The sequence below is a fragment of the Rhinoraja longicauda genome, chromosome 22 (assembly GCF_053455715.1).
Source record: "Rhinoraja longicauda isolate Sanriku21f chromosome 22, sRhiLon1.1, whole genome shotgun sequence".
Lineage (NCBI taxonomy): Eukaryota > Metazoa > Chordata > Chondrichthyes > Rajiformes > Arhynchobatidae > Rhinoraja > Rhinoraja longicauda.
Genome location: NC_135974.1, coordinates 14,651,503 through 14,723,591, shown reverse-complemented (window position 1 = coordinate 14,723,591; position 72,089 = coordinate 14,651,503). Strand labels below are relative to the sequence as shown.

The 72,089-nt window shown below is 43.2% G+C and overlaps 1 protein-coding gene across 2 annotated transcripts; it reads right to left on the bottom strand.

Annotated features, from left to right (window-relative positions):
* Positions 1-18,931: 18,931 nt before the first annotated feature.
* On the bottom strand, positions 18,932-60,194 carry hm13 (histocompatibility (minor) 13). Of its 2 annotated transcripts, XM_078418798.1 has the most exons (13): positions 59,930-60,194; positions 49,783-49,881; positions 49,549-49,631; positions 47,941-48,029; positions 47,145-47,230; positions 45,359-45,484; positions 43,553-43,610; positions 39,386-39,469; positions 37,777-37,813; positions 34,444-34,546; positions 33,121-33,206; positions 26,997-27,180; positions 18,932-22,275 (listed from the first exon to the last, which is right to left on the bottom strand). In XM_078418798.1, the coding sequence occupies exons 1-12, from the start codon at positions 60,128-60,130 to the stop codon at positions 27,033-27,035; spliced, it is 1,200 nt and encodes a 399-aa protein (XP_078274924.1). In that variant the 5' UTR covers positions 60,131-60,194; the 3' UTR covers positions 18,932-22,275; positions 26,997-27,032. The 2 variants fall into 2 exon arrangements, with proteins under 2 accessions (XP_078274924.1, XP_078274926.1); XM_078418800.1 differs by lacking the exon at positions 26,997-27,180.
* Positions 60,195-72,089: the final 11,895 nt, after the last annotated feature.

The following is a 72,089-nucleotide window of genomic DNA, read 5'->3' as shown; positions in this document are numbered from 1 at the left end:
GTAAGGCTTCTGTTATTATACGGTCAGCACAACAAGAGGGTCTCGACCCGAAACGTCACCTATTCCTTCTCTCCAGAGATGCTGCCTGTCCCGCTGAGTTACTCCAGCTTTATGAGTCTATCTTCTGGTGAATAAGAGGCCAGTCCAGACTGATCTGTCGGAAGAATGGTCCCGGCCCAGATCGTCCGTCCGTCCATTTCCCTCCACAGATGCTGCCTGACCCGCTGAGTTCGTCCGTCCCTGACAGATGTGCATTCAGTCGGAAATGAACAGGAGCGGTGCGGGGGAGAGCCGCAGTCACAGTGGTGAGGCAGGAGTGAGCGCTGAAAGGCCGGTGGGATGGAGGTGGCTGGGCTTGCCGGGTGCGTGGAGTTAGTTGCAGGCATCTTCTGCCGGGAGTTATGCTGCAACTGTGAATATCACTGTTCCGCTGTCTGTACATGTGAATGAATATGTCACAAAATGCCTGTCGAAAAACCTTCCTCACCGGTATCAACCTACTACCTGTGTATAGGAAGGAACTGCAGGTGCTGGTTTAAACCGAAGATAGACACAAAATGCTGGAGTAACTCAGTATCTGTGGAGAACATGGAGAGGTAACGTTTCGGGTCGGGACCCTTCTTCAGTTTGATTGTGAGGAAGGGGGGGGGGGAAAGAAAGTTGGAAGAGAGGAAGGGCAGGAAAAAGGTCTGAAAAAGGGTCTCGACCCGAAACGTCATCCATTCCTTCTCTCCAGAGATGCTGCCTGTCCCGCTGAGTTGCTCCAGCATTTTGTGTCTATTTTTGACAATTAAACACCCTTGACTCTTGTCTCAGTGATCTGCCGAAGCGATGCCCTTGGCTACAAAGTGTAAGGCTTGGCTGTGATTATTTGATTTTATTGCTTACAACTATTTTGTTGCTTTGGCCTCATGCCAAATGACAAGTAGATAAAATATTCACAGCCATGTGCATTGTTGCTGTGGTTCTCATTCATCGCCGCCACATCTTATTTGTTTCCCACGCACATGATTCTCATTTATCCCACATTTATGTCTGAGGTCCTTGTCTCACTGTGAAAACTCTTTGCATTTCTAAACATTGAATTCCACTTGTTCCCGAGGCTAATTCCAATCAGCTGAGTGTTCATGTCCATAAGTCACAGGGGCAGAATTAGGCCATTCGACCCATCGTCTACTCCGCCATTCAATCAACCTTTCCCTCTCAACCCCATTCTCCTGCCTTCTCCCCACAACCCCTGACACCCGCACTAATCAAGAATCTGTCAATCTCCGCCTTAAAAATATCCACTGACTTGGTCTGTGGCAATGAATTCCACAGATTCACCACCCTCTGACTAAAGAAATTCCTCCTCATTTCCTTTCTAAAGGTCGCCCTTTTATGCTGAGGCTGTGGCCTCTGGTCCTAGACTCTCCCACTAGTGGAAACACCCTCTCCATGTCCACTCTATCCAAGCCTTTCACTGTTGCCTTCATCAGCATCGCATCATCTGTTCCTTTAGCTGTTCCATGTGTAAATCCCAGTTTCATGTCAACTGGTATTGGTATTGATTTGTTATTGTCACATGTAACGAGGTAGACTATCTTTCATCCAGGTAAATCAAACCATACATGAATACATTAGATAGTGCAGAAAAAAGAGACTAACTTTAGACTTGAGATACAGCATGGAAACAGGCCCTTCAGCCCACCAAGTCCATGCTGACCAGCGATCCGTACACTAGTTTTCTCCTAGAGTAGAGGCTACTCACAACTTTTTTGCCAAAGCCAATTAACCTACAAACCTGCAAGCCTTTGGAGTGCGGGAGGAAACCGGAGCACCCGGAGAAAACCCACACAGTCGCAGGGAGAATGTACAAACTCCATATGGACAGTACCCGTGGGCAGGATCGAACCTGGGTCTCCAGCGCCGTGAGGCAGCAGCTCTACCCGCTGCGCCACTGTGCCACCCCCCCCCCCCCCAAGCCTCCACATCTGTGTGATGGCCTGACCAGAGGGCGAGTTTCCTTTTAACGTAAGCATTCAGCTGCCGCGCTGTCCCGAGTGAATGCAAACGGCGACTTGTGAACCACCCAGGCGCCAGAACGCTTCTGGGTGAGTCAACGCCCTCGATCCAGTCGCCCAACAACGGATGCCGCCGTGTTTAATCCTCATCTTCCCGGACACAACCCTCTGATAATTGAGGTCATTAGGGAAGCCTCTAAGATGACTCCCCTTTAATTTCATGCTGAATCTGTTACATCTGCTTACGATATTTACTGAGTACCAGGGAGGCTACCAGTTCACATCTGGAGTCTAGACTTACTGACTCTATGGGCAGGGCTCCCTGGATCCCTTGCCATCGGCCACTGTTTGCTTAGGTGGCCCGTGGGTAATTGGTATCAAAGTAACTGGCTCCCTCACCCAGCTCTTTCAAAGAGTCAAGAGTGTTTTATTGTCATGCGTCCCTAACAGAACAATGAAATTCTTATTTGCAGCAGCCCCACAAAATATGTAAACATACTCCTCTGTTACAATATAATGAATGAAAAGAAATTCAGTATATAAACATAGCACAAAAAGTAAGGAAATTTGTGTTTGATAGCTTATTTCTTTGTTGTAACAATGTTTCTTGGCAATAAATCTTATACCGTTGGAAAGCCTGTTTATTTCCCTTTTAAATGGTGCCACATTTGTAAGGAACATGCATTTGTGAGATGAGCAGCAGAGCTGAGTATGTGGGTTGCACCCATGAAAAATCTGCCAAATCTTCTCTGCCAATGCCAAACAGCTTATTCTGCCATTGACTCTTGTTCGGTGTTGTTTGGTGGATTGGATGATTGAAGTCTGAAGACATATTGGCAATTTAACAATTTAACAATTTATTCATTTAATAAACAGGAGCCTCAGTAGCATGTGGAAGAACCATACACAGCCACAACAGCCTGGCACCTCCTCCTCATGCTGGTCACCAGCCTGGTCACACACTGTTGTGGGATGGCATCCCATTCTTCAACCAGCATTTGTCGTATGTCAGCCAACGTGGTTGTGTTGGTCACTCTGGCACGAACGGCACGCCCAAGCTGATCCCACAAGTGTTCAATGGGGTTGAGGTCAGGACTGCTGGCAGGCCATTTCATCCTCTCCACTCCCAAATTCTGGAGGTAGTCTCTGAGAAACCCTGCTCTGTGGGGGCGAGCATTGTCATCTTGGAGAATAGAGTTCGGTCCCAGACTGTGGAGATATGGGATTGCCACTGGTTGCAGAATCTCATCTCAATATCTCTCTGCATTGAGATTGCCTCCAATGATGACAAGCCTCGTTTTTCCAGTGAGGGAGATGCCACCCCACACCATCACACTGCCTCCACCAAAAGATGTTACTCTATCGGTGCAGCAATCAGCATAACGTTCTCCGCGTCTTCTCCACACTTTGATCCTATGATCCAACTGCCGTAGGCAGAATCTGGACTCATCGCTGAACATAACGTTCCTCCACATGTTCAGGTTCCAGTGCACGTGTTGCCGACACCAGCGCAAACGGGCCTGACGGTGAAGGGCAGTCATGGCAGGCCTCCTGGCAGCCCTTTGAGACCGGAGATCGGCTGCGTGGAGTCTGTTCCGAATTGTCTGGGCAGAGAGCCGTCGGCCATATCGTCCTGCAAACCTTGACTGCAAATCTGTAGAAGACAGTCTACAGTTCCTAAGTGCTGACAGGGTGAGGAAACGGTCTTCTTCGGGTGTCGTCTTCTTGGGACGCCCACTTTGCGGCCTGTCTCTGACATGCCCCGTTATATGGAACTTGGCCTTCACTTTGGAGATGGTACTAGGGCTCACTCCAAATAATGCCGCAACTTGGTTTTGCGGAACACCAGCTTGAAGTTGCCCTATCGCACGGGCCCTATCCAGATCAGTCAAACGTGGCATGCCGATTCTTGGAGCAGACACCTACTGACCACTGTAGCGGGGCCCATGCTCACAGATGCTGCCAATCAGGCACCTGATTGTCAGCACCTGGTGGTACCAGAAGCTCAAAACAAGAGTCAATAGCAACAGCAGAATAAGCTGTTTGGCATTGGCAGAGAAGATTTGGCAAATTTTTCATGGGCGCAACCCATATACTCAGCTCTGCTGCTCATCCCACAAATGCATGTTCCTTACAAATGTGGCACCATTTAAAAGGGGAATAAACAGGCTTTCCAACGGTATAAGATTTATTGCCAAGAAGCATTGTTACAATAAAGAAATAATCTACCAAACACAAATTTCCTTACTTTTTGTGCTATGTTTATATATATATACTGAATATATACACACACACACACTACATTTATACATTTGTGTGTATACATATATACACACTCACACACACACACACAATAACAAACAATAATAGTGCAAAAAGACAAAACCAATGCCCTCAAATCTATGTAGTTCAGAGACCTGCGTGGGTTTTCTCCGAGATCTTCGGTTTCCTCCCACACTCCAAAGACGTACAGGTATGTAGGTTAATTGGCTGGGTAAATGTAAAAATTGTCCCTAGTGGGTGTAGGATAGTGTTAATGTACGGGGATCGCTGGGCGGCACGGACTTGGAGGGCCGAAAAGGCCTGTTTCCGGCTGTATATATATGATATGATATGATATTGGAGGTTGTAGTGTTTAATAGCCTGATGGCTGTAGGGAAGAGGCTGCTCCTGAACCTGGACATTACAGTTTTTAGGCTCCTGTACCTTCTTCCGGACAGCAGGGTGAAATGAGAGGGTGGGCCAGGGAGGTGGGGGTCTCTGACGACGCTGGCTGCCTTTTTGAGGCAGCGACTCCTGTAAATCCCTTCGATAGTGGGGAGGTCAGTAGCCGTGATGGACTGGGAAACAAATGGGCTCCATACATCACCGGTTGGGTTGGACACCTTTGCTTCAAGTGGCCGCTCTCGAACCAAATTGTTTCCGCAGCTGGAGGCTCTTAGATGCCGAGCTCTGGTCAGAGGGCGGCTCCTGTGTCGAGGACATCAGAACGTCTGGGATGGGTCGCGGAGTGGCGTCGACATCAGAACCTGCTCGGCAACTCAGCTGTCGAAAACGTGGCAATCATCAGAGCCTGCGCTAATACCCATCTAATTACCAAAGCCTGCAATTATGCCTTGCATATGTCAGTGTGGAGACATCTTAACACACTTCCAGCAACTCCTTTTCAGTCCCTGAAAGGCAGCACCAGCTCTTGATGTTATTACTTAAGATTAGAGATACAGCGTGGGAACAGGCCCTTCGGCCCACTGGGTCCGTGCCGACCAATGATCACCCGCACACTAGCACTATCCTGCAGACCAGGGACAATTTACAGAAGCTGATTAACCTACAAACCTGTACGTCTTTGGAGTGTGGGAGGAAACCGGAGCACCCGGAGAAAACCCACGTGGTCACAGCGAGAACGTACAAACTCCCTGCAGACAGCACCTGTAGTCAGAATTGAACTTGGGTCTCTTGCGCTGTAAGGCAGCAACTCTACTGCTGCACTAGTGTGCCGCCCTAGGGTGGCTCGACTGTAATCATGTATAATCTTTCTGCTGACTGGTTGGCGCACAAGTGAAGCTTTTCACTGTACCTCGATACATGTGACAGTAAACTAAGCTGAACTATTACATTCTCCAGAGATGCTGCCTGACCTGATGAGTTTACTCCATTACTTTGTGCCTTTTTTTATCGGAGTTCTCTGTTCCCCCAACAGAGGAGATTGTGCCTCTGCATTCACTCCATTGGATCCTTCCACCATTTAAACAGCTCAATCAGATGTCCCACAGCCTGTCAACACAAGGGAGGATTTCAGGTGCAAATGAAGGTTATTTGGAGTGTAGAGATACAGTGCGGAAACTGGCCCTTCAGTCTCCCGAATCCTGGCCAACCGCACACTAACACTACACTAACACTAACACTAGTACTACACTAACACTAACACTAGTACTACACTAACACTAACACTAGCACTACACTAACCCCGTACACTAACACTATCCGACACACTAGTGGCAACTTACAATTTTTCCGAAAGCCAATTAACCTACAAACCTGCACGCCTTTGGAGTGTGGGAGAAAACCGGAGCACCCGGAGAAAACCCACGCGGTCACGGGGAGAACGTACAACATCCGTAGTCAGGATTGAACCCGGGTCTCTGGCGCTCTGTGCGACAGCAACTCTACTGTTGTGTCACTGTGCCGCCCATTGTTGCTACTCAACGATAGCCTTTCCCCCTGTGCTTGTGCATCAGGGCGCGCTCCTATCGACTGTAGCCAAAAGGTAATTGATCCAAAAATAATTTCATTTTGGCCAGTGCAAAGTTTGTTTTCCCTGCCAAGATCCTGAGGGAATTTGACTGGACTCCAGAGTGAGAGTTAAGTTTGGGGTGTTGGAATGACTCCGAGTTGAAACACTTCTCACAGCTGTTTAGTGGATGCTTCCTGGGAACGCTGGTGTACAGATGTGCTCTTACACTAACACTAACACTAGTACTACACTAACACTAACACTAGTACTACACTAACACTAACACTAGTACTACACTAACACTAACACTAGTACTACACTAACACTAACACTAGTACTACACTAACACTAACACTAGTACTACACTAACACTAACACTAGTACTACACTAACACTAACACTAGTACTACACTAACACTAACACTAGTACTACACTAACACTAACACTAGCACTACACTAACACTAACACTAGCACTACACTAACCCCTTCTGAAACCATTGAAGCCAGTTCAATCCTCAGAAATGAGCTCCGGGCTCTGGGAGTTTACGATATTCGAACAGGGTCAGCATGACTCTTCTTTATCCCTACAACATTCCTTCCCGTCTTCCCACACCACCAGAAATGTTTGTCCATGCATCATCTACAGATTTCCTGCCCATTCCCAATCATCTCGCTTTCCTCGCCAATCTAGACCCCTCTTCCTAGACCCCAATCTTCGGCCATCCCCTGAAATACTTGTTAGTTGGCCAATTCTACCGCTGCGCCACCGTGCTGCCCCTTTTACTTATTGTGCAGAAAAACCTTAAAAGAGGAGAGCTGATCTAAAGGGCCACAGAGTGGCAAAGTGTCCCATGGTAATTGGACAACGTGAACTGGTCACATGGAAAATATCTGAAGAGAGTTTCACCAGGGAGGTACAGTGTTGCAGCACTAGAGTTGCCACCTTATAGCGCTAGAGACCCGGGTTACACACTGATTACCTATGCTGTCTGTACAGAGTTTGTACGTTCGCTCTATGACCGCGTGGGTTTTCTCCGGGTGTTCCGGTTTCCTCCCACAATACAAACACGTACAGGTTTGCAGGTTAGTTGTCTGCAGTAAAAATTGTAAATTGTCCCTAGTGTTTCGGATAGTGCTAGTGATCGCTGGTTGGCACGGTATCGGTGGGCTGAAGGGCCTGTTTCTGTGCCGTATCTCTAAAGTCTAAAGTACAGTCTAAAGTTTGAAGCTGATAGGAGGTCTGTGGATGCCTTCTGTGGACGGTGGGCGCTCTGGGGACGAGAGTGCGTCGTGGATGCGGCTGACAACGTGGTCATTTGATGGTTGATCTTTGCAAACTGCATGAAGAGCAGGTTTGATCTACGTATTACTTTGCAAACTGTGAATATGTAATGAAAGCTCCAGGTTAAGGTGAAAAAAAACCCCCTCTATCTGGCTTCTCCAAGTGCACAGTGGAGAGCCTATGGACTGGTTGCATCATGACTTGGTTGGGAAACTCAAATGCCCAGATCAAAGGAGGTTCTAGAAAGTAGTGGGCATTGGCAGCAGCGTAGTTTAGTTAGTTTTAGTTTAGCTTCTTGTCATGTGCACCACGGCACAGTGGAAAACTTTTGTGTTGCGTGCTATCCAGTCAGTGGAAAGACTACACATGATTACAATCGAGCTACCCACAGAGTACAGATACAAGATAAAGGGAATAACATATTGTGCACGATAAAGTCCCGTAAAGCATGATTAAAGATAGCCCGAGGGCCACCAATGAGATAGATGGGAGATCAGAGCCGCGCGCTGGTCGTTGATGTGCATGATGCAAAACTGAGGTAACGTAGAACTAGTGTGAACCGGTGATCATTGGTCAGCACAGACTCGGTGGGCCGAAGGGCCTGTTTCCAGGCTGCGTCTCTGAACTAAGCTACACTAAATTGTCCGGTCCATCCCTATCATCGGATTGACCGTATGTGCTACCTCAAGGAGGCAGCTAGTATCATAAAAGACCCACACCCTCCGAGTCACGCTCTCATCTTGCTGCTACCATTGGGAAGAAGGTACAGGAGGCACGGTAGCGCAGCGGTAGAGTTGCTGCTTTACAGCGAATGCAGCGCCGGAGACTCAGGTTCGATCCTGACTACGGGTGCTGTACTGTAAGGAGTTTGTACGTTCTCCCCGTGACCTGCGTGGGTTTTCTCCGAGATCTTCGGTTTCCTCCCACACTCCAAAGACGTACAGGTATGTAGGTTAATTGACTGGGTATATGTAAAAAATTGTCCCTAGCGTGTGTAGGATAGTGTTAGTGTGCGGGGATCACTGGGCGGTGCGGACTTGGTGGGCCGAAAAGGCCTGTTTCTGCGCTGTATCTGAAATATAATATGAAAATAGGAGCCTAAGAACCATGACCTCCAGGTTCAAGAGCAGCTTATTCCCTTCAGTTATCGGACTCTTAAACACTGTACAACCCTAATCACAACCCTACCACTGCACCAAACTTTGCAGCACTGTGGTTCCTCAATGTACTTTGTTTTTGCATTATCATGCTCTAGATTAGTTAAGAATAACTGATAATCTATTGCATATTTATTGCTGTTGTGTCTGATGTGCCTGTAAAGCAGCAGTAAGAAGGGATTTCATAATGCACGAGTGATCGCTGCTCGGCCCAGATTCGGTGGGCTGAAGGGCCTGTTTCTGAGCTGTAGCTCCAAAGCAAAGTTCCTGTTCATTCCTTCGGTGCATATGACAACAAACACTCTTAATCGCATAGACACAAAATGCTGGAGTAACTCCGCGGGACAGGCAGCATCCCTGGAGAGAAGGAATGGGTGACGTTTCGGGTCGAGTCCCTTCTTCAGACTGATGTTAGAGGAGTGGGCGGGACAGAGATAAAATGTAGTCAGAGACAATAAGACTGGTAGGAGAACTGGGAAGGGGGAGGGGATGGAGAGAGAGGGAAAGCAAGGGCTATTTGAAGTTAGAGAAGTCAAGTCAAGTTTATTTGTCACATATATATACAAGATGTGCAGTGAAATGAAAGTGGCAATGCCTGCGGATTGTGCTAAACTACAAAACAGAATAGAAAAAAACCCAAACATTTTTAACACAAAAAATAAATACAGCAAATTAAATTAGTCCCTGGTGATATGAGAGTTAACAGTCCTGATGGCCTGTGGGAATCAATGTTCATATTGCTTGGGTGTAAGCTACCCAAGCAAATCTGACTCCCAGAGCTATCTAGACTACACTTCTTCCCACCCTGCTTCCTGTAAAGACTCTATCCCCTCCTCCCAATTCCTCTGTCTACGCCGCATCTGCGCCCAGGATGAGGTTTTCCACACCAGGTCATCAATGTCCTCATTCTTTAGGGAACAAGGGTTCCCCTCTTCCATTATAGATGAGGCCCTCACTAGGGAGGGTCTCCTCGATATCCCGCAGCTCCGCTCTTGCTCCCCCTCCCCCCATTCGCAACAAGGGCAGATTCCCCCTTGTCCTCATCTTCCACCCCATCAGCCGTCACATACAGCACATAATCCTCCGACATTTTCGCCACCTCCAACAGGATCCCACTACAACTCTGCCTAAACCTACCAGATGTCCTGGTTGCTCAACACTTTAACTCCCCCTCCCACACTGACCTTTCTGTCCTGGGCCACCTCCATTGTCAGAGTGAGGCCCAGCGCAAATTGGAGGAACAGCACCTCATATTTCGCTTGGGTAGCTTACACCCCAGCGGTATGAACATTGACTTCTCTAACTTCAAGTAGCCCTTGCTTTCCCTCTCTCTCCATCCCCTCCCCCTTCCCAGTTCTCCCACCAGTCTCACGGTCTCCGACTACATTTTATCTCTGTACCGCCCACTCCCCTGACATCAGTCTGAACAAAGGGTTTCGACCCAAAACGTCACCCCTTCCTTCTCTCCAGAGATGCTGCCTGTTCGGCTGAGTTACTCCAGCATTTTGTGTCTATCTTCGTTGTAAACCAGCATCTGCAGTTCCATTCTACGCATTCTTAATCATTCTTTCTTCCAAGGTGATAACCCCATATTTTCTCATATCACATTCCATCTTATTGCGCATCACTTCACCCGATTAATCCCTTTGAAAGATATTTTTTGTCCTCTTTACAAATCATTGACTCACCTATCTTTGCATCATCAATAAATTTGGCGACAATGCACTTAGTTCCTTCGTCCAAGTCATCATCGTAGATTATAAACAGCTGAGGCTGCATCTCTCATCACGATGGCTCCCACTCGTTACTGATTGCCAGACTTAAAATCTGGCACAGTTGTGCAGCGAGTCGAGCTGTTGCCTCACAGCCCTGAGGGCAGCACAGTGGCGCAGCGGGTAGAGCTGCTGCCTCACTGATGGTTAAAGATTGTAAAGTATCCCTGGTGTGTAAGACAGCGTTAGTGTACGGGGATCGCTGGTAAGTGTGGACTCGGTGGGCCGAAGGCCATGTTTCCACGCTGTATCTCGAAACTAAACTAATAAACCAAACACGTGAGTTTGTAGATTAATTGACACTCTGTGAATTGCCCCCATTATGCAGGCTAAAACTAGTGTACGAGTAATCGTTGGTCGGTACGGACTCGGTGGGCCGAAAGGCCTGTTTCCACATTGTATCCCTAAACAAAAACACATTGTATCCCTAGGATTAGATCCTGACCTCTGGTGCTGTCTGCACGGAGTTTGCAAGTTCTCCTTTTGACCGTCTGATTATCTCCGACATCCCAAAAATGGGTAATAATTGTAAACGGTAATAAAATCAGTAATAATTGTAAACGGTCCCCAGTGTGTGGGATTGTTATAGCACACAGGGTGGTGGTTGGTCGGCACTGACTTGGGAGTGCCAAAGGCCTCTTCCTTGAATCCTGACTCTTTCTCACCTCGGTGTAATTACCCTTTCGCTGATAACCACATCAGAATAGCAACAGAATATTTAATGCTGCCTCCACACCCACGCTGAACCTTCTCCACCATTTATGAGATTACAGCTGCTCCTTTGGCTCATTGCCATTTCCTTATCTGATCCCAGTGTAGCAACACTAGTCTCTTGATCTCAATATAATGACACAGCATCCACAGGTCTGGAGGGTTGGGAGTTCCAAAGATTTACAACTAATGAGAGCTTGCACTCAGTCCACCAAGGATTACTGCATCTCCCAGGTGCCAACCATCTCAACTCTCTTCCCATTCCGACAACGGCCTTTCTGTCCTGGGCCTCTTCCATTGCCAGAGTGAGGCCACACGCAAACTGGAGGAACAGCACCTCACATTCCGCTTTGATAGCTTACAACCTAACAGCATGAACATTGAGTGTAGGAAGGAACTGCCGATGCCGGTTTACACCAAAGGTAGACACTTAACGCTGGAGTAACTCAGTGGGTCAGGCAGCACCTCTGGAGGAAAGGAATAAGTGATGTTTCAGGTCGAGACCCTTCTTCAGACTGAAGGGTCTCGACTGGAAACGTCACCTATCCCTTTTCTCCAGAGATACAGTATGAACATTGAGTTCTCCAATTTTAGGTAACCTCTAACTAAACCCTTCTCTCTCCCTCTCCTTACTCCCCCACATCCCCTTACCCCCCCCCCCCCCGCCTGAACATGTAACAATTTCTCTCCCCCCTCTACCTACGTTGCTTCTTTGAGCTTCACAATTCACAACTCTTCAATCCTTTTGTCTCACACCTCTTTGTTTTCATCTCTGGCCTTTGTCCACGCATCTGCTTATCACCCCCCCCCCCTCCCCCTCCCCTTTCGCCTGTTTGCCCACTGCCTGTCACACTTTGTCTTGCCCCTCCTAGAGTCATGCACCAGCACCGGCCCTCTTCTCCGTCCACCACGTTGCCCTGGGGCCCCATCTTGTCCTTCAGAAAACAGTTCCCTCTCCTCAGATCTCCTAGCTTTTACAGCTGCTGCCTTACAGTGCAAGTGACCCGGGCTCAATCCTGACCTTGGATGCTGCCTTTGTGGAGTTTGTATGTTCTCCTTGTGACCACGTGGGTTTCCTCCCACATCCCAAAGATGTGTGCGTTTGTAGGATAACTGGCGCCTGTAAATTGCCTTTAGTTTAGTTTAGAGATACAGGGTGGAAACAGGTTCTTCGGCCCAACCAATGATCTAGTTCTATCCAACACACTAGGGACAATTTACAGAAACCAATTAACCAACAAACCTGTACACCTATGGAGTGTGGGAGGAAGCCAAAGTACCCAGAGAAAACCTACGCAGTCACTGGGAGAACCTACAAACTCCATACAGACTGCATCCGCAGTCAGGATTGATTCCGGGTCTCATAAGGTCATAAGTGATAGGAGCTGAATTAGGCCACAGTCCATCAAGTCTACTCCGCCATTCAATCATGGCTGATCTATCTTTCCCTCTCAACCCCCTTCTCCTGCCTTCTCCCCATTACCCCTCGACACCTGTACTAATCAAGAATCTATCTATCTCTGCCTTAAAAATATCCATTGATGTCCTCCATAGCCTTTTGTGGCAAAGAATTTCACAGATTCACCATCCTCTGATGAAAGAAATTCCTCCTCATCTCCTTCATAAAGGAACGTTGTTTAATTCTGAGGCTATGACATTTGGTCCTAGATTCTCCCACTAATGGAAAAATCCTCTCTACATCCACTCTATCCAAGCCTTTCACTATTTGGTAGGTTTCAATGAGTTCCCCCCTCATCCTCCTAATCTCCAGCGAGTACAGGGCGTCACGGTGGCGCAGCGGTAGAGTTGCTGCCTCACAGCGAATGCAGCGCCGGAGACTCGGGTTTGATCCTGACTACGGGCGCCGTCTGTACGGAGTTTGTACGTTTTCCCCGTGACCTGCGTGGGTTTTCTCCGAGATCTTCGGTTTCCTCCCACACTCCAAAGACGTACAGGTTTGTAGGTTAATTGGCTGGGCAAATGTTTAAAGAAAATTGTCCCTAGTATGTGTAGGATAGTGTTAGTGTGCGGGGATCGCTGGGCGGCGCGGACCCGGTGGGCCGAAGGGCCTGTTTCCGCGCTGTATCTCCAAATCTAAATCTAAAAATCTACATGCCCAGTGCGATCAAATGCTTATCATATGTTAATCCACTCATCCCTGGGATCATTCTTGTAAACCTCCTCTGGACCCTCTCCAGAGCCAGCACATCCTTCCTCAGATATAGTGCCCAAGGGTCTCTGGCGCTGCAAGGCAGCAACTCTACCCCTGTGTCACTGTGCTGCCTCGGTGTGCAAGGGGCGGATGAGAAAGTGGGATAACATAGAACGGGTGTTCGGTGGGCCAATGTGCCTGTTTCATGCTGTATCTCTAATCTAAAGTCTATACTAAACTAGATCACAACCTCCAACACCTTTCTCTGCGTTGGTGGAATTTTCGCCAACCCTCCTTGCGCTCCCTCCTCCCATACAAAAAAATAACTGATGAACATTAACGCTAAGGTCAAAGATTCATAATGTTTCCCTCAGTTAAAATACTATTCATTAGTGTCCCTAGTGTGTTGGATAGAACTAGATCATTTCATTAGCTCCTTTCATTGATAAGCTGAGGAAAATAAGTCTCCCTTTCCCTGCCTGTTGCAACCGCATCAGAATTTCCCATGCAAAGCATTTTCTTGCCGACCCTAGCGATGACCTTTACGAAGATGGAAATTAGTATTTGTTCAGTCTTACAATCAATCTTGGAAGTTACCTTTGAAGGAAATGTTCTCGATTTGCATAAAAGACTATTGCTGGGAATCCGAGGATTCGCTTTAATGTATTGTCAGCTTGTGAATAGATGGAGTTTCTCTGCCTTTGCCTGGGAATGAAAGCAACAAAAACTTGCAGTGGTAAATGCAGACTAATGATATTTCTTTCTTTGTAGCTCAATAGCTCCCTCTCATGGATAATTAAGTCAGCACAGCATTTCACTTAAAAAAAAAAGACAACACAGAGTTCTGGAGGATCTCACGTACAGGAAGGAACAGCATGCAGATGGATGGTGGTTTATACCCAAGATAGACACTAAGTGCTGGAGTAATTTAGCAGGTCAGGCTGCATCTCTGGAGAAAAAAAAGATGGGTGACGTTTCGAGTCGGAACCCTTCTTCAGATTCAAGATAGACATAAAGTGCTAGTGGGTCAGGTAGCATCTTTTTTTTCAGTGGGTCAGGTAGCATCTCTGATGGACAGGTGACATTTCAGGTCAGGAGGCCTCTTCATGTTTTAAGAAATAATTTTTCCAAAGCTTCTCTTTTGCCCTGGTCCTGTGTGGTGGAATAATTACCCTTGCCAATGACTTAAAGTGTGGGGAACATGGAACAGTACAGAAGATAGACACAAAATGCTGGAGTAACTCAGTGGGTCAGGTGCCATCTTTGGAGAAAAAGGATGGGTGACATTTCAGGTCAGGACCCTTCTTCAATCTGAAGAAAGGTCCCGACCCAAATCATCACCCATCCTTTTTCTCCAGCGATGTTGCCTGACCCACTGAGTTGCGGGACTGTCGTATGTTGAAAGGCTGGAGCGATTGGGCTTGTATACACTGGAATTTAGAAGGATGAGGGGGGGGATCTTATTGAAACATATAAGATAATTAGGGGATTGGACACATTAGAGGCAGGAAACATGTTCCCAATGTTGGGGGAGTCCAGAACAAGGGGCCACAGTTTAAGAATAAGGGGTAGGCCATTTAGAACGGAGATGAGGAAGAACTTTTTCAGTCAGAGAGTGGTGAAGGTGTGGAATTCTCTACCTCAGAAGGCAGTGGAGGCCAGTTCGTTGGATGCTTTCAAGAGAGAGCTGGATAGAGCTCTTAAGGATAGCGGAGTGAAGGGGTATGGGGAGAAGGCAGGAACGGGGTACTGATTGAGAGTGATCAGCCATGATCGCATTGAATGGCGGTGCTGGCTCGAAGGGCTGAATGGCCTACTCCTGCACCTATTGTCTATTGTCTATTGTTAATCCAGCACTTTATGTCTATCAATGGTGTAAGGCAGCATCAGCAGTTTATTATTTCCTCATTCTATAGAACTGCACACAATGTTGGCGCCGAACATGATGTCAAGTTAAAATGACCACATCTGCCTGCACGTGATCCATATCAACTATTCCCTGCCCTTTCATGTGCACAGCAAAAAGCTTCTTAAACATCAATATTGTATCTGCCTCCACCACCATTCCAGGCCCCAATACTCTGTGTAAAAAAAACATTACACTAACACAATCGAGGAAGAATTGCACCCCAGTCACTCCTCCCCTCTGGCAAGAGGTACAGAAGTGTGAAACCGCACACCTCCAGATTCAGGGATAGTTTCTTCCCAGCTGTTATCAGGCAACAGAACCATCCCACCTACAACTAACGAGCAGTCCTGTGTAGTGCAATCTACCTCATTGGAGACCCTCAGACTATCTTTGATCAGACTTTACCTTGCACTAAACGTCTTTCCCTTTATCATGTATCTGTACACTGTGGATGGCTCAATTGTAATCACGTATCGCCTTTCTGCTGACTGGTTAGCTCGCAGCAAAAGCTCTTCCCTGTACCTCGGTACAGGTGACAATGAACTAGACTCATGCTCAATAAACTAACGGCGGCACGGTGGCGCAGCGATAGAGTTGCTGCCTTACAGCGAATGCAGCGCCGGAGACTCGGGTTCGATCCTGACTACGGGCGCCGTCTGTACGGAGTTTGTATGTTCTCCCCGTGACCTGCGTGGGTTTTCTCCGAGATCTTCGGTTTCCTCCCACACTCCAAAGACGTACAGGCATGTAGGTTAATTGGCTGGGCAAATGTTAAAAAAATTGTCCCTAGTGGCTGTAGGATAGTGTTAGTGTGCGGGGATCGCTGGGCGGCGCGGACTTGGTGGGTCAAAGGGCCTGTTTCTGCACTATCTCTAAAAAAAAAAATCTAAAAATCTAAACTCAAGTGGCAAACTCCAGTTTCCAAGTCAAATGGTCTATGGCAGACAAGAACTACCGATTTTTGTGGCAACACCCACATCCAACAAGTTTTACGATTGTTCTCAACGTTCAGTAAAAATGATGAAAACGTTTGCAAAATATTCCCACAAGCAGTCCCTAGCCTCAAATGTGCCCTCTGGTGGTACAGTTGATAAAAGCACCAACTTCTGTTACTGCCTTTTGGTATTGGTCGACATGTATTGAAAAACAGTGAAAAGCTTTGCATGCTATTCAGTTAAATCATACTAGACATGAACTCATCAAGCCATACACAAGTGCAACATGAAGGGTAAAGAGAAACATACAAGAGTGCAGAATAATGTGTTCTACAACACACGATGCCTCAGAAAAGCCACCAGCATTCACAAAGGCTCCTCACACCCCTGCAAGTCTGTTCGAAATTCTACCATCGGGCAGACGCTACAAGGCCTTCTACGCCCGCACCTCCAGACTCAGGAACAGCTTCATCCCCAGGGCCATAGCTGCTATGGAACCGGCACAGACCTACTTAAACTTGACACTGTTTTAAAACTGTTTCTAATTTTGTTTCACTGGGTCGTATAAATTTAGCGAATTACTTTATTGCATTGTGTGGGAGGCGCATTCCCAATCTCGTGGTACTCCTGTACAATGACAATAAAGATATATTGTATTGTATTGTAGAGAAAAAGCAGATTTTAAAAAAAGTGCAAGGTCTGCAATGTGGTCGGTTGGAGGAACAGGCCCACACCCTGGCTTGATAGGACCTTTTCATTACTTAGTAGTTTATTGGCCGAGGATGTTATGGAGGTTCTCTGGATAGCAAAGAGAAAAAATATTGTAACAATTGACATGTATTAGGAACTATCAAGTTTTCAAGACACCTCACAAGAAAAGGCAGCAAACCAGTCTGAAGACGGCAGCATATCAGCCTGAAGGATCCCAACCTGAAATGTCGTCTATCCATTTCCCTCTGCAGATGCTGTCTATGACTTGCTGTGTTCTGCCAGCGCTTTGTTTTTCACTCAAGGTTCCAGTGTCTGCAGTCTCATGTCTCCAGGCTTGGTTAGAGATGTGGTGAAAGATTACAAAGAGAACTTCCAAGAGTGGGATCCATGCAACATTCAGTAAAAAAAAAAATAATTGGGACATGGGATAGAAAGAATTATGGGAAAAAATTAAGGATCAGGCATTGAAACCATGGAGTTGAAGTCATACCATAGAATCAGGCCCTTCAGCCCCATCACATCCATGCTGACCCTTGCACCCATCTACCCACAGTTCATCCATTGACTACTATGTCCTGATGAATCCTGCGATAACAAGTGTCAGTCATGGCTCAGGAGTACTGTTTAGCATCAGAACGTTATAGCCCGTTTCACCCGAGACTTTACTTTAGACATGAAGTGTGCAAGCAGGTCCTTCTGCCGAACAAATCTGCGCTGACCAGCGACCTCCCATACATTAGCACTATCCTCCACACTCTGGGCAGTTTTACAATGTTACCAAAGTCAATTAAGCTACAAACCTGCATGCCATTTGGAGCGTGGGAGGAAACCGGAACACCCGGAGAAAACCCACGCAGTCACAGGGAAAACTTATAAACCACATACAGGCAGCACCCGTAGATAGGAATGAACCCGGATCTCTGGCACTGTAAGGCAGCAACTCCACTGCTGTGCCACCGGCTGCTCTTCAAGATCAGAGTACAGAATCACAAAATGCTGGAGTAATTCAGCAGGTCAGGCAGCATCTAGGAGAAGGGGAAACATCACCCATTCTCTCTCTCCTAGATGCTGCCTGACCTGCTGAGTTACTCCAGCATTTTGTGATACCTTCAATTTGTACCAGCATCTGCAGTTATTTTCCTAGAGTACAGAATCAAGCTAGCACATCTGTGAAGCACAAGGCTTAGAACCCCAGTAGAGTTTTTCAAATGAGGCATTAAACCAAGGCCCGTGACACTATTTCCTGTGACACTATTTCATACAGCACTGCCTTCTGAGGTATGCATTCTGGCCACTATGCACTAGAAGAACAAAGCAGAGTGCTGGAGGGACAGCATTGGTAGGGAGGAAATGGCCAGGCAAGGTCAGGACCAGTCTTCAGACTGATTTACAAGACCTGCATTTCTACAGCTGCTTTGTACAAGCTTGGAATGTCTCAAAGCTCTTTACAGTCAGTGGCACAGGGTATCTGGTGGCCAATATATGCATTGCATGCCACAGATCTGGTGCTTTACTGTAGCATGGTTTAGTTGTGTAATTTCTACATTACCAAGGTACATTGGCTATAATGTGTAGAAAATAATTGCAGATGCTGGTTTATACTGAAGATAGACACAAAGTGCAGGTCTGACAGCATCACTGGAGAAAAAGGATGGATGCTCTTTTGGGTTAAGAGCCTTCTTCAGACCCTTTTTCTCCAGAGATGCTGCCTGACCCGCTGAGTTACTCCAGCACTTTGTGTCTATCTACATTGGCTGTGTGTGCAAGGTTGTAAGCAGCTTTGTATAATTTCTTAGTTGACGTCCAGTAAGCCTTAGGCTCAAAAAGGTGGCAGAACACGAGTAGTAATCTAGGTCTCGCTCCCAAGACTTTGATATCAGTTTGTAGGTACAAAAATATAGCATGAGCCTCAAACATTTCACTCTGTGGTTTTAGTCAATGCTGTGGCCAACCTAGGCCCAAGAATGGATAAAGCCTGCAGTGAGTTTTTCTTCCCTCCTCATAAACTCCAAGCATATCAAGGAATAAATTTGGAGACATTGGCAATGCTCAATGATTATTGAGAGTGGTGCACACCAGTTTATTGCAAATCAACCACAGTCCCTTTCTACAGGTACCATTTTGTTTTACTACAATGAAAAAGAAAGCAAGATTGAGGGGTTCTGAGAGGGCAGAACAAGACAAAATGTCAGAATTTAAACAAAGAGCAGTCAAAAAAATATTAAATCCCATCCCACCAGAAATAATGGCATTTCAATACATTTTAACCGCACCAAACCTCCAAACCATCTGAATCTAAAACACACTAGAAAGACTAATCCCAATTGAGAACAGGAACAGGAAGGGGGTTTACATCCTCCCTGGAGAAAAAAAGGATTGTATAGGCATCACACACAGCTTCAGGTGCACACATGTAGTCATTTATTCAAACACATTTAAAAAAGTTTCAGATAAGTCAATAAAATAACACCACCCTGCTACAACACAAAAGAAAATCCTCCTTTATCTGCCTGGGCCATGTCTAGATTACCAGAGGACTACAGCTATGTTTTAATACTTCAAAGACTGTGCTCAGAGATTTTGGGGGTGGGGGGAGAAGCACTGAAGAAACCAGACCAAGCACCCAAGGTCAGACTCGGGCACCTTCTGTTTAGAAGTAGCAAGTTAGAATGCAGAGTTGAAGTTGGCATGATTTGCTCCAGATTCACACAAACAAACTTTACACTAGCGCCATATCATCTTCCACTAGTTATATCGAGAGCAGAGTCAAACAAAAGGATAAATCGGTACCACATTCAGCAGTGAGTGGTACCACAATGTTGATAATGCCACTGATTGACACAAAGTGCTGGACTACTCAGCGGGTCAGGCAGCATCTCTAAAGAAAAAGGGTGACACTTTGGGTCAGGACCCTTCTTCAGATAATGCCACTGTTGCTGTGGCATTGCTGTATGCAGTGAGCATTCCGGGACATGGACAGGAGGCTGTATCACTAAAGGATACTTAAAAACGAACTAACTATAAGATTTGAAAACATCATTCTAAAATATTTTGTACTAAAAAAAACCCTTTAACCCAAAGCGAAGTTGTGCTTAATTTTTGTTTTAAACAGATTCCTGTCACCTTTCTGGAATGGGATTCCTTTAATCATTCTGGCAGGTAGTGCCCAGAGCCATGATTTATTCACCTCTCTTAAAGGAGTGTGATAGAGGGTTGACAGACATTATGAAGTTTCAAAATTCACTAATTGGTCTGATGTTTTAAGAGGTGAACATCTACTCCACCTTCATCCATCTAGAGAATGGGTGGGGAATCTGTAGAATTAATTGCCAGACAACAGTGGAGGCCAAGTCACTGGGTTATTTTTAAAGCAGAGATTGACAGGTTTTGGATTAGGAAAGACGTCCTAGGTTAATGGGAGAAGGCAGGAGAATGGGGATGAGAAATTAAAAAAACAGATCAGTCCTGATCGCATGGTGGAGCAGACTCAATGGGCCCAATGGCCTAATTCTGCTCCTATGTTTTCGTCTCATTTATTCAAATCTTGTCCAAATATACTCCCAAATGCCTTGGACATCCAAACCACAGCATGCCAATTTGGGTGAAAATATAATTGTTAAGGTCAATTATTCAAACTAACATTCTGCACACTTGTCCATTTCTATTCTTGCATTGTGACCACACACTTTTCAGTTTCACTTAAATCTCGAGTTAAGATGCAATGTTCCTTATTAACAAAAGCAAATCCAAATGTTAAACACTTAACACAACACTGGGGTGAGCAGATTTCAAATCTGCGAGGAAAGAAACTGCAAGACAATGCAGAAGCAAAAGGACTTACACCACATCATATGAGAGCCAAAGTGCTGGTTCTCAGCGCTATTATGTGCTAATCTCAGGTTAGGCGTCAACAATTTACCATCCCTCAGGCTGGATAAGTGCTTAAAAATATATGCACCAAGACTCAGAATGGTGGGACACAATAGTTTGTCTGAACTGGATTAATCTAGACTGAGACATCTGAAACCTGCCAAACTATCCAAAAGATAATCTGTCATTTACTTCATTCTGTTTCGTCATTCCAAGATGGAGTTAACTGATCTATTTCCTCCTTCACACCCCAAAAAGAGATTGTTAATATGAACCAGGGAAGATGAAAGATTGTCAGGACCTCCCCCTACCCATGCCCTCAGTTCTCTTCTGCTAGCTCACCTTAGGCAAGGCATGGAAGGGTATACAACCAGTCACTGGGGAGAATGTGGAAGAGAAAGACATGAAGGACTAAAAGTAGGGCATTGCAACTGCTCTATCACACACTGGTCCATCCGTAACACTGCAAAAGGTGCTACACAGACACGATGCCCACTCTCTACAATGGTGGTGCCATGTACTGCAATATAGCAGTAAAAGCAGCTAATGTTAATGCAATGAAAATCAAAAACCATGGAAGGATTTAAGTGGATGTTAATCTGCGCATCCAATATAAATTAGCTCGCATTATTTTGGTTTAACAAACAAATGCAGGAAAAGAAAATAATCAATTAAATTAAGCAATTCCAGCAGTTAGAACACGTACAAAATTTCAGTAAGTTACAAGTTAATTTTTAATTCTTTACTCATTAAATTTCAGCGTTTCTTGTGTGGCATACATACAAGGTTGCAAGCTGTACCTATTGTCAATAGTCAGTGTTTAAAAAAAGCCTGTCCATTAAACCCTAACTCCCCCCCCCTCCTTTTTAAAAACACATAGGAGACTTTAAGTGAAAGCCACATGTAAAAAAACAGCCGAGGAATTTATTTCCTTAAATAAATACAAATTTTATAACATGAATTTGGTGAATACCGGTCCAAAAATTCAGTTTCTGCATTTGTTTGTGAAACAAAACAACAATATTGGCATCTTTGAATTCAAGTGTCATGATCACTTCGGCAGACACACAATGCTGGAGTAACTCAGCGGGACAAGCAGCATCTCTGGAGAGAAGGATTGGGTGACATTTCGGGCCGAGAACCTTCTTCAGACTGATCAATCCATTCAAAAATAAATTAAAAGATTACAGATAGGCACTGATGCAACCCCTTGGGTTTCTTTTTAAAAACAATTAATTGGCACATTCATAGAAAACACCAAGCAGAACTGTGTAACTGGCATCATGCTATGATGTAATGAAATACTTTTGTTTCCCATTAATAGTCAGGGATGCGAGACACATATAACCACATCATTACAATTAGGCATTTGCACAAAATGAACACAGAACAGGCATCTGGGAATGTTTTTTTTTCCTTAAAATTTTTTTGATTGCTCCATGGCACGTCCCATTACTGTTCCTTCTTGTTTTCCTTCAAGTCGCCCTTGGTTTCATCCAAAGTCTCTGTGTCAGGAAGGTCGGCCTTTTCTTCATACCTGCATTAGAAGCGATATCAAAAGTTGAAGCTTTCTGAAGAAACGGTAATCAAATCAGTGTGGAGACTTGGAAAACTGACTGCTCATTGCCCAGAACTACAGTGCCCTCCATAATGTTTGGGACAAAGACCCATCATTTATTTGCCTCCCTACTCCACAATTTGAGATTTGTAATAGAAAAAAAATCACATGTGGTTAAAGTGCACTTGTCAGATTTTAATAAAGGTTATTTTTATACATTTTGGTTTCACCATGTAGAAATTACAGCAGTGTTTATATATAATCCCCGCATTTCAGGGCACCATAATGTTTGGGACACAGCAATGTCATGTAAATGAAAGTAGTTATGTTTAGTATTTTGTTGCATATCCTTTACATGCAATGACTGCTTGAAGTCTGTGATTCATGGACATCACCAGTTGCTGGGTGTCTTCTCTGGTGATGCTCTGCCAGGCCTGTATTGCAGCCATCTTTAGCTTATGCTTGTTTTGGGGGCTTGTTCCCTTCAGTTTTCAGGTTTGTAGATTAAACGGCTCCGTTAAAATTGTAAATTGTCCCTAGTGTAGGATAGTGTCCGTGTGTACGGGGTGAACGCTAGTCGGCGTGGACTCAGTGGGCCAAAGGGCCTGTTTCCGCGCAGTATCTCTGAAGTCTAAAAGGCCAAATCCTCCACTTCCCTCAAGGCACAGCTGAACCTATGCACTGCTCTTGAGTTAATTCTCCATTGATTAGTATTGAACCCCAAATATTCCTACCAATTGTCTATTAAAATTAGAACTATTAGTTTAGCTTCATTAATGCATCAAATTCAATTTTTATCCCTTCCTTCCTGATGAGATGACAGTGTCATTACGTTTGCTTCTACATAAGATAGCTTGAACTTCACTCAAATAGTCATTCATCCACAGATTGAACAGTGAAAACATGCAAGCTATTCTGGATGAAGAGACTGTCAAAGCCAAGCCAATTCTACATTCCTTCAACATTCACATCATACATTCCTTCATTTTCAATAAAGGGTCATTTTATAAACTATTAAAGCTGCTGTGGCTCAGGATGAGATCAGCTAACTTAACTCCAAAGGACAAAATAGAGAATTTGTTAAAACACTTGGGGAAGTCAGTCCAACTGTATCATAGTATACATTCCACTCGATCCAATAAACTGCTAGCTAGTCAATATAAATTTAACTGACAATTCTTCAAAACAATACTAAAGTCTCTACAGCATTTTACCAATTAACTCCAAATAAACTCCCAACTATCTTTTTAATATTCCATAAGATTTGGGGCCATTACTGTTACAGGTTAAGGACCCTACCAATTATTTACAAGTCACTTTTAGAGAACTGTGCTCTGGATGTGTAGGAAAATAACTGCAGATGCTGGTTCAAATTGAAGGTAGACACAAATTGCTGGAGTAACTCAGCAGGTCAGGCAGCATGTCAGGAGAGAAGGAATGGGTGACCTTTCAGGTCGAGACCTGTTCCTGTACCCCTAGAGCCAACTGCTCTACAACACTCCCCGGGGCCCTGCTATACACTGAAGATCATGCCGTGTTTTGATTTTCCAAAATGCAACACCTTCCACTTATCTGCATTAAACATTGCTCAACCCGCTTGCTCAGCTGATAAAAATCCTGATGTAATTAATATCCATGACATATGATAAATATTTGATCGAAAGTGTACGTATAGTCTCTGAAGAGATACCATGGTACTTTCTCATCTAAATTTAAAGCAATCAAATCACAGCCCACAGAAAACATATGGCTCTGCTAAGAATGCATGGAGCTATAGATTCTATAGTCTGCCTGTCCATTCCCATGGTGGGTGCCAGTCAGGTGCCAGGTGGGCCTTTAAATGGAGAGCTAGCTTGCACAGGCTAATGAAAGCAAAACACTAGCTTCGGACTAATAACCCAGCCAAAAGGCAGACAATTTAAAAAAGAAATGATTCCAAGAGAAAGTTAACAACATTTACTTGGAAGTGGTGCAAGGAAAGAGGTAGGAAGAATGCAACCTGGTTGGGTTGCAAATCATTAGTGAAAGAATCGGGAGATCCACACCTGATTCTTCCTTGATCTCTCCTGATGGAATTCTACAACCTTGTTCCACTTTTCCTTTCTAAATTTTGAAAGGAGCATAATTTTGGCACAGCTCCAAGTCACTGGGTCCCATTGTCTACATCACAGCTCAGTTGAAAGAACTATTCAACTGGCTCCATTCTCCTGCAGAACCTTCCAATTCCCTTTCAAATTGGCCTCCAGATCATAATTGCCGTAAAATATGTTTTGTGCATTATTCTTTTTTGCTACAAAACCCCTTGTCATACATTCTTCTGACTTCCTCCAGTGTGCCATCAGTTAGACACTTTTATCAAATAGTAGGATTTGGATGTTGCAAATGGCCATTCAGTCCAAAACTGATCATTTGTTTTTAGAGGAATCTCATTAATCCCATTTACCTGCTCTTTCCCAGGGTCTTGCAAATTATTTTTTCAAGTGCTTATCAAATTCCTTTTTTAAAGCCATAATTGTTTTGGCTCCCATAACCCTGACAGTGATCCAACTCAATTTCACTCCACAAAAGACACCCCACATATTTCCCTTGAAACTGCTGGTTAAAATCTTTAATCTGCATCTTCTCATTCCTCATGTAAAGAAAGGAATTACTGGCATATACCGAAGATAGACAAGTGTTGGAGTAACTCAGCAGGTCAGGCAGCATCTCTGGAGAAAAAGGATGGGTGGCATTTCTGATTGGTGCCCTTGTGAACATCTTGAGCCTGAAGAAGGGTCCCGACCCAAAAGACCCCCATCCCTTTTCTCCAGAGAAGCTGCCTGACCCACTGAGTACTCCAGCACCGTGTCTATCTTCTGATTCTAGTCACATTTTCATCACATCTACCGCTTACCTACATCTGGAGCAATTTACCAAAGCATCACCTTACAAATCGGGAGGAAACCAGAGCATCTCAGGGAACGTACAGGGAAAGCATGCAGCAAGTGCACTGGAGATGAGCATTGAATCCTGCTCACTGGAATTATGAGATAGCACTAACTGTACTAACCCAATAGGCACAGCTTTCTACTATTAACCAATCACAACCACCTATAATCAGATTTCTATTCTAAGAGAAGGGTGGAGTTCGGCTTTCCTGCAGTGTCAACAATGTCCTATAAAACCAAGGCAACAATCCCCACAGTTGTGCATTCAATTCCCCAAGTTTTAGCTTTCAAAATTACTTGCTGTCTGCATGCTAACCTTTAGTCGATCATGCACAAGGACACCTAGATCCACATGCGCATTGGAGCTCGGCAATATCTCACCAGATCAAGTGGTGCTTTAATTTTATTCCTCTGAACATGGATAATTTCACTTTTATCCCATCATACGCCATTTCAGATCTTTATCTATTCGATGCCCATTTATAATCTTTGTAGTTCCCCAATTTTGCCCCCAGACCAGTGTTTTTCATAATTTTCTTCGCTATCAGTGTTCTCAGCAAATTCAGCCGACATCTTCAATAACTTCATCCAAGTCATTTTATTAATTGTGAGAGGTCACAGCCCAGCACCAACCTTTGTGGCATATACCAATCCTACAATTCAGAATAAGAGATCTACATATATCCTTGCCTTTTAGCCACCCAATCTTCCACCCATATGCATTTTACTTTCTACAAACATTTAGTCACGCTAATAACCGTACTCACGCATCTTACCGTATACAAACTTTTAGTCACTTCAATAACCTTAAAAACCCATCAATCACCTTTGCCTCTATCACTAAATGGCCAAGCGCCAATTCTTTCTCCTAATTTGTTATTCCAAAAACAACCTAGCCAGTTTCTCCTCCCAATTACACTTCCCCGGTGCAAAATAAAAACAGATAATATTGCAAATACTTAGCAGGTTACGCTGCATCTGACAACGGTCTTTGACCTGAAATGTTATCTCTTCCCACAGATGCCAAGTATTTCCAATTCTTCCTGTTTTTATTTTGGATTTCAACATCTGTAGTTGTATTGATTTAGATTTCTCCAACCTCGCGAGGGACTGTCCTGTTCATGGGGGTCTGGACAGTTACATCAGTGATGTAGTCTTCCAAGCAAACATTGATATTTCACATTGGCTGAATATATGTCTCTAACACAACTAAATATATAGAAGTAGATCAAGAAGCCATTCTTACCAAGCAAAGTAAATTTCAATTAAAAAACAATGACAACTTTTTCTCAATTAGTCTGTACAGGGAATTAAGTCTCAGGAATTGGGAGGTGTTGCTAGAAGAAGAGCAATAGTAGTTGAGGCATAAAAGACAGCCTCATGGCTACATATATGATGAATGTTATGGAAGCAGTTTGGTGAACATTATTCCATTCTCATGATTGTCTCCAGCATTCTGGAAGTAGATGTTGAAACACACCCATCCACAATACAAACTAGTGCAGTTGACACAGGAAGTTCATGCTAGAGGATTAGCAATTAATATACACATCTTGCTACCTAGAATACTGCAGGCATGCCTTGCTGAGGGTCATGTTAAGGCCATGCATCTGAAGCTGCTATTTAATGGATTAACAACCCCACCTTCAAATGAAGAGCAAAGTAAAACAAAAACTAAACACAAAGGAAAAATAGCGTACACAAGTCAAAGCAGCTTGTATTGTGCCAGCATGCTGGAAATGTTACGACACAGGCAAAAGAAGTCATGAATACCTGACCCGCTGCTGCTCCACAATCCCTCTCACGGAACTACATGGGGCTTGGGATCGTCCGCCTGCGGCGGGGAGAGTTGGGCTTTTGCTGCATGGAGTTGGCCAGACTAGCAGGGGAGCCCGAGACGGTGGGGAAATGGGTGAGCCTCGGCGTGTGTGGCATGACCTCAGCTGAAGACTCGTAGCTGATCAACAGAAACATGGAGGAAAGGAATAGGATAAGAGGAAGAAAACAGAAGAGGAAGCTTCATTAAGAAAAAGAGCACAAACAATTTATTCAGTGCAAGTGCAGCGATCTCAACACAAATACTAACCTGGTGTATCAAATTCCATTCCAAACTTAGATGCTAGAATCAGCACTGGAGCAATCAGGAACTTTTAAAGCTTCAAGTTTATGACACCCAGAGGCTCAAATTGAAATGCAGTAACATTGATAAAGGAATTAAATTGAAATGCTATATTAACCTACAACTTGCATGGCTCTTCAATGCTGAATCAAGCTACATCAAACTGCTAAGGTGTTGCCATTCACATTCTGACAAGGCTGCAACAGTGAATGATGCAAATTTAAAGTCAGCTCTAATTTGTACCACTCACCCAGGCATTTTTTAACAACCTATTTTCAGCTTCAACCACCATCCATTTCATTTAGTTTCTGCTCAACTATGCTCTCATGTTCTCTATCTTTCTGCGACTTAAAATGTCAACATTTCCCAATTCTGATTAAAGTACATCACCCCTTGACCTCAATCTCTTTCCACAGATGTGTCAGACTTGCTGGATATTGTCCGTGTTTTTTTACTTTTTGTTTTTAAGAATTATGGACATCTCAGACAATAACCTGCATTTACTGCACATGTAGATAATTGTCCCCATGATGGTGTTGTGAACCAGAGTCAGAGCTGTACAGCACAGAAACAGGCCCTTCAGCCCAACTTGCTCATGCTGACCAAGATGCCATATCTACATTAGTCCCACCTTGCTGCTTTTGGCCAATATCCCTCCAATCCCTTTGCCCTCGATACACCCCGCAGGGCCCTGCCATTCACCATGTAGATCGCGTCCTGGTTTGACTTCCCAAAATGCAACACCTGACACTTATCAGCATTAAACTCCATTTACCATTCCTTAGCCCAATTGCCCAACTGATCAAGAACATGCTGTAATTCTTTCCACCTTCCAAAACTGCTGCTCTTCTGGTGACGGACAGGCAAGGATGAAAGATAGCCTCCACAATGTTAGGCGAGGTTGAAAGGTAGCCTGCTAGATTCTTACTGCTGACTGCTGAGCAATTCCTGGAACCAAGGGTTGATGTTGGTGGGATATATTGAACCAGGCTTGGCTAAATGTGTAGGAAGGAACTGGAGATGCTGGTTTAAACCAAAGATAGACACAAAAGGTTGGAGTAACTCAACGAGTTCTGCTGAGTTACTCCAGCTTTTTGTGTCTAACTTCGGATAAAGGTTACATGTCTCTTGATCATCAAAATTCGGCACACAAGCAACACGCAAGACAAACAACACAAGAGACAATCTCATTTCTCCATTGAAATGACCAAGACTGGAAAAAAAAATCTAGTCCTTCAGGGTTAACATCCCTTTTTCAGGTATCACAAAATGCTGGAGTAACTCAGCGGGTCAGGCAGCATTTCTGGAGAGAAGGAATGGGTGACGTTTTGGGTCAAGATCCTTCAGACTGATGCCGGGGGGGGGGGGGGGGGGGGGGCAGGACAAAGAAAGGATTATAGTTGGAGACAGGAAGACAGTGGGAGAACTGGGAAGGGGGAGGGGAAGAGAGGGACAGAGGAGCTAAGTTAGAGAAGTCAATGTTCATACTGCCGGGGTGTTCTGACACAACATCCCTTTTTCAGATCACTACAGGAAGATATGTTTTTGTACACAAACTGCTTATTTCTCAGTAACAATCAGAATAAAAAGGGTTAAAGAACACCTACAAAGCTCACATACATTGCTTCCTCAGTAATGTCAAAACAAATGCACAAAATGTATAATAGAGGAAGAATTGTGGCACCAAGAATAACTCATATCAAAAGAAAATAAGTAATAGTGACAGAGAGCAAAAAGACAAAGCAACTTGAAAGAAGCAATGAGACACACAAACACCTATCGAGCCCTTTCAGAAGATTGCATGGAGGTACTTTAAAACCACGTATCCCATGTGCTTCGCCTAATCATTGAACATGACAAGTAACAATCCTGAAAATAGAGCAGTTTTGCTAATTTTCTTACAGGTCATTATGCAACCAGTACACTAATTAAATTTTTTAATCAATGTTAAGAGTGCAATTTCCTATTTTGGAATATGATAATCTAAAGGTATGAAATGAATGGAACGACCTAACATTTAAAAACATACTCAAAACTCTTACTGAAACTGAATTGTCAAAAGAGAAATGCTTTTGCTTTTTTCTGCATGACACCTCGTGTTTCATCATCTATTATTTATTTTTGGAGGAGCAGCCACTGCAGTAACAGAGGAAGAGTACACAGCCAATTGCATCCAGCTAGGTCTCAAATAGCAGTGAAACAAATGAGCAATACTGTTTGCGAAAATGTTTAAGTTGTACAGGCACCTCATGTTTTATGTCAGGGATACATTTCTGAAAAGCAGCGCATAATCATAAGCTTGCAAAGAAAACATGCAAATTTAAACATTTGAACAAGTAAAAATTTGAGTGCGTTGATTTTAAAAAATGTGTAAATTAGGGCTTGAATTAAACAAGCACTGTATTTCAAAAACTCAAATCAAACATGCATAAAACAAGGTGCTTGCACAACACCAGGTAATCTGTGCTACCTACACTTTAGTCCAAGAGGTACCTTCCAGCTATCAGAACAGAGACAGAAACTCAGCCAAGATGAATTAACAATATGGGCAATGCCAACCAATCCTGCAAAATAACCAAGACCTTAAAACAACAGAGGCATTTGTGGAGATATCAAAGCATACAATGGATGAAGTCATTTGTCATGATAGCCGAAGCCTCTAACCAACTTTTTCAAGTAGAACTGAATGTTCCACATTTACTGTTAAACCACCCAGTTCCCATTTATAAATAAATTGAACATTCATCCCCTTTACACAAGTTCCTACTATCCTGTAATATTTTTTCTGGGATTTCAGTTATTCTGGTCTCAAAGAAAACACACCAAAAATAGAATGGCTTTGGACAGCAGCCATAATCCAGTTTGAGGAACCAAAACAAGAACACGCCCGTGTGCATTTCCTCCTGTCTTACAGCTGCTTTATGGATTTCAGGTGTTTGCAATAGTTCCGTAGCGAGGTCACATTAACAGCAGCTGTGCCTCTGGATTAATTAAACAAAGTTAAAGCGCACATTTGGTATGGTTGCTGCCCTACAGCCCGAGAACATTCAGACAAATCTCTCCTTGGAGCTGATCAACTGGGTACTAACCCAGTGAAAGGATGGCCAATGCGAGGGAATTAGTTGTGCAGTTGTTCTGGGCAGTGGCTTTTCTACACGGCTTTCATACAGGTTCACACAAGAGAAAGCTTCTTCCTGAGAAAGCTTCTTCCTGAAGTAGCATGGTGCTAATCCAGTTTTCAAGCAACATCAGTGTCTAAGACACGTAGATTTTATTCATTGGAAAATTATAACTGTGGAAAACAGCAGTAACAAGCCAAATTAAACCATGGATTTTGCCGAGTTTGAACTGAAGTATTGACTATTATTCTGCTTTCCTTAGACATACACAGGTACTTCTAGTAGAGTGATTGCTGTGTAACTATTGGAAATCAGAAATTCAGCAAAATGTTTCTTCCTTCAACTCCATTGTACCCTCGCAATTTTAATTAGCTTTACATAGCACCCCATTCTACTCAAGTATCCTGCTTCAAGTTCCTAAGCTATGTTCTTGAAATGGGAAGGGGGGGGCAGCTGATTTAAACAGCACGAGAGATCATGTGGTCAAAGTAGATTGGGAGCAGATGTTTTCACATACAATTCACAAATGATAAACTTAAGAGTTAGAGTTCATGGCCAACATGTTCAAGAATGAAAAGCAAAGATGGCAAGATTTGGGAATCTTGGGCGACAAAAGGATTTTGAAGATTTGATTATGTAAAAACAACAAACAATTTGACAGATAGAGGCAATCGGGGTGGATGAAGTCTCTTGAAGAATATGTACAATGTCAGGGGGAATTTAAGAAAATGAGGGGAAAAAGGGATCAGCAATATTCTTAGCAAGATTAAGAAGAAATCCAACATATTTTATAAACAAACCTGAAGAGGACAGGCAGTGGATAATGTGGAAGGTTGTTTAAATCAACAGCAAGTTATGGATCAGACACAAAATTGGGCAAGCATTGGAAGGTGGAAGTTAGCCCTGCCAAGTGCAAGGTGATGCATTTCATTAAGTGAAATAGAAGTAAGCCACATCAGAATGCAGATGAACAGAGAAACCCAAAGGTCCAAGTCCACAGTTTACTGAAAATGACAAGACAAGTGGACAGGGTGGTTAAGAATAACTTTGGCATGCTCATCCTCAAAAGGCCCAGAATCCAAAAGTTGAGAAGTTATGTTGCAACTTTACAAACACTGGTCACCATAAAGAACAAACTGCTGGAGGAACTCAGGTCAGGCAGCAACTTGGAAGGAAATGAACAGTGGATGTTTCCGGTAGAGACTCTTCCTCTGGTCCCAAAGACATAAGTGTGGGCAAATGTTAATGGACAAAGGGTTTTGCATGCATGTGGTGGGCTGAGTGGCCTATTTATGTGCTGTGACTATGCATATAAGGATACCATTCAGTTTTAATGCGGGAAAGGCACAATAAAAGCAAGAGTAGTTTTCCATTTGAAAGAATTTCTATTCATAAAACAAATACACAAAAAAATAGTACTTAGATTAAAGATATACTGCTACTTCTAGTTTCTTACTGACTTGAGAACTACCCAAGAGGAAACAAACTTCAAAAATATCATCACTGCTAATAAACACACCAACAGCTGGGCTCTGGTGCACAGAGACCTGTTGACAAAGTGATACAGTAATAAGAATATAAAATACACTCTTGCTTTGTCTGATCTCTGAAGATTCACTACACTGACCATATTAACTTTTGAAACCATCATAATTTGCTTATAGGCGTTACATGGTGATCAAAAAGTGTTTAATGGGGACAGGTACAACGAGGTCTTAGTGGAACAGATTCAGAGCTTGAAAACATTTAAAAAAATGAACAATATTATTTCCAAAGTAAAGTTCTTAGATCATCCACAACAGATGAAACACACTCAGGAGGAAAGCAGAGGCCAAAGATCATCTCATGACGACATTGGATGCAGCCATTCAGTCCACCAGATCAAGGGAACCTCTTGGCTCCCAAGGGAATAATCCCATCAATCCTATTTTCTGTCTGCTAACTTTTGCAACTTATTCTCTCCCACACATCCCCAACAAATCCCTCTAAAATTTAGTTTAGTTCAGTTTAGAGATGCAGCATGGAAACAGGCCCTTCGGCCCACCGGGTCCGCGTCAACCAGTGATCCCCGCACATTAACACTATCCTACACCCACTAGGGACAATTTTTTACATTTACCAAGCCAATTAACCTACATACCTGTGCGTCTTAGGAGTGTGGGAGGAAACTGAAGATCTTGGAGAAAACCCACGCAGGCCACGGGGAGAACGTACAATCTCCGTACAGACAGCAGCCTTAGTCGGGATCGAACCCAGGTCTCCAGCGCTGCATTCGCTGTAAGGCAGCAACTCTACCGCTGCACCACTGTGCTGCCCAATTATTAGTTGCCATTAATCTCCACTAACTGGAAATTTACAGTAACCAATTGATCTACCAGCACATTTTTAGGATGTGGAAATAAACTTAAGTATCAATAAAAAGCGATGCTGAGGACTTGCAAACACCATGCAGTTAGCACCAGAGGTCAGGATCAAACCTTGGTCTTTGGAGCTGCAAGGCAGTCCAGACGACCATCCACAAGCTTTCGTGGTTGAGTAGTTTTTCGAAAGGGCAATTTTATCAACAGTGAATGCGTACATCTGGTAACAAATCTCAGTCTAATACACATCTCTGATACGAGCTGATAATCAGTTCCATAAGCTCAAACCAAATTCTTACCTGAACATGTCATTAAGTTCTCCTTTAACCAAAGCAACAATGACCGGTAATCCAATGCAGGCAGGTACCAAGTACAGTAGAGCAGGCTGATAATTAAAGAGTACATGTGCTTTTAGAAGGCAATCAAATAGGTCTCAATACAATTTTGCTAAATATTGCTATTTTGGCATGAAATAAGTGCACCAAATAATTTTTTATAGCACTTGATATTTCCAGAATGATTCAATCCCATTTTTCTACACTGTAGAAAATATATTCCACACCCCTATAAATGTATTAAAAAAAGGAGTCAGCATTTTAAACCAAACGTCGTTTAAATGTTGCTATAGTACCTGCTTCAACTACCTCCTCTGGCAGCTCATTCCATATACCCACCACCCTCTGAAAGAACAAGTTGCCCCTCAGGTTTGTATTAAATCTTGGCCCCCTCATCTTTAACACAAATTCACCTATCCCAAGTAAAAGACTGCATTCACCCTATCTATTCGCCTCATGATTTTATCTACCTTTACAAGATCACCCCTCAGCCACCTGCATTTCATTAAAGGTCCAGCCTTCCCAACCTCTCCCTATAGCTCAGCGAATCGCCGCAGTCTCAGGGCACAACAATATACAATTCAAAGTTGTCTTCGGGATATAGGTTTTACTGGAAAAAAACAGGCTGCATTTATTTCCCACTCCTAACTACTCTTGATCAAAGATTCTAATTAGGTCATTTCAGAGAACGGTTAAGAAATAAGCACATCATTGTGGGTCTGAAGTCACAGGCCAAGTCACATAAGATTGGTAGATTTCATACTCGGATAGCTATGCTTGACCCATGTGGCTCTGAAGTGCAGCTTGCAGCTTTTCAGACATTTAACTTGAGAGTAGGAAAAGTTTCATTATGCCAGTCAGTGTAATAATTCTATTACATTTCCTTTAGTATACAACCACCATCATGACATCAATTCTTCAAACCAACATGCGTTCCCTGTGGACATGAGGACTCCCTGTAAGGGGTGCACTCAATAGATACGTTGGCTTTTTTATTAGACAGTAGATTTTTTTCACGATTTTTGAAAAACATTTGGCTCTAGTTTTAGTTAGATATTTATTATGATTTTGTGCATTTGGTGAGGTAGCACTCCAGCCCAATACAGTTATGTAACTTGGTTATTATATTTGCCTCCAGGTTCACATAACAGAATCACTCACTTCAATAACCCAGATGGGTGAATGATGATTTCAATAAATCGGCATCACCCCATAACAGGTGCCAAGATTAGCCGGGAGCAACAATGAATCAAAGGATAATTAAGATTTAAGACTACATTAACTCACCTGTGCATGCTTGAAAGTGTGCATTACATATATGGTAAGTCCAAGACCAAGTATGTAAGCCAAGAAGCTGGTATAGAAGTACGTTCGACTATTCTTCTTCAAACTACATAGTAAGGGAAAGACAAAACACAGGTTGGCAATATCTGTATATACCAATTGTCTTCAACAGCAGGATTTTAATTTGAAACTAGACCAAGTGGACCCGTTGGGCCCAAACCTCTCCTGCATTGGTGTAGCACCCTCTCCCCCCCCTCCCCATTCCACCTCCACCCATCTCCCTAGGGAGATAGATTTAAACTTTAAAATGTGAATAACTTTTAAAATAGAACACTGATTTCAATGAAACTTCTTCCATTAGCACCAAAGGGACGACGGTGAGTAAGGTGGGACTAAAATTGTCGCGCTATCATGTACCGTTTTGGCTGTAGTTCAGGAACAAACAAACGAGTTTTAGTACATAGATGACAATCTGTTCAAACTACGATCCAAGCATCTCAGAACAGTTCAGCACTGGAACAGGCCCATCAGCCCACAACGCCAGTACTGAAAGTCCTATCAAATTGCAACTTGACTTCCTAACTTTTATACTCAATACCTTGACTAATAAACGAAACATGCCATTCACTTTCTTTACCACTCCAACAAAGTGTTACTACCTTCAGGGAGTTATGTACTTGGACCCCAAGATCTCTGTACATTAATGTTGTTCAGGCTCTTGCTAATAACTGTATACTTTCTCCATTTCAGGTCGTTTCAGGTCGATCAAATCCCGAACAAACAGACTTAAGAACAGTTTTTACCCCAGGGCCATATGAGAACTGAACACTACTTTCTGCACTAGGTCACACTGTTAAAACGTTTGTATTTAATATATTTGTATTTATTTGTTTTGCATTTATTGCATATATGTTTTTACGCCCCGTCAGGATTGCTATTTTTAATTTCGTTGTACTCGTTGCAACGACAATAAATGAATATTATTATATTATTATTATTTATTTTCCCATATCTGCAACTGACGATATCGTGCTGTATTCTTTGACAACTTTCTCCAGTTGCCAACTGCAGAAATTTTGGTACGTTGCAAACTAACCTGTCTACATTAGGTCCTAGTCATTTATATCGATCACAAATCAGAGGTCCTTGCACAGATCCCTGGGGAACATCACTGGTCACCAACTCTAGCCAGAATGACACCCTTCCACCACTACCTTGTTTTCCATGGGTAAACCAGTTCTGAATCCAAACTACCAGGTCACTGTGGATCTCATGCATCGTAATCTTCTTCATTGACTTGGCATGAGGGACAGTGTCAAATTCCTTACTAAAGTCATAGTCATAGAGTGATACAGTGTGAAAACAGGCTCTTCGGCCCAACTTGCCCACACCGGCCAACACGTCCCAGCTACACTCATCCCACCTGCCAGCATTTGGTCCATATCCCTCCAAACCCGTCCTATCCATGTACCTGTCTGCTTGTTAAATGTTGGAATTATCCCTGCCTCAACTACCTGCTCTGGAAGCTTGTTCCATACAGGTTCCACCACCCTTTGTGTGAAAAAAGTAAACCCTCAGATTCCTATTAAATCTTTTCCCCTTCACCTTAAATCTATGTCCTCTAGTTCTCAATTCACCTACTCAGGGCAAGAAATCCTGCACCTACCCAATCTATTCCTCTCATGATCTTATACACCTCTCTAAGATCACCCCTCATCCTCCCGCGCTCCAAAGAATAGAGTCCCAGCCTACGCAACCTCTCTCTATAGCTCAGACCCTCTAGTCCTGGCAACATCCCTGTAAACTTTATTTGTACCCTTTCCAGCTAGACAACATCTTTCCTATAACACTTTGCCCAGAACTGAACATAATACTTTAAATGCAGCCTCACCAACGTCTTATACAACTGCAACATGACCTCCCAACTTCTATACTCAATACTCTGGCTAATGAAGGCCAACGTGCCAAAAGCCTTATTGACCACCCGATCTACCTGCGACTCAACCTTTAAAGAACCATGCACCTGCACTCCTGGATCCCTCTGCTCTACAACACTACCCAGAGCCCTACCTTTCACCATGTAGGTGCTGCCCATGTTAGACTTCCCAAAATGCAACCCCTCACATTTCCCTGTATTAAATTCCACCTGGCCAATCGATCACAATCCTGCTGTCATTTTTCACAACGATCTTCACTATCTGCAAAACCACCCACTTTTGTATTATCTGCAAACTTACTAATCTTGCTGTGTATGTCCTCATCCACATTGATATGGATGACAAACAGTAACAGGCCCAACGCCGAATCCTGAAGCACACCACTACTCACAGGCCTCCAATCCAAGAAACAGCCTTCCACCATCACCCTCTGCTTCCTTCCATGAAGCCAATTTTCGCTCCATTCAACTATCTCTCTTTGGATCCAATGCAATCTAACCTTCCAGGGCAGCCTAGCATGTGGAACCTTGTCAAATGCTTTGCTGTAGACAGCATCCATGTCTATGTAGACAACATCCACTGCCCTATCCTCATCAATCACCTTTGACACCTAAAAAACAACTTGATCAAGTTTGTAAGACACGACCTGCTGAGAACATAAACCTTAAATTGCACATTTTATTCTAAATGGGAGTGAATCTTATCCAAGGAATCCTCTCCCATAACTCACTACCTCTGCTACATCTTGAATCCAAGAATATATTCCATCTTTATCCTCAAGCAACCCTCTTCCACAATTAACAGGTAATCAACACATGAAATAAAGAGCAAGTCAAAACAAGGATAAGCGTTGCCATGTTATGCAACTCCAGATTGACAACCAAAAGCAGACACAGCATTGAAGTATTTGTTTACTATACAATTATCTCAAACTATGAGAAATCTACCAAGAGTGGGAAGGTCCCCACGCTGTTTAGTATCTTGGCTGGATGGCTCTGCAACTCGTCTCAGCCCAAGATCAGGACAATGCTCGGTTGCAAGTACAATGATGTTTAAAGATAAATCAGCTACTGGAAAGTAATCCTTGCAAATGTGAAATTCTATGTGAATAAAGCAAATGTATTTTACTCAGTGTTCACAGCATAGGCAAAATACAGATATACGTGATACTACACAAAACTATCAATACCTTCAGTTAGAGGGGAGAAAGTGATAGAAATGGCAAGGCTGCCAATGCAAGAGAATCTAGGATAAGTAAATGTATGAAAAATGTAACTATATTATACTTTTTCAACATTAGAACAATTATTCAAAGTCACTAGATGGACATGGAGAAAACACACATCGAGTTCAATCTTTAAGTCACATACTACTCTGCTTATATCTTCAGGCAGCTTACCTCACATCAAAACGAAGCAAAAGGGCAATGAAGATGCCTGTTTAGAAAAGAAAAAAGTTGTTTTCAGTCAGAATTGCACTGAATTGATATGAACTGTTCTTCATGGTAATGAGTTCTACATCCCAACTACTCTAATAGTGAAGGCGTTTCCTCAATTCCCTCTTGAACATATCACGATTGTGCCTAATTATATTGTTATTTTGGATACACAAATGAGTATTATCTATGATGGTACATGGAAGGGTTTTTATACCCCCTTGCAATGTGGAGAGCAGTCTGCAGTCCACCTCACAAAAGTACATAGGGTCAGAAAATGAATAGACCGGAGAAGTGCCCTGACCCAAAACATCACCTGTTCCTTTTCTCCAGAGATGCTGCCCGACCCACTGCGTCACTCTAATTTGGTGTAAATCAGCATCTGCAGTTCATTCCTACACAAAGATACATTATGTTGCTGGGCTTTCCAGCTTCATTAACTTCAAAAGTCTGCATTAAATTGACAAATAAATTAATAGACTAAGCAGAGTTGTGGCAAATGGGTTCTAATAAAGGCAAATGTGGGGTCATGAGGAAGAGAGGGAAGGCAGGGGACATGGGATTGACTCTAGCTCGTCAAGTGAGGCCAGATGCATTTTTCCCTTATGGATAAGATTTGACAGCTTTTTATAAAAATCACAGGATGTACCTTCCCCACTGTTGAACCAAACAACTACATCATAATGGTTTCTTACTCTCCTTCATACTCCTGTCAACACCTGTTTAGTATTCTTTAATCGGCATTCTCACTGGCACAACACCAAGAAACAACATCAGCACTCTAGTATCTCGACCACATAACTACCAAAGAATTGTTAAGATGGATTGGAAGAACCCATCTGTTCACGAACGTACCTCCGAGGAGGAAATGTACCATCCTCATAGCAACTCCAGACCCACAGTAATGTGGCTGGCTCTTTAAATGTCATCGTCTTGAAATGACAGAGCAAGCCGATCTGGTCAGATACATGGGCAATAAATGCTGGCCACATCACTGATGCCCATATCTTGAAGTCTCCAATTAATTTGTGAAGAAAGGAACTGCAGATTCTGGTTTATAATGAAGATAGACAAAGTGTTGAACTAACTCAGCAGGTCAGGCACCATCTCTGAAGAAAAAGAATGGGTGACGTTTCGGGTCGGAGGGTCTGAAGAAGGGTTCCAACCCAAATCCTTTTTCTCCAGAGATGCTGCCTGACCTGCTGAGTTACTCCAGCATTTTGTATCCAATGAATTGATGCACGATGACTTGTGGCTTTCAGCCCCCTCCTCCAATATTCTCCCATATCAGACTAGAAAATGTCCCTGCGTTGCATCAACAGTGAAACTCTTTGCAAGGATGTGAAAGATGCATAACATCGACACCCTTAAAACAATGCATGATAAGAACTGCTGCAGAAAATGCAAGCTAATTTGGTCACATCAAAACAAAAATTACTACAGCATTCAACTTTTCAATATTTAGGCCAATTGTCTGGAGCATGTGCTTAATTGCAAGCTGGTATTAAATAAATTGGATGCACAATTTAAGCACAATGAAAGCACAAATACCTCTTAATGAAAGCACAAATACCTGGAATGACAATATCTCCCAAGCCAAGCATTGCAAAATTATTGGCAGCAAGTCCTTTCTCGAGAAGATCTTGGGGAAACACCACTAAGGCAAACAAAAAAACAAAAAATCAATGTCATCCAATCTCTGTAGAGAACAAGGAGAAAAATAGCTGGGGAAATATTACAGGTGCATGACATCTTTAAGAAAGCTCAGAAAAGCTGGCAAAGAAAATAAAAAGATAGTTTCACCTAATGGTGTCGCCTCGCAGGGTCATGTGAAATAGTGTTTAGTTTAGAGATAAAACACGAAGCAGGCCCTTCGGCCCACTGAGTCCATACCGACCAGCAACCCCCATACAGTAGTACTATCCTACAAACACCAAGGACAATTTAGAATATTTACCTAAGCCAATTAACCTACAACCTGTAGTGTGGGAGGAAACCGGAGCACCCGAGGAAAACCCACATGGTCACAGGGAGAATGTACGAACTCCACACAGACAGCACTTATGTTCAGGATCAAACCCGGGTCTCTGGCGCTGTAAGGCAGCAACTTTACCTCTGCACCACTGTGGCACTCCAGGATATGTAGGTGATGCTCTCTTTCCCCATACCACCCATTGCATACACTGTCAATACTCAATGAAGTCAAACCACAAAGCACTAATTTGGGAGAATTGTCAACGAACTACTGCCATCCTGTTAAACCACAATTCAGCATCATCAGTTGACCCAGTGAGGAACATGGCAGCAAGGGTGGCTCGCTTTTAAAAAGGGGAACAATCTTTCACAATGTCTTCAGAACATTCCAGTGCCAGACTGTATAAACACAGAGCATCTGGGATGCAGCCGACAACCGGAATGTTTGCTTTTGTACATCTCATCCCAGTTCGTGCTGTGCAGAGTGATATCGCCCAGCCACAGGTCATTTGGAATCCAACCACCAGCTAGGGGAATGCTGACAGTTCCCAACTCTGTTCTCATGCAGCTGCTTTGGTAAGCAGCTTGGCCCAAGTGATCAAAAACAAGATCTGTTGAGAAACACTCATCCCCTTTCAGCTTTCAGAGGAAGCGGAGATTCTGAAATGTTACTGCAAATTTTAGTACTATTCATCACAATGGTGCAAGTCATATGTTAAAGACTTGGAATATTGGACAAAAAGTATCTTAAAACAAAACAATTAAAAATTCATTTCTTTATCCTCAAATAAGTAGTTGGAGATTAAAAATGCAATAAAATTGCCTCCTGATCCATGGATAGAACAGAACAGGATTACACCCTTCAGACCAGGATATGCACAGAACACGATGCCAATCTAAGATAATCCCACCTGCTTGCACAAGATCCATTTCCTTCTATTCTTTGCCTGTTCACGAGCCTGTCTCAATGGTTCTGAATTATTGTCATATTTGTTCTAAACTTTCCTCCTTCCCACTTTAAGCTGTGCCCTCTAGTATTTAATATTTCCACCGAGAAAGAGACTCCATCTATGTCTCCCAATTTTATTACTTATCAGGTTTCCCCTCTGACTCTCTCACCACAGCAAGAACAAACCAAGTTTATCCAACCTTTGCTGGTAGTCAATACTCTCCAATCCAAGCAGTATCCTAGCGAACCTCTTGGCTATCAGCTGCAATTTGACTTGCCAACTTTTAACCTCAAAGTCCTGACTAATGATGGTTGGCATGCCATATCACGTTTTGATCTACCACCGGATGGCGCCATACATGGCAGCCTCGCCAACAGCCTGTCTCGTCTTTCTCTTCTTCTGCTGTTTTGGTCTGTGTTGACTTGTATGCTTTTAGTTTACTTTTAGTTTTGTATTATGTGGGGGTGGGGGGGGAAAACCTTTTTCATCTCTTTCCGCAGCGGAGATGCGACTTTTTCATTGTATCTCTGTCTGCACTGCGGCTTTCTGACTGTGTGGGCGGACAGGGACTGCAGAGAGAGTGACAGCGGCTGGTACAACTCTGGTCACATCACGGTGACGGTGCGTGTGTGTGGCCCGGACATTGAACTGATGGCTGTGGGTCTCCGCTTATGCTGCGTGCGCTGGGGATTCTCACACGCTATTGTGATGGCTGTTTAAGTCTATGTTTAATTTTTATGTGGTTATGTATCTTGTTGCTTTTTTGGATGACCGTTGGCAAATTCCTTGTATGTTTACATACATGGCTAATACATTAATTACAATACAATCCCATTTGAGGGGCAAATATTGGCCAAAACACTGGAGATTTCACTCCCAACACCCCAAATTAGCGCCATGTGATCTATTATGCTGTTAGAGAATGGTTGTCTTTAATTCAACCGCTCCTAAGGTGGCACTTCCAAACAGTGCAACTGTGTATTGATTGAGACACTGTAGACTCTCAAAAGCAAATTTAAATTGCCAGAGATGCAACTCATACTGGTTAACCTCACATGTGACACAAATGGCAAATTTATCAAGTTAATTAAATATTTAAGCATGGTCTGGGTACAGAAGGCCAATTCATTCAGAAACACACAAACTTTTCTTCCCTAATGGAGCTTAGTCATTGCAGCAGAATCACAGCATCTTCTATGTCCTCCATCGCCTCTTGATACAGCTACTATTCTCACAAGTCTCAGACTGTAATTGCAAGAGCATATTTTATTCGCTCAAAGGGGTGTACATACCAGGTAAGCATCTATAATAATCCAAGGCAGATGATAATTTACTACACTTCACTGGATAAAATATGGTTACGGTACAAAAACTGTTTTGCGCCCCAGCGAAATGTAGCCAAATTTGAGAAAAAACAATTCGTTTTATTGAAAATAAAGGTAAAATTTAAATCTAAGAATAGAAATGAACACCAGTTCAGTGGAGCACAGCTCCCTCTGGGGGATGCATATTGAACTTAAAATAACTTTGCTCTAGAAAGCCAAGCAATTAACTCAAAATCATGATAACATGAACTGCATATTAAGGAGTAAAAAATAATTGTCCCCTGATAAGTGAAACGGATGACTGCTTAAGTATCAATTTTAGTGAAGCAGAAGTGCACTAAAAATGGTCACCCTGGTAATTGTTGCTATAAAGTAATGATTGGTTGGATTACAACTATTTTACAGGGTAACAGGAATTTAACATTTACCCAAAAGGCATGATTTTAGGTTAATTGGTTTCTGTTGATTGTCCCTAGTGTACAGGACATAGAACTAGTGAATGGGTGATCGATGGTTGGCTTGGACTTATTGGGCCAAGATGTGTTTCCACACTGTATCTCATAACTCTAGGTACTTGGTGACCAGAATGGTCATGGTGGGACAATAGGACTATTTCTGCATGGTATGACTAATACTCAAAACTTAGCCAAATTGCCCTCCTTTCAGACAGTCCTTAACCAAAGTGCTGAAGCTCTGCCACAAAAATTGAATGGTCTGCCTTTCAAACAGCATTCTCACCCACATGCATCATAGGATGCTAATTTGAAGTTTGCCAGGATAGTCCTGGTAGACTAATGCACTAGGGAAGCATCACAGACTAATCTAACCTCTGCTCCACATACATCACACAGTTTCCAGTCACTTTCAAAAAAGAAAGGTAAAGGGTGGGTTGAAACACTGTCCAGTAGCATTTTGAACCAGGTACCATCGGCAGTCCGAAGAAGGGTCTCGACCCGAAACGTCACCCATTCCTTCTCTCCTGAGATGCTGCCTGATCTGCTGAGTTACTCCTGCATTTTGTGAATACCTTCGATTTGTACTAGCTTCTGCAGTTATTTTCTTACAATACTCCAAACATCATCTGCCAATTTACTGCAAAGTGGAGAATAAATGTTGCCTTGTTTAAATTCAAAAAGAGAACAGTGCTATATCTTCCTTTACTTTCTGAATCATCTTGGGGAACAAGAACTTATCATTCAAGAAAAAGGCACCAAGAATCATCTACCCAACCAACAGTCAAATAACACTTAAACTTTGTTTATGCAAGACATTAAATTGCGAACTCTTGAGCTGCATGGGGGAAGAAATAAATAAAGATGTCTATGGCCTTTATTTATGTCGTTAGTTAAACTAGGCAGTTTAAACTGGTTTTGTCACACTTCTTGGCAAATGCTTACATCAGATTTAAGAGTTTTAACCTGGTATTGCAATTGGCCATTGTATGCATTATTGTCATCGCCATCATTAAGGATATGCAACTGTGGTACTTACATTTAATTGGTGCCTCAAATGATTTGGCAACGGTTACCATGACATTCGTGCCAAACACCTGTAAACATAGAAAGTTTGCATTAGGTATCCAGTCTAACAATTTCACCAAATCCAAGAGGCAAGTCTGTCGCTGACTTTTGTCTGAAGAAGGGTCTTGACCCGAACCCGAGAGCATTCATTCTCTCCAGAGATGCTGCCTGTCCCACTGAGTTACTGCAGCATTTTGTGTCTACCTTCGGTTTAAACCAGTATCTGCAGTTCCTTCCTACATATTTAATGGGATTAGTTTAAAGATACCGCATGAAAACAAGCCATTGGCCCATGCTGGTCATCGATCACCCGTTCATACTAGTTCTGTTATCCCTATATACCACAGGCAATTTTCAGAGGCCAATCAACCTACTAACACAGGTTATGTGGTAGGAAACCAGAGCACAGAGGAAACCCAAATAGTCTCAGGGAGAAGGTGTAAACTCCACACAAACCGCACCCGACGACAGGTTAGCTACCCAGATGTCTCATTATCACTGCAGGTGATGCCCAAGCCGTTAAGAATTCCTACAATTATTTCAACTTCCCCATCGGTCCCCGACGAGATCGATTGCAGAAAAAAGTAATGGGATTCAACAACATTAATAAGCAACTTGATTTCTGCCTAAAATGCAGCTTCCCTTTTGTACGCAGACACAAAACCGTTCTGCTCAAAACATCCGGAGTTTCTAAACACGTTAGCAGGGTAGATGTGGTGGTGTTGTCAAATCATCCCAGCCAGTGAAACAAGTTTCAGCTATTCAGGACAGAAGTGAGATAATAGAAATTAACAAATCTTTCAAATTTACCACCAAAGTGGCTTGTGGAGGCTCAGTCCCAGTATATTCAATGTACAAGGAACACAAAGTGCTGTGTAATTGCAGGTCAGGCAGCATTGCTGGAGAATATGAAGAGGGTCTTGACCAGAAACATCCAAAGATGATACCTGACTCGCTGAGTTACTCCAGCACCGAGTCCTTTTGTTTATTAACCAGCATCTACAGTTCTTTGTTCCTACATTCAATGTAAATCAGCAGGTTTCTAGATGTTAAAGGCATCGAGATATGGTTAATGCAGGGAAATTTCACAGATTAATCTTAATCCTACAGAATGGAACAGGCTTGAGGGGCTGAATACCACACTCCTATTTATGTCTTACTAGACCAAGTGGACCCATTGGGCCCAAACCTCTCCTGCATTGGTGCAACACCCTCTCCTCATCTCCCCCCCCCCCCCTCCCTCCCTAGGAGATAGATTTAAACATTAAAATGTGAATAACTTTAAAAATATAACACCAATTTCAATGAAACTTCTGCAATTAGTACCAAAGGGATGACAGTAAGGTGGGCCTAAAATTGTTGCACTATCGTTGCCATTTTGGCTGTAGTTCAGGAACAAACAAATGGGTTTTAGTATATAGATATTCTAATACAACCAGTAATGACACATAAATATTGTTTTACTCATTCCTCCAACATGTTGTGTACATTTTAAAAGACACTTGATTAATGTTTTCTCTTAAACACTCTACATTACCACAATCAGAAATAATTGGACTACAAAAATAGGACAACTTAAACTACAAGATGTTTTAAAAACTATTTTCCAATCAATTTACCACAGACTTTGTAGCATATAAACAGCTAATTTAACCCAAATTGTCTATGCCTACAGAGCTCAAAGGCCGACCGCTGTCTGGTGAAGATGGCTACTTGCTCTTTTGACCAAGCAAGATGCAGGAAAAACAGAACCAAAAGAAGAAACAAACATACTTACCCAGAATACATCGTAGACAAAAAGCCCACCGAGGAGGATACATCCTGTGCTTACATTGTTGAGATGCAGAAGTTCGACACCATTGAGAGCAAATGCCAATCCAAACAGATTGTTCGCAATCCAATGCTGCAATATAACAGAAAAACATTGAAAGACAAACATGATCATATCACTTGCATGAAATACTGAGATTTTCATTACTGTACATTTAATTTAAACCTTGTCAACAGAAGTAATAGTCCTGTTTATTCATTAATGTATTGCAGACATCACCTACAGCAACATCCTAGAGCATGCTGAAATCCCCAGCATGTACTCTGCTGAGTCAACGACATCTCCTATGGCTTGGCCATGTTCGAAGAATGGAGGATGGCCGCATGTCAAAGGACATCTTGTACCGCCAGCTTGCAACTGGCTCTTGACGCATTAAACGGCCTGCTCTCCACTTCAAAGATGCCTGCAAGCGGGATATGAAGGCTTGTGGCATCAACACTGGGAGACTGCAGCAGATGGCGTGAGATTGTCCAGGAAGGCATTAGGAGGGCGGATGTGGGCAGGAACTTGCGGCAAGAAACGAGCTTCTACCACCCCAACGGCCTCCTTTATCTGTTCCCATTGCGGCAAAGACCGTCACACGAGAATTGGGCTGGCCAGCCACACCAGACATTGACAACACATGCAAAGACCCTGGAGAACTCACCGTGGTGCAGAAGCATGGTCTTTCAAAGCAGAACTGCCAATGAATGTATTACAGTCAGAGGCTTCAACCAAAAATTCACCTGTCAGGTTCGAAGCAGTCAGACACGGGTGCTTACGTGAAAGACTAATATTATAACAACGCGTTTATTACAGTTTACAATCAAAGCATCTTATTCTGGAGGAAATTGGCAGAATACTAATCTTCTACTTTTGTGTTATTCTCACAGGCAGTTACAGCAATGAAAGAGGAACAATTACTTAAGAGATTAACTTTACATATTTCGGTGACCCAAAATAGCTTACTTTTAAACGTTGCAATACCATATTTCTACCAAGCCTAGCAAATGGGACCGGTGGCCTTCATTTGCTGAAGATGCAGGCTCGTACACTCAGTTTTCAAAAACGTTGCTCAAAGCCGTTACCAAGCAATAGCCAAAATTCCAAAGGTCAGAAAACAAGAGTAAATGCACTGTCCACAGTCACTGAAAAAGTCATAATTACTGAAAGCAATTCAACCAATTGTAGAAGGGACTCAATGAATAGAAGTAGGGCTACCTCAAGCAAGGTCACTCATTCAGCAAGATCTTGGCTCATCCTTGATCTTAAATTCCTCTTTCCCACCAGAATGCCCGATAATTTGTATCTCCACAAATTCCCTACCACATCCATTTCAACATCGCATTGTGAAAATCATGGAATCTTGCTAGAAACATTCATAATTCCACGTAACACTCATGTAAAAAGGTATGGAATCGATTTCCAGAAAGCCAAGTGAAAACACAAGAATAAGTTAAGAAACATGCTAACGAGCATGTTTCTTAAGAGATCTTAAATCAATTTTTCTTTGGGTAAATTAGTTAAAATGCACCTGTAAAATAATTGGCATCATTCAGAACAAAATGCAAGACGTACGGAAACTAACCCTGCACCAATCACAACTTTGTATTACAGAGTTTGGCTTAAAACTAAACAAACTATCATTTACTGTTGTATAGTACTATGCTGTGCATATTCTACCAGCACATCAATATAGTTAAGGAAGGGTTATTCAAGATTAGTAAATGGTTACTTAGCATATTCTTCTTACCTTTTTCAGCAAGTACCAGACTCCAACCACACTGCTGAAACCCAAACAGATCAGATCTTTGGTGTCAAACTCATAGTTGACGATTTCTGGAAAAAGAAATACATTCTGGTTTAAGAAAAACTTAAATTTTCTTGGTGCTGCCAGGAAGAACCCCAATTTTTATTTTTCAAATTAATGGTATACCATTGTTAAGGAACAGATACTCCAAAATAATCCACACATTGATTGACCTTCAGGCTACTGGTTAATTATACAACCCCCCTCCCCTAGACGTCCAGCCTTTTAATGCCAAACTTTAATTATCAGCAATATTTATTCAAGTTGATCTCAATCCTCAAAACACAAGCCAAAATTGTTACCACTTCATCCATGTGGCATTAATGGTACTTTGACGGAAAATCCCATCAAGAATGCTTCTAATTTCAGGCATTACAATCACTTCAGTTACAACTGACTCATCTTGAACAAGACTCTACCACTCACTGCATAGAATACAATGGAACCATGAGATGACACAGATCCAAACCTAGTTATTTTCAATGCCATGAGTACTTCATCTTGGACAGCATCTTTCACCAATTATTTTTAGCAAAAGCTGGTCATTGCAGCCACAAAAAACAATAAATCCTCCAGAATATGAAGTGAATAATATCATTCCTTTTGGCCATGCCATCTCATGGACATGATAATCCTATACTGGAGTCATGCTCACTAGAAAGTCTTAAGTTATCCTCTGATCCAAAAATAAATCTGTGTACACAGTTTTAGTTAACAAGTTAAGTTGCATGGTACTTACCCTCCTTGGTTTCCCCTGCTCCCTGAGTAAAAAGCAGCTGATACTGTTTGTTTGGTATGTTTGCAGGAAATATTTTATTCATAGCTGGACTGAAACAGAAGAAAAAAAAAAAATCAGCTTACGTTGTCTTTCCAATTTTTCTTTTGAGTTCCATTAATAATCAGAAGTAGCTCAATAATAGTAAATTGTCTTTTTGTAGCCATGATAATCACTCAATGTCCTCATCAGACAAGACTGCCTTTTCTGATTACACTCAAATTATAGCCACTATGTCCAGCTGATTGAGGTTCGTCCCAGTCAGCCATTTAAAGTAGTTCATGAACAGTTGGAGTAACATCAGCCCTGATCAGTGCCATCACAGTGATTACAACAATCTTCCCCAACTTGTCAAACCACCAAATTTCTTTGATATCTCCCTGCTGTCACAGGCAAGAAACAGGAATGTTTGGTGCACTTTATCAGTCTTTGTGCAGTCTTGTATACAGAGACAGGCCATGTTGGGACAACACTAATTCCAACTAGCCATATGCCACCTATGAAAAATAACTAGTTCATCATTTCGATACATTTCTAGCAGTCCTCAACCACGAGCCAGAGGATAAATTGATTAAATTAGTTTTATCATAATTTAAAATAATTTTGATTTCATTTTAATGTTCTTATAATATATTGCAATTCCAAATCGTTGTCCACAGTACCACACAGGCATTAAATTGCTTTTGAGTTATTTGCATACCCAAACAGAATAATTTACTTAAAGCCATATTTTTATTATCAGAAAGCAAGAAATGTACTCTGATAAACAGTAACCATGACATGTACTAAACCGTTTTCATAGTATTATTGGACCTTATACATCCAACTAAACAGACAAACTGAATTTCAATTTTACGCATCCGTTCTTTTTCTCGAGGATGCTGCCTAACCCACTGAGTTACTCCAGCACTGTGTCCATCCTCAATTTTATGCATTTCTAAAGACCCGCAACATTGCCTAAATAATGCATAAAACGGCAGCCTGTCTACTGCAATCCTGAAGTGAGACGTGAAACTAACACTTGTGATTCAAAAAGCAAAAAGGCTAGCAATCAAATCAAAATTGCATTGGGAACAAGAACAAGCAAGGAAATTAAGTGCAAGGAACAATCGTGAGATAATTTCTCCCCTCAATGCCTTAGTTCTGTCACTTTAGAGTTGTGCCTTACCTCTAAACTAAACTCCCATTTCAGAAAAAGGTTTGATGAACAATGACTAGTGTAAGATATACAAAACACATTTAAAAAGCCTAGCCCAGTAATTTAGCAAGTAAATGCACCATGTCTAACTTTTAAGATATCAGTTCACTCATTAATCAATTTCGTATTTATTCAAATTTTAAAACATTGAAATCAAATCATAGAAAAGTTGACTTGTGTTCAGCATCAATTGAGGCTTAAACCATGAATCATCACATCCATAAATGACTGCAACATTTCTCCCCGTAAACAGTCAAGTCGATGAATCTTTATCAAGAAAGAAATTTATGAAAGACAGAAAAACTGAAAATGCATTTTTAAAAGGTTATATTTCCTCAATACGATTTTCCTCCAATACCATCAGAATCACATACCTTAAAGTGTGAGACAAAGCCAATATACCAAGTATGAAAAAATACATGGATAGGAGCAGATTGATGTACTCTTGAGAAAATATCTGAAAACAAACATTGTGGCAATAAGTTTAAAAATACAGCAATTGCTGCTACAAATTAGGATAAGAATTAAAGTTCAAAGTACATGACTGAAAGATACACTGATCTGAGGGGTGAGCATCCAAAAAGGAAAAGTATGCACAATAAACTTACTTTGAAAAAAAGATAAAGGCCAAACAGTGTACAGCTAGCAATGATGGGAAACCTGGCTGCATCTCGACTTGTAATGGTCTCGGGCATATCACTGGAATTCTGCAAATGTAAAGTAAGTGAGTGTTAAGAATAAAGTAAACTGATCAGATTCTGTACAGTTGTAGCATTTAATATTTAGGATAATCAGACAGCTTGGATTGAGAGAATGCAATTGGAACCCAAAGTATTTTTTCCTCATCATGCATTACTATTAAATTTTATAGAATCTCGTGGAGGGTGCCCTCCATACTTGTCAATTCCACAACAATTCAGAACAATGGAGCCAGTTCCATTTCCTTGCCTTGTCATCATAATCCTGCATATTGTTTTCTTTCAGATGTTTATCGACATCCATTGGAATCTGAAGATAATGCTGGAGATAGGTGATGTTTCAGGTCGGGACCCTTCTTCAGATTGACAAAATGTAATAAAAAATGAACTGCAGGTGCAGTTTTATACCAAAGATAGACAAAATGCTGGAGTAACAGCAGGTCAGGCAGTATCTTTGGTGAAAATGAATGTGACATTTCAGGTCAGGATCCTTCTTCAGACCAGATCCAAAACATCACCTACCCATTCACCCCAACCCAAAACATCACCTATCCATCTTCTCCAGACACTGCCTGACCGTGTCTATCTCTGGCATAAACCAGCAACTACAGTTCATTTTTATACCATTTGAATCTCCTCACTGCTACCCAGATACAGTGGATTCTACACCTTAACCATTTGCTTTGCAAGAAACGATTCATCAAATCACTTAGTTGTTTTGACATTCACACATACAACCCAATTCATGACTCTTGCACAAGCGGAAACTGTTTATTTCTATCTATTCTGTCCAGATCCTAGAAGTTACAAGCAAAGGTAGACACAAAATGCTGGAGTAACGCAACGGGTCAGGCAGCATCTTAGGAGAGAAGGAATGGGTGACGTTTCGGGTCAAGATCTTTCTTCAGACTGATGTCAGGGGAGGGGGCGGTCCAACTACATCCTATCTTTGTCCCGCCCCCTTCGCGACATCAGTCTGAAGGAGAGTCTTCAAATTAGCTAGAGGCACACAACGGGTTGCTGGTAGAGGGAAGATAAGGGTAGACTGGTAAAAAGCCAGATCTACAACCTGGAGGCCAACATCATTCAGGGTGTTAACTTGGTAGGAAATCATACGAGTAGTCTCCAGTCAGCGGAAATAATATACATGGTTACAATCAAGCTGTCCACCGTGACAATGATAAAGGGAATAACATTTAGTCCAAAATGGAATCCTATGAAATCCGATTAAAGATAGTTTTAAGCCCGATATTTAGCCTTTGCCCCCCGCTCATTGCCATAATAGTGGCTTGGCTACAATGCAAGAAAAAAATCAATCATTTTTTTTGTTCTAAATTTGTATAACACAAAATGACCTTGAAAATGGACAGTACGTGCTAGAACCGTGCCATTACTTACTTTGTAGTAAGGCGTGCCATTACTTACTTTGTAGTAAGGCGTGCAGTGAGCAATTTCAAGATGCTATCACAGTCAGTTCTAGTGTGGAATTTCACTGTGCAAACAAGATACATGGAGCCAGCATAAATAATCCTAAACTGCAAAAAGAAAACATAGGGGTCAGGAAATCATCATGAGGAGCTCAAGACTACCCAATGATGTGGTGCCTATTAACTTACTGTACTTCATTTGCAATGAATATCCAATCCCTGTGTTAACCAAACACTGACTAAAAAAACATATTTTTCTCTAACATTTTGTGGGGGTTGTTGGGGTGAGGGGAGTGCAATGGCACAGTAGCAAACCTAGTAAAACTGCTACCTCACAGCACCAGACCCAGGTACAGTCCTAACCTTGCTGCTGCCTGTGTTGTTTGCACATTTTCCCTGTGAGCACATGGTTTTCTCCCTCATTCCAGACATGTGGGTTGGGAGATTAGTTTTCCATTGTGAATTGCCTGCCTCCTATTGCAAAACTTGGTATTAATGTAAATGGATGTTTGATCGTCAACACAGACCAAAAGGTCTGTTGTCGTGCCGTTTCTTTCCATTGTGTTGCCCCCCATGCCTCAACAGTAGCACTCCCTTCTAACGGAGAACCCTGCAAGCCAAGAGGATTTTGCCCACGGAACCTGGGCTGACTGTTGTGAGGGGAATAGAATGTTGCCTTGTTGGAAGAATTGTATCCCCAGGTAACAATCAGTTTACCTTGGGTAAATGGAACAGATGCTAAAGTAGTTCCTGTACCTGGAGCAAGTTTCATGCTGTGCTGTGCTCCCAACTTCTGCCTCCAGGCTATATCTACCATCATTCCCTCACCTCACCTGATTCAATCCATTACCTGCCAGGCTCCCCCCTGCCTCTTATTTTTTTCTTCTGCACTTAGTCCTCGTGCAAGATCTCAACCCGAAACCTCAACCATCCCTTTGCTTCCCACCGAGTTCAAGTAGTTTACACTTTGCTTGGGATTCCAGCAGATGCAGTCCCTTGCATCTCTAAAGATTTACATTATCTGTCACACATTATTAGCTGCATTAATGCAAGCAGCAAATCTATGCAGTCTCTCGGGCTTTGAAGGTAAATTGCTTGTAATCAGGTTTATGCTTTCAAGGCATGATCAATATGCAATCTGCAAACCTCCACATGTGAACAGGAGATGCTTGACAAGAGATGATGTGCTACGTCCACATGCTTCCCAACAAACTAGGATGTTAAGTGCCATCTTGGATGCACTCTCTATTTTGATTGGTCATGGAGCAACGATAGCACAATTCATTGAGAATGTTAAATATTTTAGAGGTTTTGACAACATCCTTGTACTATTTTTCTATCCTGCTCATAATTCCTTGCTGTGAGCTTTTGGGTGGGTATTTGAAAGGATTGGTGTTAGGCATTCCAAAGCATGTCCCACTGCAGGCAGCCAAGTGCAATTACAGCCATTGTATTGCTTGTATTGAGTAAGGAAAATATTTAGTATGCTGGTCTAGAATATTAAGTGACTTGGGATCCGCAATGAGTCAGTATGTTGGATCCAAAGGTAGCTTAGTTACAGAGTACAGAGGCAAATAAATAAATGATGGGTCTTTGTCCCAAACATTATGGAGTAAGTGCTAGATTTACTGGAGAGTTTGAGAGTCAGAATGAAGTCTTGTTTGATTCCATTTTACATTGCCCTTGGGCAAAACTTGTGCAGAAAGGAGGCATTCTTGAAGGCAGTCAAATTTGGGGTGAACTCTCCCCGGTCGTCCTTAGTTGACAGAGGGCAATTCAAAGTGAGATTTTAAAGTCAACTTATGTTTTATGATTCTTACTGTATTTTTCTTTGAAATAAGAGTGAAAAATCATGTTTATTGTGGCTCTTGAAGTCTGGAAGTTCAAACTAATCTGGGAATAGTCTGTAAACCACTGAGCAGCATGTTCAAAGATTCTCCCACAATCACTTTCCCCATGGCACACAGCAGGGAGATTCTTCTGTAGTTACCATAATTGGATTTATTTCTTCTTGAAGATGGGGATGATTACGACATCTTCAGTGTCCTGGTGTATCCTGCTCTTTCCAGGTGTGGGAAATAAAGACTGCTAATGTATGACTTAAGTTCCTCTCAACCCTTTTATATCTTCAGCATGGATGATATATCCTCTAAAGGCTCTCCTTTCTGCCACCAAATATCTTTATGGGAAATATAACACTGGAAAACATGGCAACTGAAGATATAAAATCATAGCTTCTGCTAATAAAGAAAATATGCAGATCTCAAGTTAGTCTGAAATTAAAATGTCTTAAGTCTTTTAAAAAAAGACAAAACTCATCTGCTATTATTTGATTTCAGCTAGTTGGTTTGAATGGGCTAAAATTAATTGGATTCCAAGACTGCCCAAGTGCATGAAGTCAGCTACCATAATGCCAGTGCGAAAAAAAGCAAAGATCACCAACCTGAATGACTACCGTCCGGTTGCCCTAACTCCTATAGTCATGAAGTGCTTTGAAAGGCTGGTCCTCTCACACATCAAATCCAGCATCCCTGACTCACTGGACCCACATCAATTTGCATACCGGGCAAATAGATCCACAGGGGACGCCATCTCTCTGGCTCTTCACACTGACCTGACTCACCTGGATAGACAGGGCACGTAGGTGAGGATGCTATTCATTGACTATAGCTCTGCCTTCAACACGTCATCCCCACCAAGCTCATCACCAAACTCCACCAACAAGGCCTCAGCTCGTCGTTATGCGACTGGATCCTGGACTTCCTGCTGGAGCGACTGCAGGCAGTGAGAGTGGGTCCACACCTGTCCTCCACTATCACCCCGACTACCGGCACACCACAGGGCTGTGTTTTGAGCCCCATTCTCTACTCCCTCTTCACACATGACTGTGTTCCTGCATTCAACACCAACACCATTGTCAAGTTTGCAGACGACACAACAGTGATCGGGCTGATCACCAATGGTGATGAAACAAAATACAGAGCGGAGGTGCAGAACCTGGCGGACTGGTGCTCTGATAACAACCTGTCCCTAAATACCACCAAGACCAAGGAGCTGATCATCAACTTCCGTAGGTCACACAACGGGGAATACGCCTCGATCTTTATCAACGGGGACAGTGTGGAGAGAGTGTCCAGCTTCAAGTTTCTGGGCACTCACATTTCAGAGGACCCAACATGGTCCAATAACACTGCTGCGCTGGTCAAGAAGGCACAGCAACGACTGTTCTACCTAAGAACAGTGAAAAAGTCTGGTCTACCCCAACAGCTGCTGATGACATTTTACCGCTGCAGCATAGAGAGCATTCTAACACATGGCATCCCTGTGTGGTATCTCAGCTGCACGGAGGCAGAGAGGAAAGCTCTTCAGCGGGTAGTCCATAGAGCTCAGAGGACCATCGGAACACAGCTACCAGCCTTGGAGGGCATCTACAACACACGATGCCTCAGAAAAGCCACCAGCATCCACAAAGACTCTTCACACCCCTACAACAGTCTGTTCGAACTTCTACCATCGGGCAAACGATACAAGGCCTTCTACGCCCGCACCTCCAGACTCAGGAACAGCTTCAATAGACAATAGACAATAGACAATAGGTGCAGGAGTAGGCCATTCAGCCCTTCGAGCCAGCACCGCCATTCAATGCGATCATGGCTGATCACTCTCAATCAGTACCCCGTTCCTGCCTTCTCCCCATACCCCCTCACTCCGCTATCCTTAAGAGCTCTATCCAGCTCTCTCTTGAAAGCATCCAACGAACTGGCCTCCACTGCCCTCTGAGGCAGAGAATTCCACACCTTCACCACTCTCTGACTGAAAAAGTTCTTCCTCATCTCCGTTCTAAATGGCCTACCCCTTATTCTCAAACTGTGGCCCCTTGTTCTGGACTCCCCCAACATTGGGAACATGTTATCTGCCTCTAATGTGTCCAATCCCCTAATTATCTTATATGTTTCAATAAGATCCCCCCTCATCCTTCTAAATTCCAGTGTATACAAGCCCAATCGCTCCAGCCTTTCAACATACGACAGTCCCGCCATTCCGGGAATTAACCTAGTGAACCTACGCTGCACGCCCTCCATAGCAAGAACATCCTTCCTCAAATTTGGAGACCAAAACTGCACACAGTACTCCAGGTGCGGTCTCACCAGGGCCCGGTACAACTGTAGAAGGACCTCTTTGCTCCTATACTCAACCCCTCTTGTTACGAAGGCCAACATTCCATTGGCTTTCTTCACTGCCTGCTGAACCTGCATGCTTCCTTTCATTGACTGATGCACTAGGACACCCAGATCTCGTTGAACTCCCCCTCCTCCTAACTTGACACCATTCAGATAATAATCTGCCTTTCTATTCTTACTTCCAAAGTGAATAACCTCACACTTATCTACATTAAACTGCATCTGCCATGTATCCGCCCACTCACACAACCTGTCCAAGTCACCCTGCAGCCTTATTGCATCTTCCTCACAATTCACACTACCCCCCAACTTAGTATCATCTGCAAATTTGCTAATGGTACTTTTAATCCCTTCGTCTAAGTCATTAATGTATATCGTAAATAGCTGGGGTCCCAGCACCGAACCTTGCGGTACCCCACTGGTCACTGCCTGCCATTCCGAAAGGGACCCATTTATCCCCACTCTTTGCTTTCTGTCTGTCAACCAATTCTCTATCCATGTCAGTACCCTACCCCCAATACCATGTGCCCTAATTTTGCCCACTAATCTCCTATGTGGGACCTTGTCGAAGGCTTTCTGAAAGTCGAGGTACACCACATCCACTGACTCTCCCTTGTCAATTTTCCTAGTTACATCCTCAAAAAATTCCAGTAGATTTGTCAAGCATGATTTCCCCTTCGTAAATCCATGCTGACTCGGAATGATCCCGTTACTGCTATCCAAATGCTCAGCAATTTCGTCTTTTATAATTGACTCCAGCATCTTCCCCACCACTGATGTCAGACTAACTGGTCTATAATTACCCGTTTTCTCTCTCCCTCCTTTCTTAAAAAGTGGGATAACATTTGCTATCCTCCAATCCACAGGAACTGATCCTGAATCTATAGAACATTGAAAAATGATCTCCAATGCTTCCACTATTTCTAGAGCCACCTCCTTAAGTACCCTGGGATGCAAACCATCAGGCCCTGGGGATTTATCAGCCTTCAGTCCCATCAGTCTACCCAAAACCATTTCCTGCCTAATGTGGATTTCCTTCAGTTCCTCCATCACCCTAGGTTCTCCGGCCCCTAGAACATTTGGGAGATTGTGTGTATCTTCCTCAGTGAAGACAGATCCAAAGTAACGGTTTAACTCGTCTGCCATTTCTTTGTTCCCCATAATAAATTCCCCTGCTTCTGTCTTCAAGGGACCCACATTTGCCTTGACTATTTTTTTCCTCTTCACGTACCTAAAAAAACTTTTGCTATCCTCCTTTATATTATTGGCTAGTTTACCCTCGTACCTCATCTTTTCTCCCCGTATTGCCTTTTTAGTTAACTTTTGTTGCTCTTTAAAAGAGTCCCAATCCTCTGTCTTCCCACTCTTCTTTGCTATGTTATACTTCCTCTCCTTAATTTTTATGCTGTCCCTGACTTCCCTCGTCAGCCACAGGTGTCTCTTACTCCCCTTAGAGTCTTTCCACCTCTTTGGAATAAATTGAACCTGCAACCTCTGCATTATTCCCAGGAATACCTGCCATTGCTGTTCTACCGTCTTCCCTGCTAGGGCCTCCTTCCAATCAATTTTGGCCAGCTCCCGCCTCATGCCTCTGTAATCCCCTTTGCTATACTGTAATACCGACACTTCCGATTTTCCCTTCTGCCTTTCCATTTGCAGAGTAAAACTTATCATGTTGTGATCACTGCCTCCTAATGGCTCTTTTACCTCTAGTCCCCTTATCAGATCAGGATCATTACACAACACTAAATCCAGAATTGCCTTCTCCCTGGTAGGCTCCAGTACAAGCTGTTCTAAGAATCCATCTCGAAGGCACTCTACAAACTCTCTTTCCTGGGGTCCATTTCCAACCTGATTTTCCCAGTCTACCTGCATGTTGAAATCTCCCATAACCACAGTAGCATCACATTTTTGACACGCCAATTTTATCTCCTGATTCAACTTGCACCCTATGTCGAGGCTACTGTTTGGGGGCCTATAGATAACTCCCATTAGGGTCTTTTTACCCTTACAATTTCTCATTTCTATCCATACTGATTCAACATCTCCTGATTCTATGTCACCCCTTGCAAGGGAATGAATATCATTCCTTACCATCAGAGCAACCCCACCCCCTCTGCCCACCTGTCTGTCTTTTCTATACGTTGTGTACCCCTGGATATTCAGTTCCCAGCCCTGGTCCTCTTGTAACCATGTCTCAGTGATCCCTACAACATCATACTTGCCCATGACTAACTGAGCCTCAAGCTCATCCACTTTATTTTTTATACTACGCGCATTTAAGTACAACACTTTAACTTCTGTATTTACCTCCTCTCTCACATCGTTCACAATTGGCCCTGCCCTTAATTTCTTTTCCGCTCTAGAACTTCTGTTCCCATTCTTCCGAGAGTCTTCATCCCCAGGGCCATAGCTGCTATGAACCGGTCCTGCTGAGCCGGATGGTCACATCGCACAGTGAACCGGCACAGATCTACTTGCACTTTATTCTGTTTTGTTACAATTTGTTTCATTGGCTTGTTTAAATTAATACTGACTAGCTAATTAATTTATTGCATCGTATGGGAGGCGCATTCCCAATCTCCTTGTATCCCTGTACGATGACAATAAAGATATATTGTGTTGTATTGTATATAGGTAAAAACTTACATCACCCCACAGAGACAAGTTGTAATCATTGAAAGCACAGACAAGCGATAGTGACTCAACTAATAAAGACAGCCCTCAGGTTAGGGTTCCATTTCCAACAACTGTCGGGAAGCTAATTTCTTCCAAAGTCAGTAATGTCCAGTTGTCTATTGTAACCCATATCCAACTGCTTAGACATAGTTTATATAATTATTTCAGGAGATACACAGACAGTAGTGAGTGCCTGGAACACATTGCCAGGTGAGCTGGTTGAAGCAAATACTTTAGCGGCATTTAAAAGTGAGAAAGGAGGGTATATGGGTTACATGCAGGCACATATGTGATGGCCTTGGCATCATGTTTGGCACAGACTGTGGGCCATGGAACCTGTCTTGTGCTGTACTGTTCTATAATCAATAATCATGCTAAGATTACCCCATCATTCAACTAATAGGATATATTCTGTACCCAGTCATTGATGAATACCATGAAACACTTTGTCACTAGCCTAAAAATCGCTTCAAATATGTGGGATAATTTACAGATATCTGACTGTACAAATTAAGTCATTGGTAGTCCAGCAAGCCCACCTCATAACTCCAGTGCCTGGGTTCAACTTTGACCCCCCATTGCAGTCAGGGGAGAGTTTGCATGTTCTCCTGTGACCGTATGGGCCTATGGGCTTCCTTCAGTTCCAATTTCTTCCCCCATACCAATGATATGCTGATCAGTTAATTGGCAAATGCAAAGTGCCCATAGCATGCAGCTGATAGAATCTTGAAGGAGTTGATGGGAAGTGAAAGAACCAATCAAGTTAATTGAAATCCCCAATTATTACTCTCTGCGATTTTAATTCATTCATCCAATTTACTTTGCGACTAAAGTTGAATCTGCATTTCTCACCAGATCTAATGCAAACTCTAACTGCACATTGCTTACAAAAACCTGTCATATGAATACCAATTTTAAAATAATTTGTGGCCAATCATTCCTACCACTTGAACTTGTGTGTAACTTTAATTTACCCAAAACAGTCAAATTTTAATGGAAATCAAATGGTTATATGGAAAGGCTAAGGAAGTTGTGGACAGTTAAAATAAATTTGGGGGGTTGGGGGCTGGACTACCAATGACTTAATTTATTTTAACTGTCCACAACTTCCTTAGCCTTTCCATATAACCATAATCACAAGAAGCACTGAAATTTTTTTAAAATCTGCACATCTTTATAGCCTTCAGGTCCTACAAAAACTGAGTTAATCCAGTTTAAAAAAAGACACATAGTGCTGGAGTAACTCAGCAGGTCCACATATGGAGGATTCTGACATGTCCTAAGAGATGCTGCGTGATCAACTGAGTTACTCCTACACGTTGCTTTTTTTTTGTGAGAGCATTTGCAGTTCCATTTACCTCTGAGTTATTCAAGCACTTTGTTCCTTTTTTTTGTAGGCTATCTGTAGTTTCTTGTGCGCTCCAACTTGCCGAAAAGTTAAGGGCCCTTCCTCTCTTTCAGCTTTCCTCCTCTCCCCATATCCCCCCATCAGTCTGAAGGGTCCCAAACCCGCACATTTTCCCATCCATGTTCTCCATAGATGCTGCCTGACCCGCTCAGTTACTCCAGCACTTTGTGTCCTTATCTAAATCCTGCCCAGCTGAGGTAAACATCCCTCGCCTACTCTTGGCTTCAACATTATATATTTTTTAATCGCCGGCCAGTACAGTATAATTGATGCAAGGGTGCATGCGTTCGGCCGTTTAGTCACGGTGCCCCTGCCGTGAAGACACGGTAAGAGGGCCCGCCGCCCGCGGCTCCTTCTTTTACCTTGGACTTGGCGCAGTTCACCGAACGAAAGGCCCCGAAGAAGATGGGCAGCAGCGCCATGATCACCAGGCTTCCATAGGCGACGGCCGTCCCCTCGGGAGTCGCCACGAACTTGGCGGTGGCATTGGCAGCCTCCTGGGTGTCGTTGAGCGTGCCATTGAGCGCACTGTCGGTAATGGCCGAGCCGCCTGTCTCCGCCATGTTCGTTCGCTGACAAGTCTTGTAGAAAGGCCACGTTTCCTTCACACCCGGCAGCGGACGTGACGTCGGGCCGCCCGGAGGTCGCGTCACCGCCCTAGTAACCGGCCAAATGCCCCTAGCAACCGCCCAGGCACAATTGTCTCTTTGACAATAAAAGGTACCTCTCTCTTTTGATAGTTGTCTGGTTATGCTTTGAATACATACTTGTCGTTTCTTACAGTGAGTTTGCAATATGAAAGCTGAGCCATGGAAATTAAATCAATAATCTTGTGATTAATCTAAATACCTCTAAGGGGATGTATTTTAGAAACAAGAAACTACAGATGCTGGTTTACAACAAAAAAAAAGAAGGCTGAATGACTGCCCGTTTCAATGGAAACAGCCCAAAAGTGCTGCAACTGTACACTGTAGAAACAAGGAACTGCAGATGCTGGTTTACAAAGCAAAGGCGGCAATTTGACTGCCTGGTCCCATGGAAATAGCCGCAAAGTGCCTGCATCTGCACACTACAGAAACAAGGAATTGCTGATGCTGGTTTACACAAAAAGGCACAACGTGCTGGGGTAACTCAGCTGATCAGGCAGCATCTCTGGACAACATGGATCTGTGATGTTTCAGGTGAAGATGGTTCTGTAGCCTGACTCTGCTTGACCCGCTGAGTTACTCCAGCACTTTGTGTATTTTTTTTTAAGGGCATGAATTGCCTGAGGTTCTTAGGCCTCATAACTATTCTATAAATACATAACAAGACAGAATTTGGGGGCAACATCTTCAATGGTTGGAATCATACCTCACACAAAATTAAGATGGTTGTAAAATTAACACACAAGGAACTTCAGATGCTATTTTCCAAGAAAACAAAAAGTTCTGGAGTAACTCAGTGGTTCAAGCAGCATTTCTGGAAGACATGGATAAGTGGATGTTTTGGGTCGGGACCCTTCTTCAGACTCAATGAAGGGTATGGTCGTTGAAAGTCGATATTATTTGCTAGAGTGTACAGGAGTCAACCATCTTTGACTGACCTTCTTTCTATCACAGTCGGAAGTGGAATGCTTGCTGATGATTGTACAATGTTCATTTCCATTTGTAACCATAGTAAATGAATTATTCAAACTTGCTTGCAGCAAGATCTTGGCATGTAATAAATGGCAAGTATAATTCAGACCGTATTATTGCCAGACAATAACCAGCACCTGTAACAGAGAGCCTAACCTCTTCTCCTTAATATTCAACTGCATTGCAATTGCTGAGTAGATGACCATTGACATCCTTGAGCCACTGATGATGAGAAGCTCAACTGGACCAACCCCTTGCTTCCAAGCCTATATGGCTCCAAGAATAAGTTAAGAGGCTGGGTATCTTGCAGCAAATGATCTGCTTTTTGTCTCCTGAAACACATTCCACTAATAAAGTGATGGAATACTCTCCACTGGTTTATAATTACAGTTTTAGCAATGTAAAAACAAATTGACACAATAAAGATGCCAATTTGATAGATACCTCATCCACAACTGTAATATTCATTGTCTGCATCAGTGGCATATAGTGGTTGCAGTTGCTTGTTTGAGCTATTCTAACAGCACAACCCAAACTGTGGCCACTGAGACCAAGACGGACATAGGCAGCTGGGACATGGGAATTCCATCCTCAGGCTTTCCTCTATGTCCACACATTTCTGAAGTGCAGTCATCATTGTACTGTAGAGAAACATGGCAGGCAATATGTTCTTAACAAAAAGCAAACAAAAATAATAAGCTTATTTTAATTAATATACACTTGTTCATTAGACGTGAACGCTCACACGTGACCTTGCTGGCCAATCTGAGGGTTCGACGACCAGGACCATTCTCTATGGTCGCTACACTAGCATGGTTCACATTTTTTGTCTCTCTCTGACTGCCTCCTCGCCTATTTGAGGGAACATGCAGGTGGGTCAAAAATAGACCAGAGCAGGTGAGATGGCAGATTTGCTGACTGTAGAATTGCACCAACTGTTAATCACTTCACTTTCTCTCACCCGATGAGTCACGGGAGGGCCAAAGGACACAGCCTGAATTCAAATTCAAAACTCATGCATGCCACCAGTATTTCAGTAAGCAATACACTCAACAAAATCTGGAAATAAGCTTGATTCATTTTCATAGACATATGATCCGCACATAGTATCTTTCTCTTCACTCTATCAATTGTACAAGTTTGGCTTGATTATATTCATGCATGTATTATCTGATTGGACAGCATGCAAAACAAAGCTTTTTACTGTATCAGTACTCGTGACAATATTAAACCTAAACCTATACAGTGAAAGAATAATTGAAGAGAAACATGCTAAATATGTACTATTTATGGAAAGAACAATGATTTGGACTGAAGATAGATACAAAATGCTGGAATAACTTAGCGGGTCCGGCAGAATCTCTAGAGAAAAGGAATAGGTGAGGTTTTTGACCTGAAAAGTCACCTATTTCTTTTCTCCAGACCTGCTGCTGCATGACCTGCTGAGTTAGTCCAGCATTTTGTGTCTATATTCGGTGTAAAGCAGCATCTGCATTTCGTTCCGACACATGATTTGGACCCAAAGGGTTTCTTGTGTTTGGTTGAGTCTGATGCAGAATAATTAGTGAGATAGATTGTTATGGTCTTTTGGTTGCAGTTCTATCACCAATGGATACAAGCAGATCATAGGCAAGACAGATTGACGGTGTGTTCTCTCATTTGGCAGTTTCTATGTTCCAGTGCTCTGTGTACTTGCACATTGCAGATGTTCAATGATGGTGGTCTTCGCCTTGGTGAGGCCTTCCACATTCAGCTGCAGCAGGGTGATGCCATCCGGTTCGACATCCGTAGGTGCCCGCCCTAAGAAGGGCGCATGCTCCGGGTTGGCGCCAAGCTTCAGTGACTCAGGTTGCATTTGGGCTGCAAGCTGTTTTTTCTGCTTCTGCTGTCTCTGTTTGTTGTCGTTCGCCTGACTGAGGTCCACTGGGGGGGTCGACAACATGAGCCCCTATATATCAGTGATCTGCCATGCACGACCTCGCGCCAGTATGGATACGCAGATGACTTGGCCCCACTGCACTCGGACAAGAGTTGGTCAAATGTTGAGGGTGTGCTCTCAGCGGATATGGAACTTGTCACGAGCTACCTTAAGACCTGGAGACTAAAACTGAGTGTGGCAAAAACCACATCGGCCTTTCACCTGAACACCAAGGAAGCTCAACGCCAGCTAACCGTCACCCTCAATGGGTCACCCCTACCCTACAACCCATTTCCTACATACCTTGGGGTGAAACTAGATTGGCAGCTGACCTACAAGCAACACCTTGAAGCTCTCCGTGCTAAAGTCTCGGCACAGAACAAACTCCTGTGTTGCTTGGCCGGATCGTCATGGGACGCCAGGACATCTACTCTTCGAACCAGTGCTCTTGCACTCGTGTACAGCGACGCTGAGTATGCCGCCCCAACATCGTGCCACAGCGCTCATACCAGCAAGCTAGACGCCACCCTCAATGACACCATGCGGATCATCACTGGCTGCCTACGCCCTACTCCGACGGATCTCCTGCCGGTGCTCGCAGGTATCGCACCCGCCAAGCTTCGCAGAGAGTTCTTCACTCATAGGCTGGTGTGCAAGGCCCCATCGGATGCCAAACATCTTTTGCACCACCTCGCCCAGGATTCACAGCAACTGGGACCTCAATGCCTGTCATCTCGTCACCCTTTCTCCCGTCATGCAGCGACCCTCTGTGGCTCCGGTTTCAACATACTAGGAGCATGGAGAACCAGCTGGGAACAGACATCGCAACCGCCTCAATTCACTGTCGCACTGAACACCACAGCCCCACCCGGCTCGGACATGCCCCGCAAAGAGTGGGTCACCCCGAACCGGCTCCACACAGGGGTCGGCCGGTTCAACGCCAACATGCATCGTTGAGGGTTGCGTTCATCAGCAGCCTGCGTGTGTGGAGCAGACTAGCAAACAGTGCAGCACGTCCCCCTGGTGGAGGGGTAGACCTCACGGCACCCGACAACAGCACATTGCACTGGATACAGCGCCTGGAGGGCGTTACATAATTTCTGCTGCCTCAAACGCAAGAAGAAGACATTAATAACGTTTATTAACTAAGAAAAGATTTTTAATGATTAATAATAACCCAACTTTCAAAATTGGCTTCATGTCATACAAGGACATAAACTGCTAGAGTAGCTCAGCAGGTCAGGCAGCATCGTTGGAGAATATGGGTAGGTGACACATCAGGTTGAGATCCTTTTTTAGACTGATTGTATGGGGGGCAGAAGAAAGCTGGAAAAGGGGAAAGGCAGGACAAAGCGTGGCAAGTAATAGGTTGAGATAGGCGAGGGGGACAGGGTTTGTAGGCAGATAGTCTAAAACAAAGGCCAGAGCTAGGAAAGGAAGGAATGAGTGAGACAGGTTTCAAGAGTTGCGGATTGTAAAGCCAGAGGAAGGAAAGTGGCAGAATGGGGAGTGAGTGGGGAGGTAAGGTGGTTGGTGGTGAGTGAAGGGGAGAAATAGGTGGGAGTCCAGGAGGAGCACATGGGAGGAAAGAGTGGTGGTGGCGGGGGGGGGGGGTTTAGGTATAATGTATTATATCTAATGCATTCCATATTTCTGTGTTGATCAATTGGATTTAAAGATCTATATTGTTTTCGACAAAATAAACTCCTTTCTTTCTCTTTCACCCAAATAGGGGTGGCACAGTGGCGCAGATGATAGAGGTGCTGCTTCACAGTGCCAGAGTCCCAGGTTTGATCCTAACTTCACTTGGGTTTCCTCCAGGTCTCTGGTTTCCCCCCACATCCAAAAGATGTGCCGGTTTGTAGGTTAATTGGCCTCAGTATAAAACATTGCCCCTAATGTCGGGAGTGGGTGGGAAGGAATATAACATGGAACTCGTGTGAACGGGTGATTAACGGTCGTCATGAACTCGTTGGGCTGAAGGGCCTGTTTCCATGCTATATCTCTAAAAAAATAATTCCTTTTACGTTATTATGCAGAGAGCTGTGTGATTATACTGACAACCTTAAAGAATGTTGGGTCTCTGGATAGTTTACCTTTGGTGGTTTACTTTTGGTGTTCCTATTGGCCAAGATAAATGGTGTGTTTGCCTTTTATACCTGTGCATAGATTGTGTGGCAAATCCATATTCTCTGTTCTCATTGGAACATGTAGTTGAATAACTTGTTTATTTACTAACCAAGAGAAGATTTTTTATGAAATTAATAATAGCCCAACTTTCCAGCTGCTCAGAAAAGGACAGGAAGGCCCTTCAGAGGGTCATCACGACGGCCCAGAAGATCATCGGCTGCTCACTGCCCTCCCTGGAGCACCTGTTCAGACTACGCTGCCTCAGTAGAGCAGGCAAAATAATAAAAGATCCATCCCACCCCGGCCACCGTCTGTTTGTTCATCTGCCCTCTGGTCGACGTTTCAGGTCGATCAAATCCCGAACAAACAGACTTAAGAACAGTTTTTACCCCAGGGCCATACGAGAACTGAACTCTACCTTTGCACTAGGCAACACCGTTAAAAAATCTTGTACTTAATATAATTGTATTTAATTGTATTTATGTATTTATTTGTTTTTGCATTTATTGCATATATGTTTGTACGCACCGTCAGGATTGGCTATTTTTTAATTTCGTTGTACTCGCTGCAATGACAATAAATGAATATTATTATTATTATTATTAAAGTGCTGAACCGACTCAACGGGTCAGGCAGCATCTCTGGAGAAAATAGATAGGTAACATTTTGGGTCGGACCCTCTTTCAGAATAATTGCAGAGGGGAAAGAAAGATGGAACAGAGGAGGGGCAAGACAAAGATTGGCAAATAATAGTTGGATACAGGAATAATAGTTTGGAGTTTCCTAAAATATGATTTTTCAGATACAAACTCACAAGTGATTCATCGCAATTATCATATCATCATATCATCATATATATACAGCCGGAAACAGGCCTTTTCGGCCCTCCAAGTCCGTGCCGCCCAGCGATCCCCGTACATTAACACTATCCTACATACGCCCGGGTTCAGAGAAGATTTACGAGGATGTTGCCAGGACTAGAGGGTGTGAGCTACAGGGAGAGGTTGAGCGGGCTGGGTCTCTATTCCATGGAGCGCAGGAGGATGAGGGGAGATCTTATAGAGGTGTACAAAATCATGAGAGGAATAGATCGGGTAGACGCACAGAGTCTCTTGCCCAGAGTAGGGGAATCGAGGACCAGAGGATGTAGGTTCAAGGTGAAAAGATTTAATAGGAATCTGAGGGGTAACTTTTTCACACAGAGGGTGGTGGGTGTGTGGAACGAGCTGCCAGAGGAGGTAGTTGAGGCTGGGACTATCCCAACGTTTAAGAAACAGTTGGACAGGTACATGGATAGGACGGGTTTGGAGAATATATGGACCAAGTACGGGGAGGTGGGACTGGTGTAGATGGGGCAAGTTGGTTGGTTTGGGCTAGTTGGGCCGAAGGGCCCGTTTCCACGTTGTGTTACTCACTCTATGACTTACTTCATTTTGACCTCCGTCCCAGTTCCGTCGATGGATATTTTCTTTCTCTCACCTCGAGTGAAGGCCGCCATTTCGCATCTTCGGCCGTCGCCGCCACCGGCCTCATCATATCATGTTTCTTGTGTTATCTTTGGTTTTTATTCAAACATTTATGCGAAAGAACTCACAGTGTGGGAATTTCCAGAGCATTGCATAGAATTTACATAACAGAAAGAGGCCATTTGGCTCAACTATGGTAGTATGCACTTCTTTCGGCATCACCCAACTTATTTTCCATAACCCTGTCCATGTAATCTTTTCCCATTTCTTTGTAAACAACATTTTTTAAAAAAAAGTCAAATAGCACTATAACTCACTGGGAACTGCACAAAATCTTTGCACACAAGTGCTCCATTTATCAAAGCAGCACTCCTAAATTTTACTTCTTTTTATTGTGGCCTGTGTTCAAAATCTTTCGCATTCATCAATAAACTGTTTTGAGGACTCATAGTTTGTTCCAAATGTTGCGATTTGTCTTCGAGTACACAAATAGTACTTTATTTCAAGCAATAGTTTCACAATCTATCTAAGATTTTTTTTAAGGTAGTTTATTCACTGGAAATAATTTATTTCCTGTGAAATAGACCCATCCCCATATAGATTCATAGAGAAAGAATATGCATCGGATATGAACCAGACAGTGAAATTCTTACTTGCTGCTGCTTTACAAACAACTACAAATAAATATACAGTAGATTATCAGTTATTTTAAATAATGGTGTGAAAAACAAACTATGTAAGGTAACCATAATAATCAGTCCATAGTGTTTCTGATGTGGAACTTGGGTCAAGGTTTGGGTTGTGCAGGGTTGTTTGGGAGCCTGATGGTTGATGGAAAGAAGCTGTTCTTGAATCTGGAGGTAATGGTATTCAGGCTTCTGACCCTTCTTCCCAATGGTAGCAGAGAAGAAAGTGTGGCCAGTCTGGTGTGTGTCTTTGATGATATTCGCAGCTTTCTTGAGGCAGTGCTGCCTCCCGATACCTTTGATGGTTGGGAGGTTGGCACTCGTGATGTGCTGGGAAATGTCAACGGCTTACTACAGCCTCTTTTGATCTTGAGCATTCGAATTTCTGGACCAGGCTGTGATGCAATCAGTCAGCATGCTCTCCACCATATAGAAACATGGAAACATAGAAAAATAGGTGCAGGAGTAGGCCATTCGGCCCATCGGGCCAGCACCGCCATTCAATATGATCATGGCTGATCATCCATAATCAGTACCCCGTTCCTGCTTTTTCCCCATATCCCTTGATTCCTTTAGCCCTAACAGCTAAATCTAACTCTCTTGAAAACATCCAGTGAATTGGCCTTCGCTGCCATTCTGTGCAAAGAATTCCACAGATTCACAACTCTCTGGGTGAAAACGTTTTTCCTCATTTCAGTCCTAAATGGCCTACCCCTTATTCTCAAACTGTGACCCCTGGTTTTGGACTCCCCCAACATCGGGAACATTTTCCCTGCATCTAGCCTGTCCAATCCTTTAAGAATTTTATATTTCTATAAGATCCCCTCTCATCCTTCTAAATTCCAGTGAGTACAAGCCCAGTCGACCCATTCTTTCATCATATGTCATGACAATACTTGTTATTGCGAATTTGCTGAATGTTGAATTTGCTGGTTTTAGTAACGTTGTTGTTCTGGTACCACTTAACAAGATTATTAATCTCCCGCCTACACTCTGACTCGCTGTTTATTTGTCCAATGATAGTGATATTGTCAGCATATTTAAAGATGGCGTGGGAGCTGTGTCTGGCTATGCAGTCATAGGCATAGAGAGAGTAGAGCAGGGGTCTGAGGTGCCGTGCTGATGGCCAGCACGTAGGTGTTGTGCCAATCCGTACTGATTGAGTTCTGCCGACGGGGAAGTTGGGATTTGCATTTCTAAAAATGTCTTCTCATGATTGTACTCACAGAAAAGTGCTTGTTTTGGGAGTCTAGTATCATGCATGCAGATAACATGAGCTGCACATTAAAGCTGGTTGAGAACAATTAGAGACTCAATACTGGAGATGTCAACATACCCTCTACTGTACACCGGTAGAAGTTCAAGAGAGTATTCGTTGACATACCGAATCTCCTCAATCTTTTAAGGAAATATAGACGTTGATGGAATTTCTTAATGATTGCTTCAATGTGCTGGGTCTAGGACAGATCTTCAGAGATATGTACACCCAGGAATTTGAAGTTTTTGACTCTCTCCATCACCATCCCGTCGGTGAAGATAGGTTTGTGGATCCTCGAACTCCCTCTTCCAAAGTCAACAGTTAGTTCCTTGGATTTACTGATGTTGAGAGCAAGGTTGTTGTTCTGGCACCATTTGGCCAGTCGATCGACCTCCCTCCAATACTCTGACTCATTGTCATCTGTAAATCGTCCAACAACGGCGGTGACGTCGGTGAATATGAAGATGGAGTTGGAATTGTATCCAGCTACACAGTCATGAGTATAGAGTGAGTAGAGCAGGAAAGTGAGCAAGCAGCCTTGAGATGCTCCTCTGCTGATGGTTATCAAGGAGGAAATGTTGCCACCAAATCGTACAGATTGTGGTCTGTTGATGAGGAAGTCGAGGATCCAGTTGCAGAAGGATGTGCAGAGACCAGTTCTGTGAGGTTGGTAACTGAATGTAAGAGATTATCGAGTTATCTAATTCTCTTTTGAATGTCACTGTTAATTCTATTTTCTCAATTTCATGATGCATTCACAAACTTCACTGTGGGAAATAGACAGTATTTTAGGCATTGTGTTTCTAACCAGTATATTGATAGATGCAGAAAGAATGATTGCAGTTTTCAAACAAAATCATTGGGGAATCAAGTAGTACATTGTGTGCAGAAATGGGTTAGGGACTTGGAGTGGCCTCATATTGTTTCCTTTCCCCATTATCCTTTGCATAGGCTCCATCTCCTTTAGTAAGTCCTCAGTGGTTCAATGGTGCTTTATTGTCACATCTGCAAATGCACAGTGAAATTCTTTTCTTATAAACAGTCCAGTAGAGTATTCCCAAATCTAAGTGCAATCCCCCGATTAGTAAGTGCACAGAAATAGATGACCTTGAAGGTGTGGGAGGCCAGAACCCAGTCCCTCTCCTACTGGCCTTGCTCTTCTCCTGTCGTGTCCTTTGTCGTCACTGGCTCCATCCTCCCGGTCTCTGGTCTTCAGGGAAGAGCGGCGCTGGCTCCCCCCTACCGAACCCGGCCCACCGGGTCATGCATTCGGCCGCGGGGCGAGCAGGGGCCGGCCCAGCGATTTCCCACCAACAGGTCGCGGCCCACTGAGAGCTTCTGCCACGCGGACCGCTGGGGGCTGGCCTCTGCAACACATATTCCTGGGCCTTACAGTGAGTTATTCATTGCACCTTAAGTAGTGAATTCCAAATCCTAACCACCCATTCTATAAAAAAAAGCCTTTTCTCATCTCGCTTCTACATCCCACTCTCTTTTTCCTGCTCCCACCAACCTTCTGCTCTCTCCAATTCCCTACTCGATCCCACTATCTGTTCTCTCTGCCACCACATCTACAAATCTCCCGTTTGTTCCAACCTCCTCCCCTCTCCAAACCCATACTCTTGCCACCTCTTGCTCTCCCTCTCATCTGTGGCTTTCTCCAAGTTATTCATTCTCCTGCTCTTCAACCATCTCCTTACTTCAAACTTCTCCTTTCTAGCCTTAGCTTCCTCCCACACCCCTGCCTTCTCCCATCTCGATGCTCTGCACTACCTCTTATCCTCTCCCACTTCCAGATCCCCGGAAAATTAGCAATTTCCAATCCCTCCCTCATATAATCAGACTGAAACTAAGCGCTCCACCATGTCAGCATCAGTTTTCATATCTGTCAATAATGCGACTCTAATGGCCTTTGTGTCAGTACCAGAAAAGGTCTATTCATGTCGTAGGTTTAAGGTGAGGGGCAACTTTTTACACAAAGGGTAGTAGGTATATGGAACAACCTGCCAGAGGAGGTGGATGAGGCAGGTACTATCACAGCTTTTAAAAGGTACATGGATAGGATAGGTTTAAAGGATATGGGCCAAATACTGGCAGGTGAAACTAGCGGGCAAGTTTGGCCGAAGGGCTTGTTTCTGTGCTTTATGACTATTCGTTATTATTCTCTTTGCAAGATGTCTCCTGTTATTCCTGGAGGTATGCAATGTACTTCTGACAGATAAACATTGCTCTAAAATTAAAATTAAAACTATAAATGTTGGAAATTTGAAATAAAAACAGAAAATGGTGGAAAAACATAGAGGATCAGGAAACACATGTGGAAAGAGAAGCAGTTAACATTTCATCAGAAATGATCCCAAGCTTGAAAACATTCACTGCCTTGCAGTCGACGGATGCAGCCTCACCTGCTGACTGCAGCATTTTTTGTGTTATTTGCTGTAAAATTATTTCTTCTGTTACTATGCGCAATACTGCGCTTTTCCTGATAGGGTCACTGTAACACCATTCCTTTGAGGTTTTACCAAACATAACTTGCAAATCAAAGACTTTCTCTGATGCTTTTTGAGAACTTCAAGAAACATTGGGTGACATTTTGAGATGTGAACTTTGCTCTGAATTATTTGGACTCTTGACAACTTGATTTAAATTAATCCATCTCATACCCAATTTACTTCTCTTTCTTCCTCATGGTATTGGAATTGATGTTGATTAATAATTTCCCTGGTGCTCTGCCCAGCGAATGCTGAACTTTCCCATCCTCCTGATTCTCCTGGAATCCCCCTGAGTTAAATATTAATCTTCTAAACAATGCTGAGAGCGCCCAGGGGAAAACCTACAAGTTTTATTTTTCCATTTTAATCTTTAAGTTTATTTGTGTAATAAATTGTGTATAATTTGTGTAATAATTATTTGTATAATTATGGGTGGCCTGGTGGCGCAGAGGTAGAGTTACTGCCTGACAGCGCCAGGGAACCGGGTTCGAACCTGACTACGGGTGCTGTCTGTGTGGAGTTTGTATGTTCTCCCCGTGACCTGCCTGTGTTTTCCCTGGGCTTCCTCCCAAATTCCAAAGACATACAGGTTTGTAGGTTAATTGGCTTGGTAAATTTGGAAATTGTCCCTAGTGTGTGTAGGGTTGTGTCTAGTGTGTGTAGGGTGATCGCTGGTTGGCGTGGTCTCAGTGGGCTGAAGGGCCTGTTTCTGCGCTGTATCTCTAAACTAAATATCTGGGACAAAAGTTACTTAACAGGTTGGGGCGGTTAGAGGCTTGGGATAATTTAACAAAACTTCCAAACCAACTGCCCATCTGTGAGCCTGTGCAATGAATGTCAGATGCCCATTGATCAAAGGGGAACAATGAAGTTAAACATGTTGCAACCCTCTCCTGATTTCACTCACATGCATGTTCAGAACGATTGTGGCTTGGATTGAAGTCACGAGCTTT

What these genes read in the sequence shown, in the direction of transcription:
- hm13 (XM_078418798.1), bottom strand. Translation starts at nt 60,130, where the DNA reads ATGGCGGAGACAGGCGGCTCGGCCATTACCGACAGTGCGCTCAATGGC. An exon ending in GCCTTTATCTTTTTTTCAAA is followed by an intron (nt 49,632 to 49,782) that starts GTAAGTTTATTG and finishes GTTTGTTTTCAG; the next exon opens with ATATTTTCTCAAGAGTACAT. An exon ending in ACACTTTCAAGCATGCACAG is followed by an intron (nt 33,207 to 34,443) that starts GTGAGTTAATGT and finishes TTTAATTATCAG; the next exon opens with CCTGCTCTACTGTACTTGGT.